This window comes from Vicia villosa, linkage group LG5, assembly GCF_029867415.1.
Source record: "Vicia villosa cultivar HV-30 ecotype Madison, WI linkage group LG5, Vvil1.0, whole genome shotgun sequence".
Taxonomy (NCBI): Eukaryota; Viridiplantae; Streptophyta; class Magnoliopsida; order Fabales; family Fabaceae; genus Vicia; species Vicia villosa.
The window spans coordinates 54,363,860-54,435,289 of NC_081184.1; the positions used below are offsets into that span (position 1 = coordinate 54,363,860).

Consider the following 71,430-nt stretch of genomic DNA (forward strand, 5'->3'; position numbering starts at 1 on the left):
AAGTTTGGACCTCTATTTATAGGCCAAGGATTCTGAATGAAGAGCTCTTGCAAGTTGCTTCAAGAATGATGACTTGGCTTAAGAGATAAAATGGCATCTTTTGCATTTAATGCATATGGTTAAAAGTAACTAAACCATGGTTAATTTCCAAGCTTCCTATCCTCTTCCATTCTGATCTTCAAATCAGAAAATATCATTCAATCATTGCTTCTATGCATCATTGCTTGGATCATTGGCCATATAGTATAGAAACTTAGTGAAAATGGCTTGAAATTTCATGCTTAATGACCTCTAATGTCAAAATTCAAAACCATAGCTATGCTCCATATTTTTTCATGCTCTTGGACATTTTGGAAAGCTCATATGACACACTTCAAAACCCTAGTTGAAAGTTTCTTCAAGATCTTTAAGGAAATGGGTGAAAAAGATCCATGAACTTTGAAGAAAATGAAGTTTTAAGTGTAATTTTCAAAAAGTACCAACTTTGAAACACCATATCTCTTAAATGGTTGATCTTATGGAAAAATTTTATATGTGTCAAAGTTGTTTATTGGATCAAAATCTACAACTTTCATGTTGGAAGTTTTTTTCAGTTTGTAAGTGAAATTTTGAGTTATTCCCTTCCAAAGTTTGGAAAAAACCATGAAAAACACTTAGAAAAATTTTCTAAGTATGAAAGTCAAACTTTTGACTTTTTGATTCTTGATTGATTTTCTTGATTTTTCTTGATCAAATGACTTCTCATATCATATATTGATGATTCAAAACTTCAAAAGTCATGGTTGACCAAAATTCCCCAAAAGTCAATGGTGATCTTGTACAGTTGACTTTTTCAGACGAATCGCGTTTCTGGAGATTTCAAGTGAAACAAGCTATCCTCATCAAATGAATAGTATGAATGGATCACATTGAAGCATTAGAGGATATTGAGCCATGATTTGAGTTGTGGCACCATGTCCTGATTAAAAAGTCAGTTGCTCAGTGAATTAGGTCAAAAACCCTAATTGTCGACCAGATGAAATTGATGACTGTAGGTCTTGAATTGAGATGTAATTTCCATTGGATGTTGTCATAGGGATTATTTGAGGATGATTGAAACCTTTGATTGACTTCCTGGGGGTTTTTAGGGTTTCCCAAATGTGATCCCTGATTTCAGTCCCTGATAGTTCAAAACTCTGATCTGATGATTTGTCTGATCAATCTTTGTGTAGGAGATGTTCTGAGCCAATGGATTAGGTCAAAATGATGCACTTGGGGTCTTGAGGTCATGTCCCAAGTCATTAGGTCAAATCCTGAGCAAAAGTCAGGAGTATGCTATCTTCAGGCAAAACCCTAATTCAGTCGATTCAAAGTCTTTGAGCTTGTTGAAGTGAATCTCTGAGGACCAAATGTTGATTGTTGATGAAGATAGTTCTTTTGAAATGAAGGGAGAACAAAGCCCTAATTGATTGTTACTTGTACTGATGAGTGGTTTCTTGATTAAACCCTGCTGAGCACAAGTAGCAAACACAAGCTATGCAATTTGTTAGAGATGCAAATGATGCATATGCTATGATATGAGGTGGTATCTTAGGTCAAAAATTGGGGTATGACACCCACCTCAAGAACAACATTAGAGCGGCAATTATAAAATTCTTCAACGTCCTTCCATCCACTAATTAAAAGTGGATGAACTTCATCTTTGTTATAGATGAGGACGTGATGCACACCTTGGTTGTTTAGGATGGTCCATGTTTTTGTTTTGTTGTTGCTAAAACGACATATAAATCTGGGATCAATTTCCGGAAATTTCTGCCAAATCATATAGAAGTTATTTAAATAGGTGTGTTAGGAAGTTATAAAAGAATGGAAAAAAAACAATAAACAAAATTTGTAACCTGTTCAAATAACTTTGCTTTTGTGAAGGAGTATTCCAATTCACTATGACAAAGTTTTCCTATCAAAGCCATATGGAATTGGTGGTAGTTGTAGTTGGGGTAGAAAACTCAACTTAAATATTTGTGATTTATCTTCCTAACTTGAGGAATCATATTTTAAGGCAAATGCATAGGATACCATAGTTGAACAGTCCCCCCAAATGTTGTTAAATATTGTGCATAGGATTCCATTTTTAATAGGAGGGATACATATTGCATGGGACCCTAATAATGAAAAATATAGTACAACGCATTGCATGGGAAAACTGGTTGGACCGAATATGCGGTGATGGTAAGAGAAAAGAATATATTCCATTAGCATGTGGTATGTTGTGGGCCTATTTTGCATAGAAGTTGTTGTGAATATAATAAAAAACTTGCTAGCAGAATATATTCCAACAGGATGTGACCATGTGCTGCCAAAGTCCGAGTCCCACGTGAAAGTAAGATTGGAAAGAAACAAAGGATGCATTATTGAAACCTTATGATAAAGAAAAAAAACGGAATGTACACCCAAGCGGAAGAAAACAGTAGATGAAGTTTCAAGCCTTGCTCTGGCGAGAAGCATTGAAATTGAAAGTGTAGTCTCAGGTAAAACAGTTAGATTGTTTTGATTATAATGGCTTGGTTAGTGATGATAATTGGAAATTGATTGTAGTTATAGAGGTAAAAATAATACTTTATGTTGCGGTTGAAAGTTTTGGTAGGTGTTTGTAGGTTTATATTTTTCTATCTAATTGACATATTTACTGCAAATGAAGAGCAAAAGAAACATAGATTCAAAATATAAATTAAAGTTGGCAATCAAGTTGCTACATGTAGAGTATAACAGTTAAGATTTTTTGAACAAAAATGTAGGGATCCTCCGTCATTTGGATGATCTGCACAGGAAGGTAGGTTTGATTAGAATGCATAATATGGTAATTTATAGTATATATAAACGATAGTATGTATAGTATAGAAAATGTTATCAACAATTAGTGATAAATATAAACTGGAAAAAAGATATATACGTATCGTCTAAATGTTGTTAAAAACTTCCTTATATACAACATTACATGTTGAAAGCTTTGGGATGTTTTTATCATCATGTATCAATATCTTGATACCTTTTTTGGTTGTAACTCGTGAAACGGCAACATAAATATGTCCATGCGTGAAAACATCCCGAGGTATATAGAGTCCAACCCAATCCAACGATTGGCCTTGTGATTTGTTAATGGTCATGGCGTAGGCTACAATAACTGGAAATTGACGTCTTGATAACTTGAATGGCCAAGGAGATTGAGACGGGGACATATCCATTCGCGGGAAATATATAACCTTCCCATTATTGTTATCACCCATCAATTTGGCCTCAAGCACATGAACAGCCATATTAGTTACTATAAGCCTTGTCCCATTACATAGACCTTGGGATTGATCAATGATTCGTATAAGCATGATTGGTGTTCCAACCTTTAACTTTAAGTGATGGTTGGGTAGGCCAGAAGTTCTTAAAGAGCTGAGGAATTCTGGGCTAAGCACCTGAAAAATGTTGTTGTCATGGATTTCTGATCGATCAACTGAGTTAGAGTTGTAGTAATCTCTTATGTCCCCTAAAAAATTATCCATTAGAAAAGATATAACAATCTTAAGTGGATGCAAGAATAGGCCTATAATAAATGCAAAATTTTACCTGGCATCATCGCAAGGATATGGTCATTGATATTGTCAACAATGTCCAAAGTTGAAGCAAGAATGGCCCTATTTTTTAGATAATCACACGATTGGTAACAATTTAAGAAATAAGGATATGTACTCTCCATGATGGCTAGAATAGGGTCATCAAAGTCTGTAATTAACAGCTCTGGCGGTATGCCAATGTTAGCATAATCGTCGTTAGGTTCTGAAATTCTTCCCTCTCCTATCTTTAAAAGCCAATCTGAAAAATCCGCAATTTCCTTTTTATCTTCTTCAGTTTGTCCGGAGGATAGACGCATATTTTTTGTCAAATTCAAGACTTTAACATAATGCCAAATGTAAGAAGCGTTAATTGTTGAATGGACAATGTCAGAACGGCTTCCTCCGGGTACAACGGGTAATATTTGACGAAAATCCCCACCAAAAATCACAACCTTCCCTCCGAAAATAGTTTCGGAGTTACTGTAATTACTTATGACATCCTTCAAAGTCCTATCCAGCGTTTCAAAACAATATTTGTGTGCCATTGGTGCCTCGTCCCATATAATTAGCTTTGCCTCCCTTAGAAGACCAGCGCTAGGGTCATTAAAATTAATCTTGCAAGTTGAGTTTTCAAGACATGGAACTGGCAACTTGAACTTTGAATGAGTTGTACGACCCCCTAGCAACAAAAGAGATGCTATCCCACTTGTTGCAACAGTAAGACAAATCTCATGCTTAGATCTCAATGCACTTGCAAGTGTTCTCCACATATATGTCTTACCGGTTCCGCCATAACCGTGCAGGAAGAAGACACCACCTTGTTGTTTGTTAATGACATCCATGATTTGGTCGTAAATCTTCCTCTGTTCATCTTGTTAACACCATAATAACAAACAGTATAAAAAGACATACATGTGTAAATGATACTTGTTGACATTTGTTTATATAACCATGTAAATTAGGAATAAGAAATATGTTAATCTTAGATTTCATTACCAGTGAGAGATTTGAATAGGTTATCAAACTCCGCCTTCATGTCCTGGATATTGTACTGTCTTTCATCGTATATAAGTCGGTTTCCCAGTTGTTGAATAACATAGTCATTTGGATAAGGAATGAGCTTGAAGTCATGTAGGGTACGATGGTTCAGTTGCAACATTTTTTCGATCTCTATCAATGTCAGCTGCTGGATTGCGTCATCCGGTAATGTCAAATCTGTGGTCCGTATGAAAAAGGCGCTGTTGTAGTAAGATCACAAAAATATGTTACATTGTGCGTAAAATTATTATTGTATTACGTGGTAGTTAAGAATATAAATAGCATGGGATGTTAAAGTTAGTGTACCTGGATTGTTTGCAATTAGTTTTTGCTCGTGCAAGAGACCATCGAACAATATAATCCATGATTCTTTCCATACATGGGCAGGACGGTTTACAGCACCTGATAGGAGCATAACAACAAACAGCTTTCTAAGATAATGACCTGTCCCCCAAGCACTTGCCTCCTTTAACGCACATATGTATTCTCGGTCGTCATCTAAGAATCCCATTGCAAAGGATGCTTCTCGAAAGGTGTCATATTGTGTTTCACCGACCCTCCTTATATCTTCATAGCAAGTTGGTCCCTTAGCCACCGTCAACATCATCCGCAAATAGAAAAGTTCCCCGGTTGTCGGTGGAACCCACACCAAACGTCCGATAGTGAACCCTCTTTTTCGTGGCTTCCACAATCTATTTCTCTTAACATAAACAAACTTTGTAACAAATTCACCGTATGTTAATGACTGGGCTTCCTCATATCTTGCATTTGCTACCAGCCAAGACGTGAACATAGACTCTGTTACGCTTGCACTCTCTAAGACATGCTCCATTTGTTCACAATCTTTATAATAGACAGCCTTTTCACCAATGAGATGTAAAACATTCGCTCAACAGCAGGTTTCCTCCCATGAACCTTGTATGAAAATATTCGCCAACACGCCTCACTCGGAGAAACATACCTACAATCGAGATATTGTTTGATCTCATCTAAACATTCATGCTGTAGTCCGGTGTTTGACTTAGAAGCTACCACACTTGCACCGATTCTGTCATATCCTTTGTGAATGTATTTGAATAGATACTTAATAGAAGTGCATTGGTTACACCATTCCATATTAATATGTGCTTGATATTTCAACAATAACCGAGTGTTATAGGGGACCACATTTCTATTATCCAACTTGATATTATTTTTTGTAATTACATGGGTGTTGGATCTTCTTCTATATAATGGATAACCTTCAGCATTGACAACTGTATCTTCGATGAAATTTTTTGGATAATATTTAGAACATTGCTGATTTCTCATACATCGTGAATTAGGCTGCGAAAGACCGCACGATCCATGTATTATATGTGATTTTACCAGTGCGTATAAAGCAGGATGAAGCGTAGGATCGGGAATCTCGGCACAAATGCTATTATCAATGTCGGACGGCGTTGGATACTTGCTTTGGGGGTGCAAGAAGATCAAAATGTGGGCATGGGGTAAGCCTCGCTTTTGAAACTCAATTGTATACATAACTACATAAAAAAGTTTTAAAGAATTGGTAAATGTGAATATTAAAGAATAGTGAAGAAGTAGAATTGTAGTGGGGTTAAAAACTTACATGCCAAAACTTTCCCAAGAATATGTTTTTTTATTAAATCAACCATAAGCTCTTTAAACTTGATGTTGAAAACTTTGGCAACAATGTCAGGCCTATCATGAGGTTTTAAATTTTTCGGGGACAACAACCGTGTAATCTCAGGCCAATTTGGGTTGCATGTGAAGGTGATAAACAAATCTGGGAACCCCAATCTGCTTGAAATTGCCATACCGTCGAAGTAAAGTTGATCCATGTATCGTTTGCTACCCACAAAAGAAGATGGTAGAACAACACGTTTACCTTGTTTGTTACCTGGATTTTGGTCTCCTTGCTCACATCTTTATTGCAAATTATTGTATTTTCCGACCCTTAACTTGGATTGATTTTTTCGCAACCAATTGAGACATTCTGATTCCATCATAGTGTAACCATCAACCAAAAATTGTTGGAAAAGTTTCCTTAAGTACAATAGTGTTTTAGGTTCATCTGTGTGTTCTTGGAGACGAAAACACAGCCAATCCTTGATAGATTGCCTATTCTTCCTTGTAACAGTTGTCTCATCTTGATACTTGTGAAGGATATTATTTCGGTATCCATCTTCACCGTAGCAAAAAATCAATGGGTATTGATATGAAAGATAATTTGGATTGAACTCATCTATTCTTTGTAATTTACCACTCCGGTAATGAACCACAATGTCTCTCATTTCACCTGTGTCAACATCTCCAACAATAAGGGCAGCAACTTCCGCAACGGTTGGCATATTATACACACGACCATCGTCATGTCTGTCACTGATAAGTTTCAGCCGCAATTCGACGTATGGATTAGCCTTAAACATATCACGTGCCATTCGAAACGCTTTGGCAAGAACATTAACTTCATCTAACATACTCTTTAACTTTGCTACAATAGATGTATTGTCCCTGAAATACATAATAGCAAACACAATGTTATTTGTTTAAGTAATCGTATAAACACTTAGGTATTTTTAGGAGAGGAAACATCATTACTTGAAACAACGCATTCTGTTTGTAATTTCGTGGTCAGTGTCGTAAATGTACAATTGGGCATATTGTGGTAGTGCACCATTTGGTGGTATAAGACTGCCTATCCGGTGACATGTTTGACCGTGTAGGCGCATTGTCTGAGGACCTCCTCCCTTGGGAATCTCGGTGTCAAATTTCATTCTCGGAGATGTAAACGAAAACATTGCATTGTATGTTCGTATATTGGCTTGAAAGTTTTTGCTCTCAGGATCAGTTTTGTGATGAAGTAGCTTTTCTAACAGTAACGGTGGTTGTTTCATGTAGGGTAAAACAATTTTACCGCTCCTGCAACACAATTCGAATTTTGGAACAATAGTATGTTTTCTCATATTCTTGCGCTCTGCATACCAAATGCAAGCTTGGCAAATTATACATTCCCACACAGGGTCACCAATGTCAGAATAAGCTGCAGAAAAAAATATATGTATTGATTTCAAACGGGTAGCAATTTAGGTGGATATCTATATCAATAGAAGTTAAATAGCAACTTACACTGGTTGTGTTGGTCATGAATATCATCAGGTTCTACGGAGTCATCTGAATCAGAGTTGTGTCCAAATGAGTCGCAATTTTCAGAATCTCCATCGGTATCATCGGAGGAATAATCTGTTCTACTTACATTAGGATTAGGAGGAGATAAATATTGTGGGTTTGATATTTTAGGAGAAGTGTGGGAATTGTTAAGAGCAGCAGGGGTTGTAATTAGTAGTTGATTTTGGGTGAATCTTTGCCGCTTGCCGATGTTTGATGATTCACCTAAATGGAACGTTGGAGATGTCTCCACATTGTTAAAACGGCTGAACAGATTCACCCCATTGTCGGCAAGAATTCTTGATCTTATTTTGTTTTGTAAACAGGAAACATGGTGTTGAGATGGTAGTGTGTGGGAATCGTTAGAGATAGTAGGCTGGAGAGGAGATCTTGTTGCAGTGTCCTTGGAAGGGGCAGCGAATGTTTCAGCAGTATGTGTTGATGTTGGATGGTTTTCTTTGTTATGGCCATGGTTAGAGAGTTTATTTTTTGACAACAAAATCCTCCTCCTTTTTCTTGCAAGAGTTGTAGTGGAATCATTTGCATCAAAGGGGTTGCCATCCATTGAAAGTCACTTACTTGAAATGAAGAAGTTGATTGTATGAAGTGTAGTTCGAACCAACAAATGGATGGACGTTGATTATATTTGAAAACAGAACAAATGTTACATACCAACAATTTGAACAAAGCAGGGAACTAATTGTTCCTTGATCGAAAAAAAAAAGAGGGAAACAGGATGTCAATTTGAAAAAAGCTGGGAAAATTTGAAATTTGAAATAAGGGCACATATGAATAATAATATAAAACAATTCAGAATATCCTCTACATAAGAAAACAAAATAAGTAAAAAAAAATAAAAATAAGTAGGCCAAGATCATAGGCAGTAGGAGGCAGTACTTTTTCTTATTTTAGGGAATCATTGTGCAGGTTCCAAACAAAACTCGATGGAAGTGAGACATGAAAGGGGGGCTACCTTTACACAAAAGCCAAAAGCAAACCAATTGACTCAAGTAAGTGTCTAATCAATAATTATTTAAATAAGTATGTTGTACAACTTGATAAAAAACTAAAAGTCTTTGTAACAGAACATTAAAATATGTTTCCTCATTAAATATTCCTTATTAAGTTAGTATGTAGTTTTTATTGACGTAGTTTCCAGTTTGTTGTTAGGCATAAGAAAAGTATCAAAATGTGAGGTTGTTGTAGTAGTTTATCATATTACTCATATACTATATATAAACGTGGTAAAAAGTGTGGTGATGATATAAAGAGAAATGCTGCTGTCTCATGTAATAAAAAACCAAATAATGTCGTCGAGTAACGATGTTAAAAAGACGGGACAGTAGTATAATACCGAAAGCATACGTTATATTGATTTCACAGTAGTATGATACTGTAACATTCGTTAGATTGATCGAACAGTAGTCGAATAATTCTGTGATATTACAACAAAAAAAGGTAGTTTCCAAATAAAATCCCTACATAAAATGACCCCAAAATAATAGCAGTCATGACAATATTATCAACTATTTTTCAATCTTCACTAATTTCCTAGTGATCCTGGTTGGTTTCTTAAGTTTAGTCGAAGACAAATCTCCTTCGCTGTGTGTTGCATGACTTGTAGATTCAATGGATGGATCCGGGTTCTGTCTTTTTGCCGTAGGTGTGACCGGTTCACCGTGCAATTTGGAAGTAATTTCAGGATCCTGCATTTAAAAAGAAGTGAGAAAGAAGTAATTTGATGGCGGTAAATAAGTGGCATTTGTATAGATCTCAAAACCACACTATAACAATGTCAGAATCATCAACAGGAACAGCCTCATTAACACTCTCCTTGACCTATAAACAAAAATGAATAAAAGAAAATCATAAATAAAACTCGACATGTATTCAACTAAGTTAGAAGAAAATGTTAGACACAACGCAAGACAAATGTTACATGGTTGACAGGGGCGTTAAGCTATTGTGAACTAACTGCAGTTGCATCCACCTATTCAGCTTTTAGTTGATCCACTATAGGTTTATCTTTCGCCAACATGATGACAGAGCAATTAGACCAATCTGGTTGCCACTTGACTTTAAAGGCAAGTTCCTGATCCAGGAGCTTGTCAAGTGCCAGTGGGAAATCAAGGGGATCAAATATTCCAGCCTACATAAAAATGAATATATACACCATGAGTTATTATATCCAGTGTTGAACCAGTATGTTTTAAAAATCATTAGTGATACATTTGTTGGTACCTGAAACATTGTTTCGCGCATATGAGCAACCGACACCTCCAATAGTTCCTCACTTTCCTTGTCCCACAAAACAAACTTGCATTTTGTACCAGCATGAAGAACACCCACCTCTATTTTATACCTAAGTTTGTACCATTAAAAATGTAAGCTCACATTTCACAGATAAAGTTGGTGTTTTCTTTAGTTGATCAAATAAAGAACTGGCGTTTATACATGAATATGGCAGTTTCAGTGTCATGTCCCTTTACACACTTGTAGGGAGGTTTATCACCGGTGACTTTATTTGGGCATTCATGGCATGCCTGGTAGTACCAGCCATATTTTGAGGCAAAGATTTTTGTAATTGTAGCAACCGTAGCACAAAAAGTAGTCTGAGTTTACAAAAGGGTGGTTAACAGAAAATCAAATATAATAAGAGTTAGACTATATTTGCCTTAAAAAAAATGAAAGATTACTACGTCTTTGAGTTTAACTATTTTCTCAAGAGGAAAAAGAATAACATTAGATAATAATTTTTGGGTAGGTGATTGGCGAGAAGTGTATGAGTTTTGCGACCTGCCCTGAGACTGCTGAGTGCGAAGGCCCGAGACAACCATTATAGTATCCTGTGTAAGCCTGAAAATCAAAATAACATAGTTAGAGTTAATTATGAAGGATGATACCAAGTGCAGTATATTGTAATAAACCAAGTGAGTACATTTTGGCAAATTGTTTGATAGTCTCCATGTCTTCATTAATAGCCACTTTGGTAACATTGTAAGTATTGGTAACAGATAGTGGATATTTGCCTGAAATCACAAAATTAGTTAATAACAATATCTACTTGAAAACATAAAACACACTTTATAAAGATTAGGAACCAGTATGGGAGTAATATATACCAAAAGCTTCTTTGACTTTTGCATATTGAATCAGAATCACAACCGGAATGGCAGTATCGACCTGCCGTTCAACGTAGTTGATAAACTGCACCGCGCACGCCTCCCATAACGTAACCGTTATAGTGTTGTTGCTACAGAAATGCACATTTAAACTACGATATCAGACAAAATATAAGATATAAAGGGCTACCATTAAGATGTATGCAAGGTAACAAACAAACTTTCAACCTCAAGTCGCGAATGACAAAGTTAACCTGTTGCTTTTTACTTCCAACCTGGGCCTGTGTGTACCCAATTTCATCAACCACTCCGATAACATCTGTATAAGTCATTGGGAAAAGTGCATCAGGTTAAACGAAATATCAGATGCAGAGTGGTACACAAAAGATGATATTGTCCCAACACGTAAATAGAGTTTGACCTAAAAGTTGATCTTTATTCCATTTCCCAGTTAAAATATCACGAAAAGGAGTGAGTCTCCAAGCCTTTTCCTGAATCTGATGCACGTTTTTGTCCCCAACTTTGGTCCCACCAGTAAATTTAAGGAGGTACTTGTGAGCAGAAGGTTTGAATAGCAGATCATTCAGCTGAACTTGGAAGTTTGCAATAGTGTAAGTATCATTAACAACAAAGAGCGAATCAAAACTCTGCCTATACACGGGAGGTACGGTAACATGGATATCACTTCCCTATCAAAACCAAAACAAACAAAATCCATCAATATCAAATAAAACATAAAATATAGACTGCAGGCAACGATAAATAATAAAAAAATATACTCTTTAACACCTCCCTACAACCAAATATAAACCTATTTGAAGGAAGAAACACTGTTTGAAAAAAGAAAATATCAATACAAAATCTTCGTCATTAACACCTCCCAACAACCCAATCTTAACCTTCCAAAACAAAATATACTGTATGAAAATATAGAGAATCACAAACATATTCAACGAAAACAACCAAAAAAATGGCAAATCTTAAAAATGTTGAAACTAACCTTAGAATCATAAACAACCATCTCAAAATGTTCCTTGTTGTTAGAGATGACACTCCATTTGTGATGTATTTTAACAACAACTTTCCAAAGTTCCTTTTCATCGTTAACATCAACGATTTTTTCCAACGATCGTGCCATTTTCTTGCCTCAAGTTAGGGTTTAAACTATGGCTACAGCTTCAGCTTCGGTCGCGGAGGAAGTTATATCTTCAAATAAGTGTTGAATGATTTGCAAGGGCTTGAAAGGTAAAGGTTGAGAGAATGGTGAGTGACGGCAGAGGAAGAGGGAGAAAAACGAAAGATTGCATATGAGATTGTGTTTGGAAAGCAACATTGGGAGTAAGGAAAATCTGTAAATGGGGACAGATTCTACTTGGAAGAGGACATTGCCTCACCCGGTTCAGTTAGATCAGAAATAAAAGGACAAATAGTACATAACTTGACCAATAGAGAGAGCAAGAGAAGAAACTAATAGTTACATTCAAGCCAAAGTCAGAATTTAGTCACCAAAAGTATTATTTGGACACATTTTAACCCTAAAATTAATAGGTGGAATTTTCTAACCAAATGGCATATTAGTATTAACCAGGTACTTGTGTTTTCTTATTTTATAGATGATGCTCTAAAGGGGCATTTAATAAAAAAAAAAGACTTTAAGTGACGTAAACCAAAACTCGCTATAATGACAAGGGTTTAATATATTTAATTCTTAAACTAATTTATAGAAAAAAAGAAAAAGAGATATATCAAAAACGAGTTTTTCACGTAATTGTTCGATTCCGACACCGCAACAGAAGAGAAACCCTAGACGCAAAATTGTTAATCCTCCTCTACTCATCAATCGGAATTCCTTTTCAATTCACTATGGACGCTCAGAGAGCTCTCCTCGACGAACTCATGGGTTCAGGTACTAGCTATTTTCCTCACTTGAATTATTTATTCCTAAATTGAACAATTTATCTTGGAATTCAGCTCGAAACTTGACGGAGGAAGAGAGAAGGGGTTACAAGGAAGTGAGCTGGGACGACAGAGAAGTTTGTGGATTCTATATGGTCAGGTTTTGTCCTCACGATCTCTTCGTCAACACGCGTAGTGATCTTGGTCTGTTTTTCTTCAACTATTCTATACTCAACTTTTGCATCCTCTTCAATTTTAATACTCTGTTGTATACGTTTTAATGGGTTTCAACTCATGCAGGACCTTGCCCCAAAATACATGACCCCAAGTTGAAAGAAAGGTAAAAACCTATATTTATTCATGATATGCCCACAACTGTTTTTTTTTTAGATTTCACATAATTGTATACAAGAGTTTCAAATTTAATCACTTTTAATGTGCTGCTGACTTCAGTTTTGAAAATTCCCCAAGACATGATGCGTACGTACCCAAATTTGAAGCCGAACTTTCTCAATTTTGTGAGAAATTGGTAACTCACCTATCTCTTGCCATCCTCACCCTACATTCAAAGGTGTCGTATTGACCTTTTTTTTTGTATGTTGACGTTCTTCCTATTTTCTGGTAATAATCACAGGTGATGGACCTGGATAAAAGAGTAAAGCGTGGCCGCGAACGTCTTAATCAAGAGGTGGAGCTACCACCACCGCCACCACTGACAGCTGAAAAATCTCAACAGCTCTCTGTGCTCGAGGAGAAAATAAAGAACCTTCTGGAACAAGTTGAATCTCTTGGTGAAGCTGGGAAGGTTGATGAAGCTGAAGCTCTAATGCGAAAGGTGCTGAAGATGATGATACGACTTCTTCTCTTGTATATACTATTGATGATTTATTAGGTTTCTTGATGCTAATTATAGAAATGGCTTTGCGAGGAGAGGATTTACCTTTGAAAGATTCAAGATTGGGTTTCATCTTAAATTTATTTTTTGGGGTTGTTTCTTTCAGGTGGAGATACTTAATACTGAGAAGGCAGTCTTAACACAGCCTCAAAATGAAAAAGTGTTAATGCTTCAGGAGAAGAAAATGGCACTCTGTGAGGTTTGCGGTTCTTTTCTTGTAGCAAATGATGCTGCAGAAAGAACTCAGTCTCATGTCGCAGGAAAGCAGCATGTTGGCTATGGCATGGTTCGTGATTTCATAAATGAATACAAAGTGAGTTTTATCCTAAACAAATTTATACATTAATTTTATAAAATCTTTCTTGAAATTATAGTTGGTATATTGTATTTCAGACTGCTAAGGAAAAGGCTCATGAAGAAGAAAGATTGGCTCGGGAAAAAGAGGTAGAAGAGCGAAGAAAACAAAAGGAGAAGGATAATGAGAGAAAAAGACCAAGTGATTCAAGTGACAGGGAGAAATATCGTGATAAAGATCGAGACAGGGAGCGTGATCGGTACAGAGATAGAGACTCGGAACGTGAAAGATCTCGGGAATATGAAGTTAGAGGTAATCGAGATCGGGGAAGGGGGATGGATTCTAGGTCGAGGAATGGAAAAAATGGGGGTAGAGACAGGTATCACAATCGGAGCAGATCACGTTCGCCTATAAGGCATAATTACAGAAGGTCTTGAAGTCCAGATTGCTCCAAGTAATGGAATTTCTCGATAGATGTCAGAATTTGAATTTAAAAGAGGTAGACCTTAATATCCTGAGACTTTCATCAATATGTTCTTTTGGAGTCTTAATTTTTCTCATCATCAAGGGTGAATTTACCTTTTTCCCATCTCAGAGCTTTCCTGAGAATATACAATCTCCTTTTCATCAATATTATTAGTGGAGAAAAGGGTCGAGGTAGGCATTTCACTGTTGTAACTTTTCTCACAAATTTGATTTTAAGTAATTTATGATAATTCATCTCAAACATTGTGTGTAGTCTTTCTTTACCTGCATTTTCTGGAAATCATTTGATTGAGTAAAGATGTCAGACACAAAATTACATGAGTGCTTGTCATTGCTGCAAAAGTGGATGGTTTACTCTTGTTTTGAGGTAACATGTGAATCTTTTCACCTTGAGACAAATAAATTGGTATTTGTTCATAGAAATGTATTTGTTTGCCCTTTTCGTCTGTTTCATTACTTGTTTCTTAAGTTGATATAAACCAGCACAGGTTTATAAATGCTCTGCTTATTCTGACATGCATTTGACATTGAACTACTACACTCCGAAGGCACCGGTTTAGACTATATAGGTAAATTTACTGAATTTGTTAGATGTTTCCCCAATCTACCGAATTGGCATTTATAATATATTTGGGGGAAGAAAAAGCAAGTGCATTGTCCACTTAACAGTTTCCTTTGAATTTTATCCAATTGATAATGATTGTGATGAATTACATCAGCAATAAAAATATAACGATATATAAAATGCTGTTTGAATTGAACATTCATAGGATTGAAAATACAGGTATTTGGCTCTTTTCCAAGTTATTTGATATCATTTGCATGAAAAACCATCATTGAACTGGGGTCTTAGGTTGCTTCCTTTTGTTTTGAACAACAAGTGTCTGGGTGATGAGAGGTAATTGGCTCTCACATGTCTGTTAACGAGTGTTAAATTTAGTGTCAAGAAGCACCATTCTCGTTTTGATGTTTAGTTGTTAGGTAGCTTCTGGACGTGATTCAGCAGGAAAATAACTGCCTCTTGATCGGTGAAAGGGCAATAAAAGTGATCATGTTATATTATTCAATTGGCACTTGGCAGTCAAACTTTTTGGTATATAAACATGATAGTGGCCATGTGCATATTTTCAAAATTCAGTCTTAATGATGTAAAATTCTAGGAAAATAAAAAGAGCAATTTTGGAATGATTATTTGCCATGATATTGGGTGATTTTATTTTCATGTTGGAGCTGTTATAGTTTCAGATATCAAGTTTAAAAATTGTATTTTGATTTTAAAAAGTTAACGAAGTCTAGTTAGTAAATATATATTCACAAGCATAATTATTGAAATATTTTGAAAATATCGGATTGATATATCATTTGTAAAAAATGTTAATAAGGCTTAGATTAAAATCTACAACCCGCCCAAATGTGAAATGAGAATTTTCTTTCAGAAATGTCTTGAAAAAAATACCCAAGGACGATTGAAATGTATAATAGTTGATTGAAATGTATAATAGTTGATGTATCGTAGATTGATTAGTATCTAATCTGGTATGTATCTGCATAGCATAGACAACATGGCAATATCGATTATTGTTATTTTCTTAAAGCGTTCCCACAAAACGATCTATTCCACTATATAAAAAACAAAAGATCTATTCTTGGTCATAAAGCTAGGGCAATTTCTCATCCCACGCATGTAATATGACACTTTTAAATTTTGAAAATGCTTTTAGGTGAATTTGAAGATGCATTTTTGAATACATCTTTTATAAAACAAGCAGCACATTTTATTGAAATTGTTGTAGTTGTTGGAGAATCTTTGACGATTTTAATCAATATTAGAGTCATAAGAATTGTATCCTTATGTTCTGACCCTTGCTTTCCTGCGCTTTCTACTTGTACGTGACTTAAAGTAAAAAAGCTCAGTTTTCTAGAAAATCAACTATGACTCGAAATTTTACCGTGCCATTTCATAATAAAAAAAAAACAGGGATCAAAGTGACAAAATATGGAACACCACTCTAAAAACCTTAAATCCCTTAATTTTCTATTTTATTTAATTTATTTTCCGTTTTCATATTTTTGAAAAAATCCAGAAAAATTTGTAGACACTTAATTTGGTTTTTAGTTGCATTTTTTATATTTTTATAATTTTATTTTAATTGTTTTCTTCATTAAAAAAAATTGTTGGTATTTACATATTTGTTATATTGCTGATGCATGGTTATTAGGTGCGTATATCCGTATCCGTGAAATACAGCAATGGATCATTTGCTGTAGAAATGGTGCAGCGACTTCTCCTGTGCCAACCTAAGGATTGGAAATTCACAAGGAAGAAATAAAAAAAAAGTTTGTACGTGTGAGAAAAACTTTCAATGATTGGTTAAAATTTAAGCAGAAGCGACTTCTCCTGTGCCAACCTAAGGATTGGAAATTCACAAGGAAGAAATAAAAAAAAAGTTTGTACGTGTGAGAAAAACTTTCAATGATTGGTTAAAATTTAAGCAGAATACTTGGCAGTAGGTAAGAAGCCGGAGAGGATCCCAATCCATCAAATACTAAATTAAAAAAAAAAACAACAAATTTTTCTAATATGCATATTCAAACATACATATTCGAAGATATCCTTTTTCATAAAAAATAGGATTTATTTGAATATTAATATCCAAATTTAATTATTTTGTAAAAAAAGGACGTGTCTAAAGATGCATCTCCAAAAATAAAGAATATTTTAAAAATTTTATGCAGGGTCTAAGAGAATGTATGGGTGGGATGAGAGATTGTCTAAAGTTAGACATCACAAAAAGAGACAATTATGTTAGCTCCTAAAGCTGTCAATGACCCTTAAAATTTAAGAGCCTAAATTTTTTTATTTTAAAAAAATACATTACTTTATCCGTTCTTCGAGGTAGGTAAACACACTAAAAATTCGAATTTATCCTTTATATATTTGGGTTATGTATCTTTAAACACCTAAATACACACACTTCAATTTTAATGATATTACTAATAATTCTAATTTAATTGCGGCAACTTCACGTATGCTTTTTTTTCTAATGTGAAAAGTGATAAAGTTAGTATTGCATGCAATAATCAATCGTTAGTTGATCTAGTGGTGATTGACGTTGGACTTGGTAGAGAGAACCACAGTTCGATCCCTCGCAATTGCAATTGAGAAGGGATTTGACCCACTTGATGCCAGAGATGACTCTCGAACCAGTCTATACCGGTGGTGATAAGAAAAAAAAAGTATTGCATGCCCAACTAATTAATTGGCTTCTTGCATGAAGCCTTAGAAATGAAATTAAAATTAGGCTCCTTAAACTAAAAGCCTCTAAAATTTAAGTGGAGTTTCAAGACTCTAATTTTTTTACAATTTTTTGAAAAAGTTAAATTTTTAAATTTTTAGAAAATAAAAAAAAACTTTTTTTGATTTTTAAAAAAAAGTATTTTTAAAACTAACCTTTAAAAAATTATTTTTATTTATTTTTAAAATATATAACTTAAAAAAAATTAAATATTTTGTTCCGAACAATATAGATTTGAAAATTTCTCACCCCACCCCATAACATTTAGGCGCATCACCAAAATGACAATTTTGTCCTCGTGCTTCCGTAGATGGATCTCCGGAAGCACCCCTTTTTTTGTTTACGTTTACTTTGTTTCGTAGATGCATCTACGGAAGCATTCTGTGGATCCATCTATGGAAGCTGACAAGAACAGAAGCATTTTGAACCATAAAAGACCCATGCATTGATTCATTGATTAATCGATATTACAACGAAATTTCAAATAGAAAATTAAGAAAGCTAATAGATCTAAGAAATTACAACAGTTAAAATGTCATCTAATCCATGCATCATTTGAATGCAATCCATGTCGAATTTCCCTTCAACCCACCAACGTTCCGTTTACCGGTCGCAAACGAGGTACTTGTTCTAAGCCTCTAGATCCTTTTGAGTTCTTCTCCGGATTTGTACTTCCCTCTAAAAAAGACATGATAATCCTCTTGAGTTTTGTCGAAGGAATGGATATTCCAAAACTTCACCGGCACGGGGGGTTTGACGGGAGAGAAAATGACATGCCCATCCCTTATGTGGTATTTCGGTTCAGGATCGGGACGCTTCATTGAAGTTCGGTGACATCCATCCGGCCTAATGCGAGACATTTTTGTCTTTGTGTTTGTGTGTAATGCAAACCTAGAAATCCCTAATTTATAGAAGCCTTTGGAGACTATGGACCACACAAACTCTGTCACAGAAAGTTCCGTAGATATATCCACGGAAGGGTTTTAAAATTCCCCTTTCCGTAACGGAAAACACCCATAATTTTTCAAATTAACACCTTCCGTAGATGCATCTACGGAAGTTTCCCGGCTTGTTTTTGCAGCAGAAGCAGTGCAGTAGCTAGCAGTAGATTGCAAATGGAAAAATGTATAAACACATAAAGATATAAAGTAAGACTTGACGAAAAAGGATTATATTGCAATGTTATAGAGTGTATATGTTACACTTTGAAACTACATAAATACATTAAAAGAGCTATCGCCGGCTAAATCTATTGGAGGTTCTAATCTTGACTTTTTGGCATTTGATTCCTTCTCGGTGTTGTTCAACTTTTCAAAATCGTGCATCCTATCCACAAAATAGTCCGACCACGTATCGGCAACGTCGATGTGATAAAGTGCCCATTCCGGTGAAGTAGGTGGTATGGGGCATCCCGGTTTCAAGTAAACTTGTACAAAATGACGCGATTTGGCGAGCCATCAAACACATATAATACGATCAATTAGAAGCCATCAGACACCAATACTAAAGACAGAAATATTTAGAAGTCAAATTCATAAGATCCACCAGTAAAAGGAAAGGCTTCGCAGGGTTCAGCAAACAATACTTCATCTCTGTTTGGAAGTTCTGTGTGCAGACTCGAACAGAACAGACAGGATTCTACCATAAGGTTTGTAGAAGTTTTGACCGAGTTTGAAAGCATCTAGAGATTCTCGCATGTGTCCAAAAGTAATGGCTGCAAGATTTATTGGCCGATTAGTTTCCAGACGATGAATCAGGAACCTATCTTTAGAGTGCAAGATCTTATGGAATTTTCCTCGAGGTAGTAGGTTTGAGAGAATGAGACGACACAAGACTTGTTTTGTTGGAGAAAGATGGTATGGATTGTTGAACACACGACGGGCCAGTTTACTCACGTCATTTGGAATGACAAACACATTTGCATGATCGAAGGATGTTAGACAAGCAACATGATGTTTCAAGGGACACCCAATCGTTTCAGCAATGGATGCTTTAGAGATGGTGAACGGAATTCCATGGATGGAAGAAGTGATGCTCAGATTGTCATCACTGATAGAAGCATTTTTCCATAATTCTGTTACTAGATTGATGAAAATAGGACCACGGAGAATAACAATGTACAATATCCAACCTTGTTGATAGAAACAGTTGATGTAATGTGAAGGATAGAAAAACACTTAGAAAGGGGGGGTTTGAATAAGTGTAGTCTAAAAACTTGAACGATAAAAACAATTTGCACAGTTATTTTTATCCTGGTTCGTTGTTAACTAAACTACTCCAGTCCACCCCCACGAAGTGATTTACCTCACCTGAGGATTTAATCCACTAATCTCAACAGATTACAATGGTTTTCCACTTAGCCCACGACTAAGTCTTCTAGAGTATCCTGATCACAACCTGATCACTCTAGGAACAAATGCTTAGACACAAGCTAAGACTTTCTTAGAGTATCCTGACCACCACGTGATCACTCTAATTACAACTGCTTAGACACAAGCTAAGACTTCCTAGAGTATTCTGATCAACACTTGATCACTCTAGTTACTTACAAATTAATGTAATCAAATAAGAGTTTTACAATGCTTCTGAAAAGCTATAATCACAACAGTGATATTTCTCTTAAAGTTTAAGCTTAATCTCACTAATATATTACAACAGCAATGTAGTGAGCATTGATGAAGATGAAGTTTTTGAGCTTTGAGTTGAACAGCGTTTTAGCAAGTTTTTCAGAATAAGTTCGTTAAGAATTGGTAACCTTGCTTCTTATCAGAACTTCATACTTATAGGCACTTGAGAAGATGACCGTTGGGAGCATTTAATGCTTTGCGTATTCCGTACAGCATTGCATTTAATGTTTCACGCTTTTGTCAACTACCTCGAGCCTTGTTCACGCTGTGTCTACTGACGTTGCCTTTAATAGCTTCTAACGTTCCTTTTGTCAGTCAGCGTAGCCTGCCATCTTGTACTTGCTTCTGATCTGATGTTTGTGTTTACAATGTTTGAAAATCATCAGAGTCAAACAGCTTGGTGCAGAGCATCTTCTTGTCTTCTGACCTTGAAGTGCTTCTGAGCGTGATACCATGAGGACTTCAGTGCTTCTGCTTCTGTACTCAAGTTCTTCTGATGCTTTCATAGACCCATGTTCTGATTCTGCCTTGACCATCTTCTGATGTCTTGCCAGACCATGTTCTGATGTTGCATGCTGAACCTCCTGAGTCAAAGTTTCTGAGCGCTGATTTGTGCATACTCTTTATATATTTCCTGAAAGGGAAATTGCAATGTATTAGAGTACCACATTATCTCACACAAAATTCATATCTTTGTTATCATCAAAAGTAAGAATATTGATCAGAACAAATCTTGTTCTAACATAATGGTCAGTGCTTTTGGCTAACCACATAAATTGTTCTTTGAAAACAATGAGGGTTGGTTGGGAAGCCATGAAGAAAATGATAAAGGTTCGGTTTAGGGTAGAGATTTGACACAGATTAAGTTTAAGACTTGATTGAATTTTTGACAAAAGAGCGGTTTTATATAAGTATGAGGAGAAGAAAGTGAAAACGTATAGCCAGAAGCAATCAATGCAGAGATTCACATGCATTATGGAATGAAGAGAACTTTTTTTGATAACCAAGGGATAGTAGAGTCATGATTAATGAAATTAGGGATAACGTAGAGAAATTAATACAACAGTTACCAATGACTCATGCCTCATAAGCTTTGCACGCGCGACCTCTCAGAGGATGAACACATGTTCAAATTCTCGGGTTGACGTGAACTAGTAGTTTCATTTACTGAACTTTTGACTCATCTTAGAAAATAAACTCCTGAACCGAGTAGGTCGGATATTTTTAGATGATTTTTGTTTTTAACTTCTGAGAAGTTATAAATCAAGTAGTTTAATTTTAGGCAACCGAATATTCTGAAATCACATTAGATATTGAACATAACTTCATTCTGGACACAATTTCATACTAATGTTCTTAAGAATGAATTTGAATCTATCTTCAAAAGGAGGTTTTGTAAAAATATCAGCCCACTGATGGTCTGTATCAATGAAATTTAAGCTTAATATCCCTTTCTGAATATAGTCCCTAATGAAGTGATACTTAATTTCTATGTGTTTTGCTTTTGAATGTAGAATAGGATTTTTAGAAAGACATATAGCATAATTGTTATCACAGAAAATTGGAATCTTACGCTCATAGATGTGATAATCTTCTAACTGACTTTTCATCCAAAGCATCTGAGTGCTACAGCCCGCAGCAACTACATACTCTGCTTCTTTAGTTGATAATGCAATTGTGGCTTGCTTTTTGCTATACCAAGAGATCAGATTGTTTCCTAGAAACTGACAGCTTCCAGATGTACTTTTATGTTCTATTCTGTCTCCAGCAAAATCAGCATCACAATAACCTACTAAATTGAACTCTTTGGATTTCTGTAACACAGTCCAACATTCGTAGTACCTTTCAGATACCTCAGAATTCGCTTGACAGGAGTCAAGTGAGACTCTCTAGGATCTGATTGGAATCTTGCACATAAGCATACACTAAACAAAATATCTGGTCTAGATGCATTCAGATAAAGTAATGAACCAATCATACCTCTGTAGATTTTCTGATCTACTTTCTTACTTACCTCATCTTTACCGGAAATGCAAGTAGGATGCATTGGGGTTTTTGCTTCTTTACTTTCTGATAACTGGAATTTCTTCAGAAGTTCCTTGACATACTTTGTTTGGTGTATGTAAGTTCCTTCAGAAGTTTGATTTATTTGAATTCCCCGAAAGAATTAAGTTCTCCCATCATACTCATTTCAAATTCTGCTTGCATAGACTCAGCAAATTCTCTTCCAAGAGAGATATTAGAAGTTCCAAAAATAATATTATCCACATATATTTGACAAATTAAAACATCATTTTTAAATGTCTTACGAAATAGAGTTGTGTCAACCTTCCCTCTGGTAAAATCTTTATCTAAAAGGAATGAACCTAATCATTCATATCAAGCTCGGGGAGCTTTTTTTAGTCAAAATAAAGATTTTTTAAGTTTAAAAAAATGTTCTGGATATTTTGAATCTTCAAAGCCAGGGGGTTGATGAACATACACTTCTTCTTCAATGTAACCATTTAAAAATGCACTTTTAACATCCATTTGATATAAAGTGATGTTATATTGAGCAGCATAAGCAGTTAATAGTCTGATAGATTCAAACCTGGCGACTGGGCCAAGGTTTCATTATAGTTAATACCTCACTGTTGACTATATCCTTGTGCAACTAGTCGTGCTTTGTTTCTGACGACTTCTCCTTGCTCATTCATTTTGTTTCTTAACACCCACTTTGTTCCAATTGTATTAAATCCTTGTCTTGGAACTATATCCCATACATCATTTCTAGTAAATTGATTTAATTCCTCTTGCATAGCAATAATCCAATCTATATCTTGAAGAGCTTCATCAAACTGAAGTTGCCTCAATCATAGAAACTAATCCAAATAGTAAATTTTCAATATTTCTGATAAATGATCTAGTTCTAATGGGGTCATCTTTTTTTCCAAGTATGACATCTTCTGGATGATGTGTAGTGAGTCTAGAAAATCTTCTGAGAAAGGGTTCTTCAGAAATTCTCAAGTTCTCCATAGTTGTGATTGGAGGAACTTCTGATGCATTTTCAGCTTCTGAATCTTCAGAGTTTGTGATCTGTACTTCCATATCTGCAAAATTTTCAAATTGATTTGGCTTTTGATGTCCAAGCTTATCATCAAATCTGATATTGATTGATTCTTCAACAATCAAGGTTTCTGTATTATATACTCTATAGCCTTTTGAGCATTCAGAGTATTGTTGCACCCCAAAATTTGCCCTCTTCTTCGTGCTATAAGTTATGAAGGACGTTTATTTCGTCGTTCGAAAATAAAAGAAAAATTAAAGAGTTGCTATTGTTCTGAGATTGGCAAGTCAAGTGGATTGTGGGATGAATTGCAAGAGAATGAGTCATGTTACAAGATGTCGAGCTTAAGATAGCCATGGTGCTCAAGGTCTTGTTATCCATCAATTACTTGGTCCACATATGCTAATTTTTTCATAGTTGTCAAAAGGAATAAGGTCTTAAGGTTGCTAAGGTGGGAGAAGGATTATTTGGTTTACTTAACCACAAGCTACCGACTTAAGGTATTCATCGTGATGCAAAGTCGTGGTCCATAGTTTCTCTTTTGGTATCAAAAACCTCAAGCGCATGTTACGATGTTGGTTCAATGCTATTATAGAAATTGGAAAATGTTCGAGGATCGGATTTAAGTTCAGTCATCAAGCTTTGCAAGGTTGGAAAGAAAATACTTGGAATTTCTATGAAATACAAGATTTATTACAAAATATAATCAAACATTCCTTCATTATTCAAATATGCATTTCCATAAATTCATCACTATCCAAAATCTATTTTGTTCTAATATCCAATGTCAAAAATTCACGCCGTGACTTCGTCAACACTTGACCACCGAGAAGAAGCTATGTAATTTATGCCTATATCATGCTACGCTTCAAAAGATTTCCAAACTTGCAGCACAGCCAATAAACCATTCACCCTTCAAGAGAAAATAAGCCGTATCTCAACTATGCCATCAAGAAAAACCGACATCCATCAACCCTGCACAAACAAATTCAAACCGAACCGAAAAAAGTCAATTAGTAAGAGCAAACCGGTTCAGAAGAAAACTAACAGAATCACAATAGAAAGAGAATTTCCAGAACAGAACAAAAGGGGGATTTTCAGAAGCTTCACATCAGAAGAGAAAAAAAGCTATAACAGAAAAGGAGAAGTAACAACCTGTAACAAACTTCTGACTCTTCAACCTTCTCCAATAACATCCATCTTCATCTTCAATTTCTCTCTCACGGTCGATAACAGAAAAACCAGAGAAATTCACAAAAATCTTCAATCTTCTTCACCTCATCTCTTTCAATCCAAGCTTCATTCAACCTCCTTCATTTCACACGAATCCATTCTTCAATCTCTCTACTGATTCCATGATTCTTGAACCTTCATTCAATTCCGAGAAAACTCAACAAATTCGTTAATCTTCAAGACGCAACAGAAATTTTCAGAAGAAAAATAACAGAAAAATCACCTTCAATCTGCTTCGCCTCAACGCTTCAATTTCATCATCTCCTTCAATCACCGACGCTGCACAATTCATCAACATCGCCACACAGTGTTCATCTTCATCACTCTTCAAACTTCTCCCTTCACTCTCCAATCACGATCTCAAATCATCAACAGGATCACTTTGCTCTGCAATCTTCAACGCATCAATAATCATCTTCACTTCACGTTGAACCACCGCACCACGCCGTTTGCCGTCGCCATTTCGTGAGAAGAAGCTCGGAGAGCCGCCGCCTGAGTTCCGCGAAGGAGGGAGAGGTGAGAAATTTGATTGCAGTTCAATAGTCATGTTAAACTTCAACCCTAATTTTCCTCTTTCTTTGTTTTATTAATTTTAATTAGAGGTTAATGGAACTATAGAAATCATTAATTGAGATAAATCTGGATAACAAAATAATTGGATCAAACAATTTTTACACATGGATCGATCGATTGGGCTCAGCAATTTGCAATGTAGACATTCCTTGGGCCTCTCTCACGAAATCACTGCCATACACCCCATTTGAGCCCAACACCACTTTTTTGCCATAAAATTCTGGAAAAAAAAAGAAGATAACCTTGGGCCTTCATACGAGATTTGCTGCGCCACACTTCCTTTTGGCCCACGCACCGTCTCTTCCAAAAATATGAGAAAAAAACATGTCATTGGGCCTTATTGCGAGTTGCTAGCGCCATACCCCTCCTGAGCCCAACACCACTTTTTTGCCATAAAATTCTGAACAAAAAAAGAAGATAACCTTGGGCCTTCATACGAGATTTGCTGCGCCACACTTCCTCTTGGCCCACGCACCGTCTCTTCCAAAAATATGAGAAAAAAACATGTCATTGGGCCTTATTGCGAGTTGCTAGCGCCATACCCCTCCTGAGCCCATGACCATAGTTTTTTTGGCTGAATAATTGAACAATGAATTGTCTGGGCCAACTCCATTGGGCGCTGCACCTTTTGTTGAGTTTACACATCATTTTCAATATTACACCTCCCTGACTCAATCTAATTCATGTTATATTTAGTTTCTTTTACTAGTTTTGTTTCCTATTATTTTTAGCATGCTAAATCATTGTTGCTTTGTTTATTTTTTTGTTTTTGTTTTGCATGATAAAAAGACAATAAAAACATGTAATATATTTTGCTTGTTAGAATTTAAATGTTTTGTTATATTGTTTAGTTTTAATTCTTTGATAAAATACCATGAAAAATATTATGTTTGATTAGATTTCTCGCATTAATGAAAAGAGATAATAAAAAAATATGTAATCTTTCCCTTGTTAGGATTTGATGTTTAGTCACATAGTTTTGTTCTATTATTGTTAGATAAAAAAGTCACAAAAAAACAATTTACTCTTGTTAGATTTTGTTTTAGGATTTAATTAGGACTTAATTGCTAGTATTTTCTATAGCGTGCTTCCTTGTTACTACTGATTTGTTTGCTGAGATGTGCGAGGTACTATAGCCTTCGATTGCGATTTGACTTGCTTCGTGTTCCACTTTATTTGTGGGATACGAATTCGCTTCCGATGCGATTGGTTCGCGTCGTGTTCCATTTTATTTGTGGGACACGAACTTATTCCCGATGGGATTCACCTGATCTCTCATTCGTTGAGATGTATATTCCTGTATTGTCTGGATTGTGTTTCTCTTGCAAGTTGCTTATGTGGTTGTGTTTGATACGCACCACACGTCGCTCGTGATTTATTTTCACGACGATGCTTTCTGACTTTGCTTGATGCTAGCTTACGCGAAGTATCCCGGACTTCTTTGCTTACGCTTGCTAGCTCATTGCGGATTTGCTATCTGTTCGGTATTGTCCCCTTGTCCCTTTTACTCTTTCGGGAACCATATGATTCCATGAGAAGTAGGGTAGGCATGAAGCATCATATTTGCCATGAGAAGTAGGACCTAGGCATTCATCTGGCCAAGCCCTCAAAAGAGGCTCTGTTTTTGTTGGTGTGTTTATATTTGTGCTTTGCGGCAAGGAGTCACGGTGTAATAAGTCCTATATGGCACTCTGTTAAGTTCTCATGGAAGGCACGCGGAAAGGGTTAACAATCAACCCCCGCCCAGTCTCATCGAGTCCGTTCAGTATGCGCACGCTACGCGTGGTTCGCTTCTGAACTAGCACAAGATCTTGTTATCGAGTATGTCAGGAAAAGGGTTCATGCAATCGGACCCCTGCATTTCCTATAACTCGCGTCGCTCAACGTTGATGCTCGGTGTACACGCGCACCATTTTCCTTTCAGATCCGTGACGGCTTGGTTGCTGAGAGGGACTCGCTCCTGTTGTCTATGGCCCGATCATTTTCGCGAGGTCTAATGCTTGGTTGACTCGGGTGATTTGCTCCCCTTGGCCATGGCGGGACCGCTTTTCTACTACTTGGCCAGTGCCAGTAGTTTGTTTGCTTTACGAGCGGAGCTCATTTGCGTGCCATTGTTATGCATTTGTTTGATTACTACTTCGGTAGTTTGCTTGATTATCGAGCGGAGCTCGATCGTAGGCCATATCTTTGTGATGCTTGTTCACTTGTGATGCTTGTTCACTATCTTTGTATCTTATATGCCTGTTGGTATGATATCTTTGTGATGCTTGTTCAATATCTTTGTATCTGCTATGCCTGTTAGTATGATATCTTTGTCATGCTTGTTTACACACTTGCACATGTATGCCTGTTACATGTTGTTTGCGATGCCTGTTCGCGTTATCACTTGTGATTCCTGTTCACACACTCACATTCGTGTATACCTGTTACATGTCTGTTTTCTGTTTGCGATGCCTGTTCGCCTGTTCTTATCTGTGATGCCTGTTCAAATGCCATGTTTGCTAGGATCTTTGTGACGCTCCTTGTTTGCATGCTCCCTTAGGGTGCTCGGTTCCGTTTCTCTAGGAGACGCGAATCGAGATAGAAACAGAAACTTTTGGGCCGAACTACGGCGCTCTGATTTCTCCATTGCACGTTGGAGGTACGTAGGCACAGGTTACGAACACCCTAGCGAGAAAACTTTTCTTTTTGTTGTTTTGTTCGACTTTTTCCTTTATCTTGTTTGCCTACTATTTGCATATTTCTTGTTATCTTGTATATCCTTCCATTGCATGTTTCCTGTAGCACATTGCATGACACACACACACACACACCTTTAGATTAGAAAGTAGCAAAAGTGGATACTGTGGAGTACCACAGGCGTGAGGGGTTCTAATACCTTTCCCTCGCGCAACCGACTTCCTTACCCATTCTCTGAGACCTGTGTTTGTTTGTTTGTTTTTCTTCGATATTTTACATTCCTTAGCATAGGATAAATAGATGTTCGATGGCGACTTCATTGTTTTGTTTCGATGAGTTTTCCAGTTGCTTCAAGTATCCCAGCAGAAAACACTTTTGTGCTATAGTATCAAACTTGTTCAGATGTTCTTTAGTATTTAGAATATAGAAAGTACATTCAAATGGATGAAAATATGAAATGTTGGGTTTTTTATTCTTTCACAGTTCATAGGGAGTCTTTTCAAGAATAGGTCTTATGGAGATTCTATTTTGAATATAACATGTTGTGTTTATCGCTTCTGCCCATAAATGTTTAGCCATATTAGTTTCATTAATCATAGTCCTAGCAATTTCTTGTAGTGTTATGTTCTTATGTTCTATAGCTCCATTTTGTTGAGGAGTTCTAGGACAGGAGAAATTATGAGAGATTCCATTATCTTTAAAGAACTTCTCAAAGAGATGGTTCTCAAATTCTCCTTCATGATCACTTCTAACCTTTATGATTTTAAGCTCTTTTTCATTTTGAACTTGGTTACAAAAGTCAGAGAACATAGTATGTGACTCATCTTTGTGTTTTTAGAATTTTACCCATGTCCATTTGTTGTAGTCATCAACAATAACCAATCCGTTCTTCTTACCTCTGATTGGTGCAGTTTTAACTGGACCAAATAAATCAATATGCAGAAGTTCTAATGGTCTAGAGGAGGAAACAACTTTTTTAGATTTAAAAGAAGTTTTTGAAAACTTTCCCTTCTGACATGCTTCACAGAGAGCATCTGAGTTGAACTTCAGATTTGGGAGACCTCTTACCAAATTGAGTTTGTTGAGCTGAGATAATCTTCTCAAGCTAACATGTCCCAATATTTTGTGCCAAACCCATTGCTCATTATTAACAGACAAAAGACAAGTTACTTTCTGAGTTTTAAGTTCAGAAAGATCAATTTTATAAATGTTGTTCTTTCTCTTACCAGTAAAAAGGATTGATCCGTCTTTCTGACTAATAGCCTTACAAGACTCTTGATTAAATATTATGTCATAGCCGTTGTCACTTAATTGACTTATAGACAACAAGTTATGAGCTAATCCTTCTACTAGTAAAACATTAGTTATAGAGGGAGAGTTACCGTTACCAATAGTTCCTGAACCAATAATCTTTCCCTTTTGGTTCCCTCCAAATCTGACGTCTCCGCCAGATTTAAGTTCCAAGCTTTGGAACATAGACTTTCTTTCCGTCATATGACGTGAGCATCCAGAGTCCAGGTACCATGACTGGTGTTTTAACTTCACTGCTAAGGACATTTGCAACATAAATTATTTTTTCCTTAGGTACCCATATCTTTTTGGGTCCTTTGGTGTTAGTGTTCCTAAACTTCTGTTTGAACTTAGGTTTAGCATAGGAGTTATCAGAATATGATGTATATTTTATGTCATGAGTGTGACCAAAATTAAATTGTGTGTGCAATGGTTTGTATGTAATGTTCATTTCATCAACCGGTTTAGATTGATATGGTTCTTTTCCCATGGGTGTCTCATAACCAATTCCTGTTCTATTATTTCTACTTACACCATATATCATAGAAGCCATCTTGCTTTTGTTTATACTTATAGCAAGAAATCTTTGAAAACCAGAGTCATATTCTTTCAGAATATCTTTAGAACTTGAAGTAATATCTGACTTAGAAATATTTTGAGTTTTCAATTCCTCTATGAGTTTCAGATTATTTTCTTTAAGATCAGAATTCTCTGCTTTAAGTTTCCGTGTTTCAACTACAAGATTGTTTTTAAGTTTCTTGTATTTTATTCTTAATTTACTATGATTTTCCAGAAGTTCTGACAAACTTCTACAAGCTCATCTCTAGTGAGTTCAGAAAATACCTCGTTCGTTTCTAAATCTGAGCCTGAGTCATCTTCTGTAGTAGCCATGAATGCTAGGTTTGCATGGTCATCTTCAGAGTTAGATTCATCTTCAGAAGATTTTGAATCATCCCACGTGGCCATCAGACTTTTCTTCTTTTCAAATATTTTCTTTGGCATTTCTCTTTGCAGTTTGGGACATTCATTCTTGAAATGTCCTGGTTCCTTACATTCATAGCATACAACACCTTTTCTGCTAGTTTTCTTGTATCCAGACGATTCTCCTTTATAATCTGGTTTTCTGAAGTTTCTTAACTTCCTTTGCTTATGCTTCCAGAGTTGGTTAACTCTTTGGAGAGAAGAGATAGCTCATCTTCTTCTTTCGATCCGGATTCACTCAAGCATTCTTCTTCAGCCTGAAAAGCGTTAGTTTTAAATTTTCTAGTAGATTTAAGAGCGACAGTCTTACCTTTCTTTTGAGGTTCATTTCCATCCACTTCGATCTCATGACTTCTTAACGCACTGATGAGTTCTTTAAGGGATACATCATCAAGATTCTTTGCGACTTTGAATGCTGTAACCATTGCCCCCCCTTCTTGGTAGACTTCTGATTATTTTCTTGACATGATATGCTTTTGTGCATCCTTTGTTCATAACTCTCAAGCTAGTAGTCAGAGTCTGAAATCTTGAGAACAAGGCTTCAATGGACTCGTCATCTTCCATTTTGAAGGCTTCATACTTCTAGATAAGGGCCATAGCTATTTTCTCTTTGACTTGAGGATTACCTTCATGAGTCATTTTGAGTGGACTCAAACATATCATGCGTTGTGTCTCTGTTTGTGATTTTCTCGTATTCTGCATGTGAGATAGCACTTAGCAGTATAGTTTTGGCCTTGTGATGACGTTTGAACTCTTTATTTTGTTTACCAGTCATGTTTTTCCTATCTATCTTTTTACCTGCATCTTCAGGATGATTGTAGCCATCTACCACAATATCCCATAGGTCAGGATCTTGTCCAAGAAAGAAGCTTTCTAGTCTATCTTTCCAATACTCAAAATTTTCTCCATCAAACACAAGAGGTCTTGTATAACCATTGTTGTTTAATTCATTTGCCATAGTGTTTTCCTTCTAGATCTTTTTCTAACACAGTTAAGTGTTTGCACCCAGAACCAAGTGCTCTGATGCCAATTGAAGGGTATGAAAACACTTAGAAAGGGGGGGGGGGGGGTTGAATAAGTGGTTTATTTTTGCAATATAAAAATGACTCAATATTTTTATCCTGATTCGTTATAACTCAACTACTCCAGTCCACCCGCCAAGGTGATTTCGCCTCTCTTAGTCGAGGACTTAATCCACTAATCGAAAACTGATTACAACAATCCACGAAGGCAACAACCAACGTCTTTGAGAATCTTAACCACAACTTGGTTACTCAAGGAATACAAACTTTGACTTCTTGAGAATCCTAACCACAACTTGGTTACTGAAGAAACAATTACAGAAAGAATTTCTAACAAGTGATCTTAAGTGCTTCTTAATCTAAGCTGTATCATAACTGTGATTTTTCACTAAGTTTAGTACAATAAAGATGAACTTAAATTGATACTTTGAACAATAATCTTTTCTTTCAGTATAAGTGTTCAAGTATGAGATATTTTCTTTGAGCGTGCTAACTTGTATCCCGCTTGTGTTGTTTATATCATGTATGAGCTCTCTTGTGCTGTGTATTTTTATTTTTCAAATGATCTTCTATTTATAGCATTTTGAAGATTTTGTCCGATGCTGGATAATAGGCTAGCTTAGCCTTTCATGTTTGCGTGTTATCTTGGATAAACTTGCTTTCCACGCTTCTTGAGACTTGTTACTAAATCTGCTTTTAGCCGTTAATAATCATTATGTCTCCAAGGATAATCTTTCTTCTGTCAGAGTATTTTATCTTGGTATTTCTTCAAGAAATCTTCTTTCTGAATTTGTAGAAATAACGTCTATCAGAATTATGCTTCAGCGGTTGGTGCTTTAAGAAGTTTCTTCATTAGAACTTCTTTAGAGTTCAGCGTGACTGTCTTTCAGCATTTGTATGTAGTCCAAGTTCTGATGGTACTTGTTTTGCTTGAACTTCAGCATATGTTTAGAACTTCTTCTGAAATAAGAGAATATAATTAGAGTATCATATTTACTTATAAAAAATTTATTTAATTGTTATCATCAAAACACTAAGATAAGATTAGAACTAAACTATGTTCTAACATTATGATGTTTTGTCTTTTAGGGTTTGTGGCCCCATAGTTGTGCATTTTTTATGTCTTGTTTGTGGTCTCATTCTACCTATAATGTATCATCTATTCCAGGCCATCCATGTGTCAAAAAATTAGGTTTAGAATTTATCATGAAGGTAGACTGGTTGACACCCCTGTGAGATTGTATATTAGTGGGTTTGTTTTAGAAATGAGTTGGAAATGGGAGGTTGACTACATGTACTATATGAAATTGTTGGAATTGATTAAGAAAGAGAGGTATAAAGACATTAAATGTATATGGTATTTGAACCCTACGATGAGCTTTACTCGTGGCCTTAGAACACTTAACTGTGACAATGATGTGTTGCAACTGATAAAAGATGCTGATGGTTGTGACATTGTAGATTTGTATGTTGAGCATAACATTAGTGAACCTGACATTGTAGATTTGTATGTTGAGCATAACATTAGTGAACCTGACATTATAGATGAGGCCGAAATAAGGCATGGCACAATTTTTGATGATAATGATGTTGTAGTGGTTGATAATGTTGAAATGGACAAGGATGTTGAATTGAATGGTGAAGATGGTTAAATATGCTGGTAATGTGTACCCTAGCTAGTGCTTAATAAGAATAAGAGATTTGCTGAAAGTTGGACTCCAACTTGGCATGGTGATGATGTCATGGCTATATTTGGGGTAACAAATGGTATAGAAACATAATGTGTCAACCTTAAAGAAGGAACTTGTGCTTATAGAAAATGGAACTTGTCTGGTATCCCTTTTAGCCATGCAATATCATGCATATGGCACAACAAAAAACAACCCGAGGAATATATTTCTGAGTATTACAGGTATGCATGAAATATGTTGCATATTATGTTATGCTATAGTGTGAATCAAATTTCTAAATATTGTGTTGTAATTGTGAAAGAAATCAACTTTTCAAAACCTACTCACACGTCATCTACCCAACTAATAGACCCCAATTATGGCCTGTAGATGATGCATTAATAGTCAATCCACCTGTGATGAGAAAGGAAATTGGATGCCCCGAGAAAACAAGAAACAAAACTAACAATGAACCGAAAAATCCACATGTTTTGCCATGGAAGCTTCCAACTCTAACATGTCACAAATGTGGATCTATGGGCTATAACATGAGAACTTGCAAAGAAAAGAGGGCAACTGTAATGTCCCTATTTTATTTACTTAATTTTTGTAAATAAATTGTGTGATTGTTTGTGTTTGTTGTTGATTTGTTGTGTTGGAAGAGTCCTTTAGTGTAGCACAATATCCTTAGAAATATCCGTTTTAAGGTGTAAGGGGTGTTGGAGTAAAAACGTAGAGTTTGGGGTGGTAGAAGTGGAACTAGTATTAATAATTAATTAGAATTATTTTAATTATTTAAATAGTATTAGGGGGAATATTAATTAAATAAATGTTTAGTTGGGATAATATTTATTTTAATTAGTTAGGATAATAAATAATAATAATATTATAATCAGAAAAAGAAGGGAATAGAGAGACAGAACTGATAGAACATGAAAAAGAGAAGAGAAGAAGAAGAGAGCCAGAGCATAGGAAGTAGATTCTCCATTAGAGAAGTTTCAAGCTCATCATCTAAGGTTAGGATGAGACTTCCTCTTATATAAGGGATTTCATGATACCATGCGGGTGGGTGCGCTTATCTCTCTAGGGTTATTCTTTTTTCTATGTTTTAGTGTAATTGATGTGTAATGATGTGATTTTGCTGTATGTTTGGATGAATTGTGTGTTTGTTGAATGATGTGAAGGTTTTATGTTGTTGGCAATCAAAGTGTGAAATTGGGGTACATGATTATCTATCAAAATTTGGACTTGGGGAATGTTTTGAAAATGATTTTCGTAAAATAAAATATGCAGAAAACTGCCACAGTTTTATCGGTAAGCGGTTACGGGTTTTGGCATAACCGGTTACGCCTGAAACATTTTTCAGGAAACTCAAAATTTTGTATGTGTAACCGGTTATGGGTTTTGGTGTATCGGTTACACAGTCTAAAAATGAGAAAACCGGGCTTTCGGGGGGTGTAACCGGTTACGGGTTTTGACGTAACCGGTTACCACTGTGAAAATTTGTACTCTCGATTTTTGTAATTGGCGTAACCGGTTATGTGTTTTGGCGTAACCGATTACCACTGCTCTGACAGAATTTTATAAATTCATAACTCGAATTCAGGGTGTTCGATTGAGGTACCATTCTAAGCGTTGGAAAACTAACGCATTTTACTTTAATTTAAAAATAAGTTTGAGAACCCAAAAATGATTAATGTTGTTGTTTGATGATAAATGGTGTATGATTTGCATGTTGTAGTGTAATGAATATGTGAATGGTGTATTATTATACGATATGTTGCTACAATACCAATGTTGAATGCTTGTAATACATGTATATATGATTGGTGGCTGTTTTGATGTGGTACATTGGTTAAGGTGAATACCTACGTGTTGATGTTGTTGCATGTCATTTATGAAGTTATGCATAATGGTGTTTGGAAGGTGGTCCATTTTGGTGAGCCTCAATCATATGGTGGGGATTGGGTGCGAGTAGTTGATTCCAGATGGAAATCGGTGAAGCATTACCTATGACGATGGTAATGATTTTAGGTGTTCTCTGATTCTATGGTGGGGTTCGGGAGAGAATGAACCTGAGAGTTCATATTTGTTACCACATGCATTGAGTCATAGAGTTAGTCTCATTGCATTGCATATATCATTTTTTAATGTTTGGATAGTATGGAGTGTGACTGTATAATGTATTACTATGTTGGATTGTGAGGGTGTGGATTGTTGAATGGGTGTTGGTTAAGATAATTATATGCTTACATATTATTATGAATTTCATTATATAATTTTAAATCTCACCCCTTCTATTTGAGTGTTGCCTCCACGTGGGTAACATGCACATACTCAAGAGTAAAGGTCTGGAAGTTAGTGTCTGCTCTGATATGTAACACTGGGGGGGTCAATGCTTGTTTTGTTTATGTTGGGAGGAAACTACATGTATACCTCTGTTGTTGGATAATATTTACATTTGACAATTATTTATGATTATTGTTGTTATAATTCATGTTTGAGAAGTAAAGCTATTTGTGGTTGGTGTTTTTCTGCTGCTAATAAAATATTGGAATTCAGACTTGAATATGCTTTGAATTATGTTTTAATTTTTACATATGTGTTACACATCCTATTGTATGAGCTACTTGAAGTTGAATGTAGCATCCTAATTGGTTAGATGTTTTAATTTACTTTGATTTTTTATTTATAAATTACTCTGGGGAATTATGGTGTTACATAGTTGTATCAGAGCAGGTCCGTCCGTCGGACCAGGTTGTCAAATGTTGTTTGTTCCTTAGTACGCGACATGTGTGTTGTGACATCCTGATTTTATTAATTATATTAGTAATTATACTATTTGGTATTTTTAATAATTATTTATTTATTTAGTTATTATGTGGTATAATAACTATTTGAAATATTTAATTGTATGTGTGTTTGTGTTATTTGGGTTAATTAAGTTGTATGAGAGATATAGTTAATTGGGCCTTAGTAGTAGAAATGTAATAGATGGATTATGGGTTTAGCCCATTAAGAGAAAAGAGATAGTAAGAGGAGGAAATTAGGGTTTTAGAGTTGGAGTCTCATAACTTATTTTTGGGGAGAAAGGAAAAATAGAAGAGAGAAGAGAAACAAGGGAGGAGCACTTGAGAGAAGAAGAAAGTTATGGAGGAAGCCTTAATTTTCGCAGAAAGTTTCAGCATAGGGTCACCTTGGCAAATCGGACATATCTCTCAATCCAACCGTTGGATCGTTATGGTACTTGAACACAACGTTCCTGACTCATAGAGGTAAGTTCTGACTGAAGCGATTTAGATTTTGAGGGTTTTAAGTTTGTCTGATAAGCTGATTCCCGAACTGGTGTTTAGGTGTGTTTCCAATTGATGTTAGAAAGAATTTCTTTTGGAGAAAAACTTAGAGCTATGGTGAAATAGTCTATATTTACCAAGGTAAGGGTGGGGTTCGAATTATATAACCGGGAATATGATGATTGTATGTGAGATTAGGTGTATTTAGTTATCCGAAATTAATTGAAAATTATAGAGGTAGTTCGTATATGCTAGTAGGTGATTGTAATTGGCTTGTTTTGTGAATTATGATGAGTATGTTGTGTTGTTATTTCTTTGGGATTTCTGAGCGATGTGTATATTGTTGTTGTTTTATACGAAGTTGAAGGATATTTCAGTGACGATGTACACCTCTATTTATTGGTATAGCGACGATATATGCTTATGCCTTTTGTGACGATGATGTTGTTGTTGTTGTATGTGTTTGTTGCATTCATATACATATGCATTTTGGCGATGGCCTGGATTGACAAATTAGTGACGAAGGCTTATGCCTTGATGCCTCGGTTTAACTGGCAATTAGCGATGGAGGCTGAAGCCCTGGGTACCACATGCATGGTCATAGTTGTGTCGCATTTTGAGTCGTTGTGAAGTTAATGTTGATATGAGTTGATGTTGATATAAGTTGTGTTGGTTTGAGTTGCGAAATAATTATTGTAATTATTGTGATAATAGTTGTTGTTGATGGTTGTTATAATTGTTGTTATAAATTGTTGCTAGATATTATTATAATTGTTGTTTGAAGGTGGTGATAATCGTATGATCTGATCTAATATATTAATTATCATACTTTTGTTTATATCTTTCGATATCTCATCCCTTCTGAATGATGTTTCCCTTACCGTGGAAAACGGACAGGTACTCAAGATAGCGGTGAAAGTTTTGAAGTGATTTTATGAAGTCTTTACTTGCTGTTAGTCGAGTTGGTGTCTTGCTCTGATACGTAGCACTCGGGGGGATAAAACGATTGTTTTAATTATTAATTCTTTTGCTGAATTTTTATATGGTTTTGGTTTAAATTGTAACTTAAAGTTACCGTGCAATGATGCTACGACTTGATTTGAATAGTTATGAAGTTTGTTGATTCCGCTGCGAGTTAATTATTGAATTTAAACAAAGTGATTTTTAGTAATGATTTGATTATCGTTTTAAATTTCTGTTCTATGTATCTATGTGAAGGCAAATAAGCCGTAATTGTTTTTGAAATGATGAATATGTGATACCTCAAGTGAACTTGTTTGGATTTTATACTCTGATTTTCCGTATAATTTATCGGGTAGATTTGGGGTGTTACATGTGTGATACACTGCTGGTGCTTTCTTGTTTTTCTTACCACTTATTTGCAGAAGTGAGATTGAAGCAAGTGGGGGAGAAACATTTGCTTCTCTTGGATGTTTTAGTTCTGAAGTGTTGGTTCGGGGTGCTGCTGATTAGAAACGTGCAAGTGTTGTTGGAGTTGTGTTGTTTTACGAACCTGATGGGGACGTGGAATCAAGGTTTTTTCCTGTCGTATAAGTTGGGATGTCTGTGAGGGAGAACGATCACGTATTGTTAATGTTTGCTTATCGGAGAGTTGAAAGCAATGTGATGACTAGTGATATGTCAGTGGTGTGTATTTCCTGATGTTTTTCCTAAAGCTATAGATGAAGGTGGAGAGCTATATATTTCTGCTAAGTAGATGAGTCTGTGAAGGATGGAGAGATGATGTTTATGGTGTTAGATCCGTTGGATGCTAAGAGAAAAGGAGTAAATAGTGAATTACCTGTTGTTTGTAAATTCCCATAACTATTTTTGAGGTGGAAAGACATGACATCTGGTTGTTGATTGCAAAGATAATGTGGTGACTTGCTACAACTATGGAGAACCAGGACATATCAGTACACATTGTCAGAAGCCGAAGCAAGCTAAATCTGGAGAGAAAGTGTTTTCTTTATCAGGAACTCATAATTCCAAATGCCGACATGTTGATTAAAGATATATGTTTCATTAATAGTATTCCTTTAATTACTATTGTTGATACTGGTGCTACACACTTTTTTATTGTTACTGATTGTGTGAAAAGGTTGGGCCTTGTAGTGTCCTCCATGAATAGAGAAATGGCTATCGATACTTCGGCTAAGGGATCAGTGACTACTTCTTTGGTTTGTTAGAATTGTTCTCTGTCAAATTTTTATAGATTTTTTGGTGTTAATCTTATTTGTTTGCCGCTGAGGGATCTTGATGTTATCTTGGGAATAAACTGGTTGGAGTTTAATCATGTTCATATAATTTGTTATAACAAATATGTACGGTTCGTTTTTCCTATTGAGGAAGAGGAAATGGGTTTGTTATCTGCTAGGAAGATGGAAGAGGTCTTGCAGGACGAGGCTCAGGTGTTTGCGTTGTTTGCATATTTATCTGCTGAAAGTCAAGCTGTAATTGATGAATTTTCGATAGTGCATGATTTTCTAGATGTGTTTCTAGATGATGTTTCAGATGTGCCGCCAAAGCGAGAGGTGGAGTTCTTTATTGATCTTGTCCCTGGTACCAGACATGTTTCTATGGTACCATACATGATGTCGACGTCAGAATTCGAAGAGTTGAGAAAGAAATTAGAGGATTTGTTGGAAAATAAATTTGTGAGACCAAGTGTGTCACCTTGTGGAGCTCCGATGTTGTTGGTAAAGAAAGATGGTAGTATGAGGTTGTGTGTGGATTATTGATAACTGAATAAAGTAACTGATAAGTGGTTTTCACACGTATTTTTAGCGTTGTTTTTAGTTATCTTTAAGTTATTTTATTTAGTGTTTTATTTCGTTATTCGTCATTTTATGCTTTGGTTGTGTGTTATAGTGTTTGTAGGCTCAGGTAAATGAACTAGGAGAAAGCGAGGCGGAAAAGTGAATAAACTGGCAAAACGTGTTCCCATACGCGTGTGGAAGAAAAAAATGCAATCAGCTTCCAAAACGCGTCCCCACACGCGTTTGGAAGTGAAAAGTGCCATCTGCTGCCCAGACGCGTCCCGGGACGCGTCCCGTTTGCCCAAACGCACTCCCACACGCGTCCCAGGAGAAAGAAATACAAAGGAAAAATGCCTGTCTGCCCAAACGCGTCCCGTCTGCCCAAACGCGTCCCCACACGCGTTTACACGTACTGTCATGGGCCGTTTGGTCTGAAAAGCCCAGAAACGTTGGAATAAAAGGAAAAAACGCGTTGGGACAAGGGTGGGACAATTTTGGGTGCGAAAATACACTGTGAAAGGCTGGAGAACTCAGATCTGATGCAAGGATTGAAGAATTCTATGAGCTTTTGCAATTGAAGATTGGATTTCCTTCATTTATCTGTAATGTCTACAATTAACACTATATTTTCTGTTTTTATTATGAGTAGCTAAACCCCCCAATGCTAGGGGGGTGACCCTGATTTTGATCTGTAATGAATAAATTTATATTTTTGCAATGATAATTTGATTTGTTCTATATTTATTTGTTCTCTTGCTGTTATAATGCTTTTCTGTCGGACAAATGGAAATTGATTATGTGTGATACAATTAAACCGGACCAGCTGTTGTTCATGATCTGTCTGAGAACATATTTTAGTAGATATTACCTAGGACTAGGAATACCCTTTAATAATCAGATTATTCTTGATATAGGAAAGCTTAATGTCAGCCGTGATTTCGATGGACATAGTGATTAGGTTGAGGATTAAAGAATTATTACCTGAGGACTTGGGAATAATAAACCTTAAGAACTGATAATCAATTAGGCAAACCATTGTTGCAAGATATAGTTATATTTGTTGCATGATCAAATCATTCACCATCCCTAGCATTCTACTCATCTCTGTTCATCGTTCTATAATTATGTATATTTACTTTATTTGCAAAACCAACCAAAACCCCTTTTGAACTTTTGTTTAATTGAAATACTGATAAAACTCTGTATCGTCAAGCAGTCCTTGAGATTCGACATTCTGGGAATTTCCCCTTTATTACTACAGAGGAAAAATAGTACACTTGCTATTTTACCGATCAAGTTTTTGGCGCCGTTGCCGGGGACTGCCAAAGAGTATAGAGTTTTATATTTATTTCAATTAGAATTTTGTTGCTCTGCGACTAAAATTTCTTTTTCTACATTTTTTTATTTATTTTATTTATTTGTTCCAAACGCTAACGTTTATCTAATTTGTGTATGCGAGGTAAGGCCTCAGCTGAATTTATTTTTGACGCAGAAATTGAAAGAACTTTGCATACAAGGCGTCAGCAAGCTCGGTTGGCTAAACTGGGATCCGAGGAAGAAGAGTTACAGTTCATTGTGGTTCAGACACCGAAAGTGAAGAAGAAGTTATGGGCGAGAATCCACCTCCACCTGAGAGACTTCTCGGAGATTATGGTGTTGCGAACACACCGGGTGGTAGACTCATAATTGTCAACCAACCGGTAAATGCAGCAAATTTTCAATTGCATCCGAGCACAATAAATCAGCTGGAAAGAAAACCTTTCACCGGAAAGGTTAATGAAGATGCAAACAAGCACCTACAGAGATTTCTGACCATGAGCACAACTCTAAAAATTGAAGGGCATACAGAAGAAGCGAAGAAGCTGAGAATGTTCCCGTTCACATTAGCCGAAGAAGCAGAAGAGTGGTTCTATTTTCTTCCAGCAGGCAGTATCACATCATGGGAAGAGATGGAGAAGGCTTTCTTGAATGAGTACTTCCCATCCTCGGTCTTTATAAGAAAGAGGTATGATATTTTGAACTTCAAGCAGAAGGAGGGTGAGCCCTTAGGAGATGCTTACAAAAGATTCAAAAGAATTCTAGTAGCATGTCCCACTCATAATATGGACAAGACTGAACAGATGCAAGTATTTTTCAATGGGCTCAGAATGAAAACAAAGCAATTGATTGATACAGCAGCTGGAGGCTCAACAAATTTCACAACAGCCTCCGGCATCACAAAAATCATTGAAGCAATAGCTGCAAATGAGCATTTGGAGCTGTATGATAGGTGTACGAGCAAACCTGAAGGAGTAATTGATCTGAAGTTAGAAACCAACAAAATTCGGGTCGAAGATGCAATAGCGGCTGAAGTTGAAAAAAGATTGAAGGCTATGAATATAGGTACACAACAGGTGGCTCAAGTGCAACAAGCTCAACCTGTAATCTGTGAAATTTGCAATGGTCCTCATCAAACTGTTTGTTGTGTTTCTACTCCCAAGCAAATTGAATAAATCAAATTCTTGAGGCAAAATAATCCATATTCTAACACCTATAATCCTGGGTGGAAGAATCATCCAAACTTCGCTTGGAAAGATCAACAACAACAACAACAAGACCCTCAGAAGGCGGAGTGGGAAGTAGCTATCGAGAGATTGGCTGGACAATGCTCTCAGTTTCAAGAAGAGACAAGAAACAACCGTAGGAACACCACAGCTTCAATCAAAAATCTAGAAGTTCAGGTGGGTCAAATAGCACAACACCTCACTCTACAGGCACAAGGTAACTTTCCGAGTTCAACTGTGAAAAATCCGAAAGACCAAGAGAAGATTAATGTAGTTACAACAAGGAGCAAAAGAGTGGCTGAATCTGAAAAAGAAAAAGAGGAAATAGATGACCCTATGGTAATAGAGGTGAATTTGGAAATAAGAGAGAATCCGAAAGAACCAGAAGTTGTGACACCACCGGTTAAACCAGTTGAAGAAAAACATAAGAAAGATGCTGAACCGGTGATCAAACTACCTTTCCCTTCCAGAGTGACAAAGAAGAATTCAAAAGAGAAAGACTTTAAGAAGTTTACTGCATTGTTCAAAAGGCTAGAGGTGAATTTACCCTTCTTCGAAGCACTTGAGCACATGCCATTGTATAAGAAATTTCTGAAGGAGGTAATGACAAAGAAGAGATCAGTGGAAGGAGAATCAAAAATTGCAACTGAGAAGTGTGGAATAGTCTCGTCAGCAAGAAAGATCCCAATAAAGAGGAAAGACCCTGGAGCGGTGGTGATACCATGCACTATAAATAATACAACATTTAAAAAGGTACTCCTCGATTCTGGTTCTAGTGTGAGTTTAATGCCTTTGTCCATTTTCAAAAAGCTTGAATTGGAAAAGATTAGTGACAGTAAGACACAGTTAAGGTTCCTGATCACACCATTAAGAAATCATACGGGGTAGCTGAAGATGTACTAGTGGAAGTTGATAAGTTTGTATTCCCTGTTGACTTCCACATCATGGACATTCCGGAAGACAAAGAAACTCCTATCCTTCTTGGGAGGCCATTTTGTCGACAGGCCGCTGCAACCTCAATATTGAAAAAGGGACACTAACGCTGAGATCTTTTGATGAAGAAGTAAACTTGAAGATGTTAGGAGTTAAGAAACATAGGGCGGTTGTAAATGATCAAACTTCTGGTGGTATGACAGAAAGTGAGAAAAAAGACAAAAGGCCTGAGCAGCACCAAGAAAAAGTTTCAAGCATAGCTTCTCGGGTGGAAACAACTCAAGGAGCTATCAAAAGTCCTAAAAAGAATAAAAAAGTCGAGAAGAATGTGGAAAGTGAATTGAAGAGAAAAGTTGTCCATGGCTTTCATCTTCATGAGTTTTTGGTTGCGGAGGTGAAAAGCAACCAGGTGTGGAATAGAAAATACCCTCCATAATAAAGGGTGATGGAACGTCGAGCCATGCGACGTTAAACGAAGCGCTTCGTGGGAGGCAACCCACACTTTTAATAATTACTTTGTCTTTTTGTTTATTTTATTTCAGGAAATAAAAGGGGCATTTCAAGTGGAAGCTTTGGAGTGCATTACCCTCTTTGAGTCACCTCTCTCGGGCTTGTTCTAAAACATTGAGGCCAATGTTTCGTTCAAGTTTGGGGGAGGTTTTACTCCTTGATTTTTAATTTATATTGCTGCTATAATATGTGTAAGACCTACAGAATCATATTTGTCCCAAATTTTGACCGTAATTTTTATTTTTGAAGAAGTTTTTATCTTAAAGAGCGATCGGGAATAGTATATAGAGATGAAGGGAGGATTGTTTGAGGACAGGAAGTTCGGAATAATGTGACAAGAAGAGGTTTGTTTAAACACCCTTGGTTCCCTAAAAGAAATACGAGTCCAACATGTAGATTTGCACCATAGTACTTGTATCCTGAGAAGTACTCCTCGCGTAGTTTATTGATACAGTCTGGCATAATTCAGATTCACATGCATGATGATTGGTTGAGAAAAAAAAGGGATATAAAGTTGGCACCAAATGATGAAAAGGCGGTAAAAGGAAACCGACTCGCTAAGTTGGGTAACCCTCACCCAGTTATTCAGCCCGAAGGAGGTTGATCCCTAAACGTCGTCCTAAAGGACAATATATAACTGCGAAGTTTGAAAATTTCATCGGTGTTTGAAAAGTAGCAAATGCTGCTCGTTTGGTGCCAGAAAAAGAAAATATAAAGCCTTGATCCGTCTCATGCATGTGATGATTATTATAAGAATAGTAGTGCCTTAATGTGATTGTCCGAATGAAAGAGGAGAAAAATCAGAAAGAGACTTAAGTGCAAAGCATAGTTGGAGAGGTATCTGAAAGGGGAGCTTAAGGTTTAAAGTGGTAGCAGAAACTCGTCGCTTCATGTGAATGTCGGACCAACTGTTTCTTGATCAATACAACCAGATATCTCACGTATGAATACCAGTGTGCCTTGAAGGTTATTAACTCTTGTAATTGTCGCTTGAGGTCAAGCAACAGTTTAAGTTTGGGGGAGTTTGATCAGTGGTTTTCACACGTATTTTTACCGTTGTTTTTAGTTATCTTTAAGTTATTTTATTAAGTGTTTTATTTCGTTATTCGTCATTTTATGCTTTGGTTGTGTGTTATAGTGTTTGTAGGCTCAGGTAAATGAAATAGGAGAAAGCGAGGCGGAAAAGTGAAAAATTGAAGAAAAGTGAATAAACTGGCAAAACGCGTTCCCAGACGCGTGTGGAAGAAGAAAAATGCAATCAGCTTCCAAAACGCGTCCCCACACGCGTTTGGAAGTGAAAAGTGCCATCTGCTGCCCAGACGCGTCCCGGGACGCGTCCCGTTTTCCCAAACGCACTCCCACACGCGTCCCAGGAGAAAGAAATACAAAGGAAAAATGTCTGTCTGCCCAAACGCGTGCCCACACGCGTTTGCACGTACTGTCATGGGCCGTTTGGTCTGAAAAGCCCAGAAACGCTAGAATAAAAGGAGAAAAACGCGTTGGGACAAGGGTGGGACAGTTTTGGGTGCGAAAATACACTGTGAAAGGCTGGAGAACTCTGATCTGATGTAAGGATTGAAGAATTCTATGAGCTTTTGCCATTGAAGATTGGATTTCCTTCATTTATCTGTAATGTCTACAATTAACACTATATTTTCTGTTTTTATTATGAGTAGCTAAACCCCCCAATGCTAGGGGGGTGACCCTGATTTTGATCTGTAATGAATAAATTTATATTTTTGCAATGATAATTTGGTTTGTTCTATATTGATTTGTTCTCTTGCTGTTATAATGCTTTTCTGTCGGACAAACGGAAATTGATTTTGTGTGATACAATTAAGCCTGACCAGCTGTTGTTCATGATCTGTCTGAGAACATATTTTAGTAGATATTACCTAGGACTAGGAATACCCTTTAATAATCAGAATATTCTTGATATTGGAAAGCCTAATGTCAGCCGTGATTTCTATGGACATAGTGATTAGGTTGAGGATTAAAGAATTATTACCCGAGGACTTGGGAATAATAAACCTTAAGAACTGATAATCAATTAGGCAAACCATTGTTGCAAGATATAGTTATATTTTTTGCATGATCAAATCATTCACCATCCCTAGCATTCTACTCATCTCTGTTCATCGTTCTATTATTCAGTATATTTACTTTATTTGCAAAACCAACCAAAACCCCTTTTGAACTTTTGTTTAATTGAAATACTGATAAAACTCTGTATCGTTAAGCAGTCCTTGAGATTTGACATTCGGGGAATTTCCCCTTTATTACTATAGAGGCAAAATAGTACACTTGCTATTTTACCGATCAATAACCATCAAGAATAAGTATCCACTTATGAGAATAGATTATTTGATAAACCAATTTGTAGGTGCAAGTGTTTTTAGCAAGATTGACTTAAGGTCGGGATATATTTAGATTAAGGTGAGGGATGAGGATATTTAGAAGACGACTTTTAGAACTCGGTATGGACACTACAAATATTTGATGATGACGTTCGAGGTTTCTAACGCACCTGGAGGGTTTATGGAATATATGAATCATATATTTCATACTTACCTGGATCAGTTTGTGGTAGTTTTCATTGATGATATTTTGATCTATTCCAAGTATGAGGAAGAGCATGTCGAGCATTTATGAATTGTGCTGCAAATGTTAAAAGAGAAGAAGTTATATGCAAAGTTGTCAAAGTTTGAGTTCTGATCGCAAGAAGGTAGTTTTCTTGGACATGTTGTAGAGGTAAAAAATACTTGACGTGTTCACACACTTGAAATACAACAGAGTCGCCACCGAACTTTATTTATTCCAAGAAGGAAAGGGAAAATATCGATAAAACCCACAAATAAAAAGGAAATGGATAAGATGGTCATCGCAACCAAATTAGGGTTCGGGAGTCGGTTAAGCATGGGGAAGGTGTTAGCACCCATCACCTCTATCGTACTCAATGGGACCCATTTAGTTAGTTTCGTGTTTGAGTGTTAGCGTGATGTTTGCGTTCTTTAGCTTATTAATCGAGAAAAGATAAAAGAAAGAATTTTTAGGTTTTTTATTATTATGAAGGAAAAGAAAAGATTTTTTATTATTATGCTCTCTAAGACATTTGTATCTTGTGCCTACATATTCCCTCGTGCAATGGGAAAGTCAGAGCAATCGTAGTTTGGGCGAATAACCACGAAAGTTTGTTAGTTGATTTTAGCGAGAGGTACTCGATCGCTTTCAAATGGAAAACAATACTACGCGCACATGGATATGAGATCACTACAAGAATGAATAACTAAATCAAGAGTAAGACGAGATTTTGGCCATCATCGCATTCGAGTGGAAGATATTCGATCTTCACATGTGGAAGTATGTTCGCATATGAAGTTGACAGTTGACTAAGTGTCTCGTTTATGAAAAGAGGTTTTGATATGAAAAGGGCCATTGAGATTGTTTTTTAAAGGGATGTTTAGTGAACATTTTGAGCATAGGAGTGCACCTAGCATGTTATTCACCCAAGATATTCAAAAGGATGCGAGCCCAATTGTCACTTGTTATCCACATTGGTGAAAGAGGATGTGCGGACGTTTAGTAAAGGATTAACATAGGAGTTCTCCTATCGCGTCTTTACCCAAGGTATTCAAAAGGATGCGAGTCCAATTGTCACTTGTTGTCCTTATTTAATGAAAATGATATTTGCGGACTTTTAGTAAAGGTTTGATCATAGGTGTGCACCTAGCGCCTCTTTCCCAAGGTATTCAAAAGGAAGCGAGTCCAATTTGTGCTTGCTTAATTAATGTGTTTTAATTCAAAAGATCAAAGATATTCAAGAGGTGTACTCCTCTTGTCACTTGATCTCTTGATTCAATTAAGAAAGGTTTTAAAAAATATTTTGTTTAATGTGTTTTGATCCAAAAGAATCGAGTTATTCAAGAGGTGTTCACCAATTGTCACTCGATCTTTTGATTTAAGAAAAAAGGTTTTTGAAAAGAAGAAACTCGACGTTGGATCGAGAAATTATTGAATGAAAATTATTTTTAAGGTCTATTTATTTATTTTTAATAGGATACTAATTAACTATTATAATTGAAAATTGATTCTGTTGATTAAAGAATTAATTAACTAAATTGTTAAATTAAACAAATAAACTTTAGAAAGAAATTGAATTAAGGAGAAATTGGGCCAAGGGGTGTATAACCCGCTGGAGGGTGAGGCCCACTAATGAGTTGAAAAGAACAAATTGGCCAGAAACCATGGTGAACCCTGGCCAAATCGGGTTGGTCCATGACCCAACGCAATCATCTAAAAAAAATTGGTTTATGGAACCCTAAAAAAATTTCCACGCCTTTTCTCAATTTTTTATGTGATAGATAACAAACAACAATTCTCACTCACCTCTCACTCTCTCGCAAAACATCATCCGTACATAACAAACAACGCTAGGAAAAACAAAAAAAAATTCAAAGCTCAATCTCGCTCAATCTCTCCATGGTCGCTCACGATTTTCTCTCACGACCTCTCTCGCGAATTGAAGAACAAAACATCAACAATGAAATAGAACTACAGCAATAATCAAAGCAACTGAAAACCTTATCCCAAACGAAACCCTAAATCCCCCATGATTCAAGCTATGCATCGTTTATAAGTTACATCAAACATAAGGAAAGTGTAAAAATCAACACAAGAAAGAAAGCGGAGAACGAAATCGCGAAGTTTACCAATTCTGAAATTTCCAGGTACTTGTTTTCTCGGCTCTGCTATCGGCTGTTATATTCTGTGTGATTTGCAAGTGCTGACGAAGATGTTGAAGGGAATCACGCGGGAGCTTCGTTTGTGTTGAGTTTGGTGTTTTGATCCAGTCCTCGTCGGTGTTGCGGAGTTGTTCGTCACTGAGTTGTGTTGCGGAGAATGCGTATGCGATGATATGAAGATGATGTTGAAAGATTGAATCAATGGTTGTTGATTGCAAGAAATGTAAGAGGGTTTTGATTATGAGTTTGATGTTGTGAGGTTGAGTGAAGGTTTTGGTTATGGATTTTGAGTTAAGGTTGAGTATGGTGATAATTATTGGAGGTTGTGTATGAGGTTTAAAGTTTTCTAGGCTGCGTTTTTAGAAGGTATTTAGGGGTGGCAAAACGGGCCGTCCGCCGCCCGCCCCGCCTTATGCCCGCCAAGTAAAAGGGGCATCAAAATCATGCCTGCCCCGCCAAGATGGCGGGTTGACGGGCGGCGGGTGTAGCAACCTGCCCTAAAAATTAAATCTTTTAGAGTCGCCACCTATTCTGAAGGGCGAATAGGAAACCCTACGTAGTATAGAGATCAGGGTAAGATATAGGGATGGCAATTTGGCCCATCTCCAGTGGGTACCCACGAAAAACCCCATATCGAGTAGGGTAAATACCCATTAAAATGGGTATGAGCACGGGCACGGGTAATTACCCATTAAAATATGCGGGTATGGGTGCGGGCACGGGTACCTTACTACCCAACCCGCCCCATACCCGCACTACATATTTCTATAATGTCATTTATATTATTATATAAAAATGCATGATTCTATTTTTTTAAAAAATATATCGTTATTAAATCATTACACATTTTAATAAAAGTGTTTATTTGTTTCTTAACTCAACAATAATATATATAATTTTTTTAATATTGTTAAAAAAACTTAAATTATATGATATTTTGTAATTAAACGATTTAATTTTACTATAAATGCGGGTAAACGGTACGCGTATGGGCATTGAGGTACCCACAGGGTACGGGTACGGGCATGAATATTAATACCCACACGGGTTTGGGCTCGGGTACGGGAATTTTTTTAAACTGCGGGTATGGGGACGGGTACTATAGTACCCTGCCCAAACCCTGCCCATTGCCATCCCTAGTAAGATACTATATTCAGGTCGAGGGAAGGTGTTAGGCACCCTCAACCCTTTCCTACTGGCTTTGAATCTAAGGTAAAGGTTTATGGCTAAAATATTGAGGTTTAATAGCTAAAGAATTGAATAGGGGAAATTTGAAATTTTAGGGAGGGGGACTCGCCTTGGTTATCCAAGTGCCTACGTATCTCCTTATGGAGAATCAGAGTCAACGTAGTTCGGGCACAGGGTTGTACGCCTTGAATTTGATTATGGAGGTGTTTGAAGTTGTTTTGAGGCTTTTTGAATGGCCTGTCGTAGTTTTGAATAAGGATGAAAATCCGTTGTTTGATTTGAAGTGCTTTGAATGTTTAGATTTGGGAAGTGTTTTAGGATTGGGCGTACAACCCTGATTTTAATTTGTACTATTAATCGCGATGATCAATAGGTTTGATCACCATAATTAATAGATTAATAAAAGCATTGCTAATTATTCTAATCGATTGTTTCGATTATCACTGTTAGCAAATTGATGTGTTTTAATTATTTAATTCTATCGTTATCCCTCATAATCAATAGCTTTGATTAAAAATAATAACGAATTTTAAAGGGGAAATGCTAATCATCGTAACCAATAGCTTTGGTTAAAACCGTTTAGCAGAATAACTATTATTTTAATTTATAGGATTTGATTAAATAAATTAACCGATTATTTTGGTACTTTGGCCAAATGGGATGGGGTAAACCCTAATACCTTATATCACCGTCCTAGGGTTTTTTGTGATTTTATAATTAAGATGGAATAAGATAAATTAATTGGATAATCGGGATCATCGACTAAAAAAAATAAATCTAATGCTAGTTATATTATTAATATAATTTTTAAAAATTAAATTTTGCATGTAATAAAAATAAGTAAAACAAATTACAAATATATAAACAATATAACAAATAAATAGAAAAATAGATAAAGAACCGTTGATGAGGCTCCATGGTGTGCTGCAGACAGTGTGGACATTGGATCTGCATCATTGGAGATCAGATGGTGCATGGCTGAGAGTACATGATGATCGTACGGAGATTGTATGCATCAGATCATCAAGGAAACATTTGGAAAAATTAATATGCTGGACCCAGGGATCGATCCCAGGTTCTTTGGGTAACACGCTCCTGATGCTTGCCATTGGGTTATGAATCGATTGCTGATATAAATATGTTTTAGAAAAACTAAATATAAAAACATCAACTAAATGAAAAAAGGAATCAAACTTAGTCAATTGTGGGACCCCTTCGTTCTGCGTGTAGCCAATGGAATACAGAGAGAGAGTCGGACTAAGTTGACCGGCCAATGAGATATTAGCGCGCGCAGTCCATGTTCCTTTGAATTTCAAACGAGCCAATCACACACCAGAGCTTGGAAACGTCGACGGTCAAGCTTTCTGGTGAAAACCCTTGATTCACCGGCGCCACCGTGGACGGCGGCTGCAGCCGTCTTCTCCGATCACCCCTGCAAAAAAAACGTCGCGAACACAAAAACGAAAACACCTACTCCACGTAAAAAACACCCAGGAATTCAAATCCGGACTCAAAATCTCGAATAAACTCCTGGTTTGTGCGCTTCGCAAGCCTCACGTGATTGGTGGATAACAATGGTTTTGAGCAATACATGCGTCAAACCTCCCATGCGAGGGCTTCTGGCAGTTCCAAGTTGCTAGCAGGACTCAAACAAACGATCATAAAGCGCAGAAAACAAACATATTAGGAGATTCGAACATGAGAAGGTGTACCTCGCCGGAGAATCCGAGAACGTGTATTCCTGGGGTTCAAAATCTTGGAGGAAGGCCTGGACTTATCCTTCTGATTCCCAGGAGGCTGAGTGTGACCTTAATTCCCTTTGAAGGTAGCCGAATCAAGAGGTTTTAGCTTGCCCTAGTTTAGAGATCTTTTTCTCTTATGAAACCCTAAGCCTTTGTCCAGTTTTTTTCGTCCCCCTTTTGTGTGCTGAGTATTTTAGAATATATATGAGTGTCTTTAGGGTTTAATATGGGCTTGGTCCTCTTCTTTCAAATCCCTTGGAATTTTGCATAAGTATTCATGACATTTTTCTTCTAATTTTGGCTAAAACACCTCCCCCCATGCATGAACGAAATTTGGCCTTTCTTAAGGTATTGTTTGGGCCCTTAGGTGATTAAAACAAGATCCACATAAATTAATCCATTCATTTTGATATTTTTTATAAGTTTATTTGATATTTAAATGAACAAAAATTCAAATAAATAGTAAATAAAATTATAAAAGGATGGATATGGATTTAGAGGTCTCCTATAAAGTCATGACCATGTTTGAGGTGGAAATCTTAGGCCCATTACTCAAGAAATTCAAAATTCTTCACTTAGGGTTTTATGCACATCTTAAAAATCGCCCAACTTCTAAACCATGTATCTCTTTTGTTATTTTCCCTATGACCATGTCCAAAGACTTTTTGGAAAGCTCAAAGAGTCCTCTAAATGATGCCTTTGGTTTCATCTCAGTTGAAGCTTCTATGCTCAAGTTACGAGCTTTGACCCAAAAAGGTGTTTTTGTTGACTTTTTGGAGGACCTATAATCTCTTTGACCATATCTCTTGAATGATGCATTTCCAGCCTTGGCTTGTGAGAGACAAAGTTGTAGAGAATCCAATTTCCTTCGGAATAGGCTTTGAGTGAGGAATTTCCGATAAAGTATGAGGGAGTTATGCCCAGTCAAAGTTGAGTTGACTTTCTCCTAGAGGAACCCTAATTTGAACCTTTTTGTATTTGTTCATCTCTGAGCTCCTACTGATAAATCATGATCAATCTTTGATCAAATGATTGATATACCCTCACATACTTGATATTGACCAAAAGTCTTGAAGTTTGACTGTACTTTGACTATAGTTGACTTTTAGGTCAACATAGTCGATTATTGATCATCTGAACCTTTGAATGGGAAAGTCTTGGGATTGAAGTTTGATATATGAGTGAGTGACCTGAGTAAGCCATTGAAACCTGAACCATTGAGGATGCATAGAGGAACCTTTGATTGAATATAAGAGGGCAAATTTTGGGGTATGACAGCTGCCCCTGTTCAATCTTCTTAAACCTGAAGAGTCAGATAGGCACGTCTGCCTGTTGTGATCTAAAGGTAGAAGATGATTGAACACTGAGAATACCCTAAAATTTGCATTTGCCGGGAAGGATTTTCTGCGGGAGATGAGCTTAGAGATGTTATCCAGGGTAAATACCTCTCTTTTTCTTGGATGTGAAGCAGATGCTTTTGAAAGGGACCCCTGTGTTTTGGTTGTAACACGGCCTAAAAAGGCAACCTGAATTTTGTGCAATGTTATGATGCATGCGATGCATGATGCAGTGAGTTCCTTAAAATAAATGAGAGCGATGTATGCATATGCATTATGTATGAATGAGGTGTGTTAATCGAATGATGCATGATTGTTAGTTATGTTAGTTGAAGTTAGTAACCTTGGAAAAGAAAAATAGAACTTTGTTTGTTATTGTTGAAATCTTGAAGAAGATCACTGCCGAGGGACTAACGTGATATGACATAACTTATTGCGCTCAGGGACTAACGCAATAAGTCATGGTTGGGATTGAAATTAAAATTGGAATAGAAATGAGCTTTGGTACTGACGTACCAAAGAACTCGGTGCCATATCATCGCTAAAAACTAACGTGATAAGACGTAACGCGAAGGTTACGATTTGGGTTGGAATTGAAATGGAAATTGAAATTGGAATGAGTTTTGGCTATTGCCAAAGAGCTCGGTGCCATACCACTCCCGTGATAAGACGTAACGCGAAGGTTACGATTTGGATTGAAATAGAAAGTGCCATTATCACTGCCGTGATAAGACGTAACGCGAAGGTTACGATTTGGTTTGAAATTGAAGGTGCCATTATCACTGCCGTGATAAGACGTAACGCGGGGGTCACGATTTTGGTTTGATATAGAAGGTGCCATTATCACTGCCGTGATAAGACATAACGCGAGGGTCACGATTTTGGTTTGAAATAGAAGGTGCCATTATCACTGCCGTGATAAGACGTAACGCGAAGGTTACGATTTTGTTTGAAATTGAAATTGCCATTATCACTGCCGTGATAAGACGTAACGCGAGGGTCACGATTTTGGTTTGAAATAGAAGGTGCCATTATCACTGCCGTGATAAGACGTAACGCGAAGGTTACGATTTTGTTTGAAATTGCCATTATCACTGCCGTGATAAGACGTAACGCGAGGGTTATGATTTAGTTTGAAATTGCCATTATCACTACCGTGATAAGACGTAACGCGAGAGTTACGATTTAGTTTGAAATTGCCATTATCACTGCCGTGATAAGACGTAACGCGAGGGTTACGATTTAGTTTGAAATTGCCATTATCACTGCCGTGATAAGACGTAACGCGAGGGTTACGATTTAGTTTGAAATTGCCATTATCACTGTCGTGATAAGACGTAACGCGAGGGTTACGATTTAGTTTGAAATTGCCATTATCACTGCCGTGATAAGACGTAACGCGAGGGTTACGATTTAGATTGAAGTTGCCATTATCACTGCCGTGATAAGACGTAACGCGAAGGTTACGATTTGGATTGAAATTGAAATTGCCATTATCACTGCCGTGATAAGACGTAACACGAAGGTTACGATTTGGATTGAAATTGGAATTGAAATGGAAATGGGATCTAAAAGGGTTTGGAATAGGATTGAGATAGGATTGGACTAGGATTTGAAATAGGATTTGGAAAATAGGAGTTGGGAAATTAGTTTGGAATTGGAATGGGATTTGAAATAGGATTTGGATTTTGAGGTAACGGGCAGTCGGGAACTGGCTACCAGGTGGGAACTGGGTTATGATGTAACATCCAGACGGGAACTGACTACCAATTGGATTCGATGGTTTTCCAAGACGAGAACTGGACTTTGCAAGGATTTTCTAGGACGACAACTGGACTTTGTAAGGACTTTCCAGGACGAGAACTGGACTTTGTAAGGATTTAGATTTGCAAATGAAAATTGGGCTTTTATAGTATATGAATGTACCAGATGATATGCATGGTTGGATGTTGGAGTGAAGCGACATGACTAATGATTTATGATGACTTGGATGTTTTGATATATGGGATAATGCTTATGCTCATGCTTATGTTGATTGATGTAATGAGTGGAACGAAATAATGTCTTCTATAAGACTTCCTGAAAAAGGTTTCCGGAATGGATACGAACATTTGTCTTGAAGGTCTACCTAAAGAGGTTCTTGGAAAGGATAATGGATGTCTTAGGAAAGACTACTTAGGAAGGTTCGTAGAATGTCTTAGAGAAGACTACCTGAAGAGATTCCTGAAAAGGATGCCAAATTGTTTTGAAAAAGACTACCTGGAAAGGTACTTAGAACAAGAATGTCTCGAAGAAGACTACCTGAAAAGGTGCTTAGAAGAAGATTGTCTTGAAGAAGACTACCTGAGAAGGTGCTTAGAAGAAGATTGGCTTAAAGAAGACTACCTCAAAAGGTACTTAGAAAAGGAATGTCTTGAAGAAAACTACTTAAAAAGGTACTTATAAAAAGAATGTCTTGGAGAAGACTACCCTAAAAAAGGTTCTTGGAAGTGATGATGATTGTCTTAACGAAGACTACCTAAAAAGTTTCCTAGAAAGGGTGATGAACGCCTTAGAAAAGACTACTTGAAAAGGTTCCTAGAAAGGATCGTAGGATTTGTCTTAAAGAAGACTGCCTAGAGAGGTGTGGTGTGATGTATCAGCCAATGTATGTAATGCATGATTTAGATGTGTTTGCATGATGCCTCAATGATAGGTTGTTTGATAACCAAGAGCGTATATAGCTCGCTACAGTTGTAAGGTTGTTGGATGCTAGCGCGATTTCCCACTACCTGCTTTTGAACTTTGAAGATCGTAGTTAGGAGAAAGATTGATTCGAAGTTGTAAAGTGTGAAGACGCCTTTTCCTTTTATTGTGCGTCTTATGGATTTGATATCCATTGCCCCAGTATTTTTGTGGAAAATAGGATGCTTATGAGGGAAGTGCCCCAGGAAATAGCCTTGTCATATGCTTCGACGTTTAGATTGAAGGGTGTGCCTCTGACTTGCCAGATATGGAGGGTTATCCATGGTTTTCTATCCGTTTTGAATTTATCCCATGCTTGACATGCCCCTGATTGAGATTGCTTCGAGATGTGACCCAAGTCAATTGAACCTTAGGAAGAATGCCCCTAGTTAATAGGATGTTTGATTGTATGCCCCTGTTTAGGAAAACCCTCTGGACGTGGTTTCCCCATTCAAGAGTCTTTATCAGAAATGATCGCCTTTGTGCTAAGTGTATATTCGTGGATGGCGTTGTACCCTTTGAGAAGTAACTCTAATGTGATGCGAATGCAAGTTTTGAAATTGAAGGAGTGGATGATTATAAATGAATGCTTGAAGAAGCGCAATGGTTAAAAGTAGTTTTAACAAACCTTAGGAGTCAGTATAACAAATCCTACTTAATATGCTTTCGTAGTTGACCTTGCCTCAATTAGGACTTTTGAATGTTGTAACTTGGCTTGGTTCATGGTTTAAGAAACAATGGATATAAGGCTCAGAATTTATATACCCACCCATTTCTCCTTGATGTTCTCCAAGTCCTAAAAATTCGCCTAATCCAATGGACGTGCTTTGTTTGTAAGAGAATCGTTTCAGTTTTAATGTTGAGCAGAAGCCTTAGTAGGGATCCAAGCACCGATGAAAAATGTTGTAAAGACCCAAGCATTGATGTGAAGCTTTGATGGTTTAGCAATCACAAGACTATCCTTTGTATTTCGCTTTTATCCCTTATTTTTGCATGAATCAATTCCTTTGAGTGTGATCCATCGGGATGCCCTAATTTTTGCCTAAGTCATTTTCCTAAGATTTTTCATTTTGACTTAGCGGGCGTTTTTCTTTTGAATGCTCTTTTGATATTTGATCCTTGTATGTTGAATATTGAATATTGTGACTGCCATGTTGGTTTTTGATTTGTAAGCTTCGAATTTGATACTTCCTTGATCTTGAATGATGTATTGAGGAAAAATATGTTGTGAATGTCATCTCCATTGCTCCCTCAATCTTGGATGAACGCTAGGAAGAAAATATGCTTGAACCTTTGCTTGAATTGATTGATTCTCTTGACAACCAATATACACCATTGAATTAATCGAAATCTACCCTGCCCCTGGTTAAAATCAAGGTTTAATTGAAAAAGTAGAAACAAACTTCAACTCCTGGCTCGAGGGGGTAACGAGGGATTAACATCCTTATGTCTCCACTGTTTGGGAATTGAAACAATGCCTGTACATCCTCGGTTCGGTCTTACTTCGAAAGCATATGTTTAGCGAGACTTAGTTATTTGTATTCGTCATTCTCCCTCAAGTTTGTTAATAATTGAAAGTTGAAATTGAAATGGAATAGAGGGGTGCGAGTAGAAAATTGTAGTAGTGAGCGAATGAAGCGAATGAATTGATTTCAAACATGCATGATTATTTTATTGAATTACTGTTTGAAAGATACAACGTTTTATAGCATTTTGTGATCGTAGGAGTTACAACTTCAAGGATAGACCTATTAATCCTGAGGGCAATCTCCTTTGTAAGTCTGTTGACCATATCATACTCCTTAGTTCGTGGAATTGTAGGAGTGAGGGGTAATCTCGAATTCTCCTTGGGCACGTCGAATCTGTCGGGAATGAATTTTAGCGGTGGGTTTTCGTCGTATCGGAACTTCACGAGTTTCCTTTGACTTAACCTCTTTTGCTTTTTCCTAAGGATAGTATCACACCATTTGCAATCTTCAGAGTTTGTAGATTGATATAGAAAACACATGACCTTTTTGCCCCTTGGTGGGGAGTTAACATATGTCGCTTTCCCTCCATCGTAGTTAAGCATCTTCGTTCAGGGTGTTGCCCTAGTTGGACTAACCCTTGCCCCCAGGTTATCGTAGAGCGTCCTTGTAACTTTGATATGTTCTAAGATGAACCCCTTTATGACTAGATACCTCTTAAGTGTATCTATGAGGGAACTCCTTTGTTGAACTAATCCTTGCTCGATGATAACCTTTGATGTATTTATGATCCTGTTACGACAAGGCATGGACATGCGGCTGGCACGGTGATAGCTTATCTTCCTTTCTCCATAGTTTATGATCCTTTTATTTTTCTCCATGAGTTTCAGGAAACCGGCTAGCACGGTGAGTATGGATGCGGGTGAAGATGGAAATGCAAATGTGTATGTAAATGTATGAATGCCTGAAAATGCGAATGCACGCGTATGCAAAGGACTCCTTTATTTTTTGTATATTATGAATCCTTATATGTAATGCAATGCAGACGTGCGACAAATATAATCCTAAGGATAACCTATGCGGATTTAGGGATGGCATTAGACTCTAATGAAACATTTGCGAGCTAGATATTATGACACGTTAATGGGAATAGATTAGGAAGTGCGTGGGAAGTAGCAGCTGATGACCGTTCAAGACGGTCACCAAGTCTCATGACCTTCGAGAGGTCGTTCGACGTGTACTTACAAAACTGTCCCTCGTGGGAAGGTTCTCTATGTGGAACACATCCTATCTAAGGACGATATCAGACAAAGTGAAATCCCTACGGGCTAGGGATTGAAGGCGCATAAATGGAAATCCGCACCCTACAAGTTAGAGGGTGCGCGGGAATAAACACGGGTTGACCGTTCTAGACAGTTACCATCACTCATGGCCATCGTGAAGCCAATCGACGTGCGTTAATGAGGATGTCCTTCAGGAGAAGGACACGTTATTGTAGAAACACATGAACATGAAAGAAAATCCCCACAGGCTAGGGAGTTCGTGGGAGCAAGCATAGAGTGATTGTTCGAGACAGTCACTATATCTCATGGCCATCGAGAGACCAATTGACGTATGCTAACGGAGATATCCTTTGTGGGAAGGACGCGTAGTTGTAAAAATATAAGGCTATAAAAATAAAATCTCTACAGGTTAGGGAATGCATAGAAGGTGATGTCCTTCGTGGGAAAGACGTGTTCTTAGAAATTAGAGCCCTTACAGGCTAGGGACTACGTAGGGATACCTGCAAAATTGAAACGCATAGATATTTGCAAACATATAATGAGCACAGAAGCACAAAAGTCCTAAGTTCATAGGTTCGACGTAGTGGCTCTAGGGAGCCTACCTTTTTATGGGTATGTTCTAGAAGGTCTCATGGGATCGTTCGTAGCCGCCGAGACTTTTTATCTCTTTGGATTTTAGAACAACTCATTTATCCATGAGGTTCGAGTTTTAGGGGTAGGTTCCCAGAGAGATCAGCCAAATACCAAGTCCAGCCCTCAACAAGGTCGAGCCTCGTATCAGACCTTTCCGAATATTCAACCCACTCTGAGTGGAATTATAATAAGACTCGTAGGCGATGTAATTCCCCTATGGTCATTATTATAATTCCCACGCTTAGGTTTAACGCAATTTATAATCCCCAAATTTACAGTAAAACAAGTAATCATTTAAATAAACATTTATTTAAATTACTATAAATATTTACTGTAAATAAAAACCGTAAATAAATAAATAAATCAAATTTAAATATTTATAAGAACCTGATCCCCAAATCCTGCCATTTGTAGCTCCAAAATTGCAGTACAGCAACAAGTATTAAAGTAAACGAATATTCATTTAAATTGCTATAATTACTGTAAATGGAAGTTGTAAATAAATAAATAAATAAATATAATTTAAATGTTTATATTAAAACCATAAACCCTAAAATGGCGAATTCGCCAAACCCTAAAAATTTCGCCAAACCCTAATTGATTCGCCAAAACCTAAACCCTGCCAAAACTTATAGGAGCATAATAATTCACCATTTTTAGTTATCCCCAGCAGAGTCGCCAACTGTAGCAACCTGCCCTAAAAATTAAATCTTTTAGAGTCGCCACCTATTCTGAAGGGCGAATAGGAAACCCTACGTAGTATAGAGATCAGGGTAAGATACTATATTCAGGTCGAGGAAAGGTGTTAGGCACCCTCAACCCTTTCCTATTGGCTTTGAATCTAAGGTAAAGGTTTATGGCTAAAATATTAAGGTTTAATAGCTACAGAATTGAATAGGGGAAATTTGAGATTTTAGGGAGGGGGACTCGCCTTGGTTATCCAAGTGCCTACGTATCTCCTTATGGAGAATCAGAGTCAACGTAGTTCGGGCACAGGGTTGTACGCCTTGAATTTGATTATGGAGGTGTTTGAAGTTGTTTTGAGGCTTTTTGAATGGCCTGTCGTAGTTTTGAATAAGGATGAAAATCCGTTGTTTGATTTGAAGTGCTTTGAATGTTTAGATTTGGGAAGTGTTTTAGGATTGGGCGTACAACCCTGATTTTAATTTGTACTATTAATCGCGATGATCAATAGGTTTGATCACCATAATTAACAGGTTAATAAAAGCATTGCTAATTATTCTAATCGATTGTTTCGATTATCACTGTTAGCAAATTGATGTGTTTTAATTATTTAATTCTATCGTTATCCCTCATAATCAATAGCTTTGATTAAAAATAATAACGAATTTTAAAGGGGAAATGCTAATCATCGTAACCAATAGCTTTGGTTAAAACCGTTTAGCATAATAACTATTATTTTAATTTATAGGATTTGATTAATTAAATTAACCGATTATTTTGGTACTTTGGCCAAATGGGATGGGGTAAACCCTAATACCTTATATCACCGTCCTGGGGTTTTTTGTGATTTTATAATTAAGATGGAATAAGATAAATTAATTGGATAATCGGGATCATCGACTAAAAAAAATAAATCTAATGCTAGTTATATTATTAATATAATTCTTAAAAATTAAATTTTGCATGTAATAAAAATAAGTAAAACTAATTACAAATATATAAACAATATAACAAATAAATAGAAAAATAGATAAAGAACCTGGGCTTCGCTCCTGTGCATTGCGTTGATGAGGCTCCATGGCGTGCTGCAGACAGTGTGGACATTGGATCTGCATCATTGGAGATCAGATGGTGCATGGCTGAGAGTACATGATGATCGTACGGAGATTGTATGCATCAGATCATCAAGGAAACATTTGGAAAAATTAATATGCTGGACCCAGGGATCGATCCCAGGTTCTTTGGGTAACACGCTCCTGATGCTTGCCATTGGGTTATGAATCGATTGCTGATATAAATATGTTTTAGAAAAACTAAATATAAAAACATCAACTAAATGAAAAAAGGAATCAAACTTAGTCAATTGTGGGACCCCTTTGTTCTGCGTGTAGCCAATGGAATACAGAGAGAGAGTCGGACTAAGTTGACCGGCCAATGAGATATTAGCGCGCGCAGTCCATGTTCCTTTGAATTTCAAACGAGCCAATCACACACCAGAGCTTGGAAACGTCGACGGTCAAGCTTTCTGGTGAAAACCCTTGATTCACCGGCGCCACCGTGGACGGCGGCTGCAGCCGTCTTCTCCGATCACCCCTGCAAAAAAAACGTCGCAAACACAAAAACGAAAACACCTACTCCACGTAAAAAACACTCAGGAATTCAAATCCGGACTCAAAATCTCGAATAAACTCCTGGTTTGTGCGCTTCGCAAGCCTCACGTGATTGGTGGATAACAATGGTGTTGAGCAATACATGCGTCAAACCTCCCATGCGAGGGCTTCTGGCAGTTCCAAGTTGCTAGCAGGACTCAAACAAACGATCATAAAGCGCAGAAAACAAACATATTAGGAGATTCGAACATGAGAAGGTGTACCTCGCCGGAGAATCCGAGAACGTGTATTCCTGGGGTTCAAAATCTTGGAGGAAGGCCTGGACTTATCCTTCTGATTCCCAGGAGGCTGAGTGTGACCTTAATTCCCTTTGAAGGTAGCCGAATCAAGAGGTTTTAGCTTGCCCTAGTTTAGAGATCTTTTTCTCTTATGAAACCCTAAGCCTTTGTCCAGTTTTTTTCGTCCCCCTTTTGTGTGCTGAGTATTTTAGAATATATATGAGTGTCTTTAGGGTTTAATATGGGCTTGGTCCTCTTCTTTCAAATCCCTTGGAATTGTGCATAAGTATTCATGATATTTTTCTTCTAATTTTGGCTAAAACACCTCCCCCCATGCATGAACGAAATTTGGCCTTTCTTAAGGTATTGTTTGGGCCCTTAGGTGATTAAAACAAGATCCACATAAATTAATCCATTCATTTTGATATTTTTTATAAGTTTATTTGATATTTAAATGAACAAAAATTCAAATAAATAGTAAATAAAATTATAAAAGGATGGATATGGATTTAGAGGTCTCCTATAAAGTCATGACCATGTTTGAGGTGGAAATCTTAGGCCCATTACTCAAGAAATTCAAAATTCTTCACTTAGGGTTTTATGCACATCTTAAAAATCGCCCAACTTCTAAACCATGTATCTCTTTTGTTATTTTCCCTATGACCATGTCCAAAGACTTTTTGGAAAGCTCAAAGAGTCCTCTAAATGATGCCTTTGGTTTCATCTCAGTTGAAGCTTCTATGCTCAAGTTACGAGCTTTGACCCAAAAAGGTGTTTTTGTTGACTTTTTGGAGGACCTATAATCTCTTTGACCATATCTCTTGAATGATGCATTTCCAGCCTTGGCTTGTGAGAGACAAAGTTGTAGAGAATCCAATTTCCTTCGGAATAGGCTTTGAGTGAGGAATTTCCGATAAAGTATGAGGGAGTTATGCCCAGTCAAAGTTGAGTTGACTTTCTCCTAGAGGAACCCTAATTTGAACCTTTTTGTATTTGTTCATCTCTGAGCTCCTACTGATAAATCATGATCAATCTTTGATCAAATGATTGATATACCCTCACATACTTGATATTGACCAAAAGTCTTGAAGTTTGACTGTACTTTGACTATAGTTGACTTTTAGGTCAACATAGTCGATTATTGATCATCTGAACCTTTGAATGGGAAAGTCTTGGGATTGAAGTTTGATATATGAGTGAGTGACCTGAGTAAGCCATTGAAACCTGAACCATTGAGGATGCATAGAGGAACCTTTGATTGAATATAAGAGGGCAAATTTTGGGGTATGACAGCTGCCCCTGTTCAATCTTCTTAAACCTGAAGAGTCAGATAGGCACGTCTGCCTGTTGTGATCTAAAGGTAGAAGATGATTGAACACTGAGAATACCCTAAAATTTGCATTTGCCGGGAAGGATTTTCTGCGGGAGATGAGCTTAGAGATGTTATCCAGGGTAAATACCTCTCTTTTTCTTGGATGTGAAGCAGATGCTTTTGAAAGGGACCCCTGTGTTTTGGTTGTAACACGGCCTAAAAAGGCAACCTGAATTTTGTGCAATGTTATGATGCATGCGATGCATGATGCAGTGAGTTCCTTAAAATAAATGAGAGCGATGTATGCATATGCATTATGTATGAATGAGGTGTGTTAATCGAATGATGCATGATTGTTAGTTATGTTAGTTGAAGTTAGTAACCTTGGAAAAGAAAAATAGAACTTTGTTTGTTATTGTTGAAATCTTGAAGAAGATCACTGCCGAGGGACTAACGTGATATGACATAACTTATTGCGCTCAGGGACTAACGCAATAAGTCATGGTTGGGATTGAAATTAAAATTGGAATAGAAATGAGATTTGGTACTGACGTACCAAAGAACTCGGTGCCATATCATCGCTAAAAACTAACGTGATAAGACGTAACGCGAAGGTTACGATTTGGGTTGGAATTGAAATGGAAATTGAAATTGGAATGAGTTTTGGCTATTGCCAAAGAGCTCGGTGCCATACCACTCCCGTGATAAGACGTAACGCGAAGGTTACGATTTGGATTGAAATAGAAAGTGCCATTATCACTGCCGTGATAAGACGTAACGCGAAGGTTACGATTTGGTTTGAAATTGAAGGTGCCATTATCACTGCCGTGATAAGACGTAACGCGGGGGTCACGATTTTGGTTTGATATAGAAGGTGCCATTATCACTGCCGTGATAAGACATAACGCGAGGGTCACGATTTTGGTTTGAAATAGAAGGTGCCATTATCACTGCCGTGATAAGACGTAACGCGAAGGTTACGATTTTGTTTGAAATTGAAATTGCCATTATCACTGCCGTGATAAGACGTAACGCGAGGGTCACGATTTTGGTTTGAAATAGAAGGTGCCATTATCACTGCCGTGATAAGACGTAACGCGAAGGTTACGATTTTGTTTGAAATTGCCATTATCACTGCCGTGATAAGACGTAACGCGAGGGTTATGATTTAGTTTGAAATTGCCATTATCACTACCGTGATAAGACGTAACGCGAGAGTTACGATTTAGTTTGAAATTGCCATTATCACTGCCGTGATAAGACGTAACGCGAGGGTTACGATTTAGTTTGAAATTGCCATTATCACTGCCGTGATAAGACGTAACGCGAGGGTTACGATTTAGTTTGAAATTGCCATTATCACTGTCGTGATAAGACGTAACGCGAGGGTTACGATTTAGTTTGAAATTGCCATTATCACTGCCGTGATAAGACGTAACGCGAGGGTTACGATTTAGATTGAAGTTGCCATTATCACTGCCGTGATAAGACGTAACGCGAAGGTTACGATTTGGATTGAAATTGAAATTGCCATTATCACTGCCGTGATAAGACGTAACACGAAGGTTACGATTTGGATTGAAATTGGAATTGAAATGGAAACGGGATCTAAAAGGGTTTGGAATAGGATTGAGATAGGATTGGACTAGGATTTGAAATAGGATTTGGAAAATAGGAGTTGGGAAATTAGTTTGGAATTGGAATGGGATTTGAAATAGGATTTGGATTTTGAGGTAACGGGCAGTCGGGAACTGGCTACCAGGTGGGAACTGGGTTATGATGTAACATCCAGACGGGAACTGACTACCAATTGGATTCGATGGTTTTCCAAGACGAGAACTGGACTTTGCAAGGATTTTCTAGGACGACAACTGGACTTTGTAAGGACTTTCCAGGACGAGAACTGGACTTTGTAAGGATTTAGATTTGCAAATGAAAATTGGGCTTTTATAGTATATGAATGTACCAGATGATATGCATGGTTGGATGTTGGAGTGAAGCGACATGACTAATGATTTATGATGACTTGGATGTTTTGATATATGGGATAATGCTTATGCTCATGCTTATGTTGATTGATGTAATGAGTGGAACGAAATAATGTCTTCTATAAGACTTCCTGAAAAAGGTTTCCGGAATGGATACGAACATTTGTCTTGAAGGTCTACCTAAAGAGGTTCTTGGAAAGGATAATGGATGTCTTAGGAAAGACTACTTAGGAAGGTTCGTAGAATGTCTTAGAGAAGACTACCTGAAGAGATTCCTGAAAAGGATGCCAAATTGTTTTGAAAAAGACTACCTGGAAAGGTACTTAGAACAAGAATGTCTCGAAGAAGACTACCTGAAAAGGTGCTTAGAAGAAGATTGTCTTGAAGAAGACTACCTGAGAAGGTGCTTAGAAGAAGATTGGCGTAAAGAAGACTACCTCAAAAGGTACTTAGAAAAGGAATGTCTTGAAGAAAACTACTTAAAAAGGTACTTATAAAAAGAATGTCTTGGAGAAGACTACCCTAAAAAAGGTTCTTGGAAGTGATGATGATTGTCTTAACGAAGACTACCTAAAAAGTTTCCTAGAAAGGGTGATGAACGCCTTAGAAAAGACTACTTGAAAAGGTTCCTAGAAAGGATCGTAGGATTTGTCTTAAAGAAGACTGCCTAGAGAGGTGTGGTGTGATGTATCAGCCAATGTATGTAATGCATGATTTAGATGTGTTTGCATGATGCCTCAATGATAGGTTGTTTGATAACCAAGAGCGTATATAGCTCGCTACAGTTGTAAGGTTGTTGGATGCTAGCGCGATTTCCCACTACCTGCTTTTGAACTTTGAAGATCGTAGTTAGGAGAAAGATTGATTCGAAGTTGTAAAGTGTGAAGACGCCTTTTCCTTTTATTGTGCGTCTTATGGATTTGATATCCATTGCCCCAGTATTTTTGTGGAAAATAGGATGCTTATGAGGGAAGTGCCCCAGGAAATAGCCTTGTCATATGCTTCGACGTTTAGATTGAAGGGTGTGCCTCTGACTTGCCAGATATGGAGGGTTATCCATGGTTTTCTATCCGTTTTGAATTTATCCCATGCTTGACATGCCCCTGATTGAGATTGCTTCGAGATGTGACCCAAGTCAATTGAACCTTAGGAAGAATGCCCCTAGTTAATAGGATGTTTGATTGTATGCCCCTGTTTAGGAAAACCCTCTGGACGTGGTTTCCCCATTCAAGAGTCTTTATCAGAAATGATCGCCTTTGTGCTAAGTGTATATTCGTGGATGGCGTTGTACCCTTTGAGAAGTAACTCTAATGTGATGCGAATGCAAGTTTTGAAATTGAAGGAGTGGATGATTATAAATGAATGCTTGAAGAAGCGCAATGGTTAAAAGTAGTTTTAACAAACCTTAGGAGTCAGTATAACAAATCCTACTTAATATGCTTTCGTAGTTGACCTTGCCTCAATTAGGACTTTTGAATGTTGTAACTTGGCTTGGTTCATGGTTTAAGAAACAATGGATATAAGGCTCAGAATTTATATACCCACCCATTTCTCCTTGATGTTCTCCAAGTCCTAAAAATTCGCCTAATCCAATGGACGTGCTTTGTTTGTAAGAGAATCGTTTCAGTTTTAATGTTGAGCAGAAGCCTTAGTAGGGATCCAAGCACCGATGAAAAATGTTGTAAAGACCCAAGCATTGATGTGAAGCTTTGATGGTTTAGCAATCACAAGACTATCCTTTGTATTTCGCTTTTATCCCTTATTTTTGCATGAATCAATTCCTTTGAGTGTGATCCATCGGGATGCCCTAATTTTTGCATAAGTCATTTTCCTAAGATTTTTCATTTTGACTTAGCGGGCGTTTTTCTTTTGAATGCTCTTTTGATATTTGATCCTTGTATGTTGAATATTGAATATTGTGACTGCCATGTTGGTTTTTGATTTGTAAGCTTCGAATTTGATACTTCCTTGATCTTGAATGATGTATTGAGGAAAAATATGTTGTGAATGTCATCTCCATTGCTCCCTCAATCTTGGATGAACGCGAGGAAGAAAATATGCTTGAACCTTTGCTTGAATTGATTGATTCTCTTGACAACCAATATACACCATTGAATTAATCGAAATCTACCCTGCCCCTGGTTAAAATCAAGGTTTAATTGAAAAAGTAGAAACAAACTTCAACTCCTGGCTCGAGGGGGTAACGAGGGATTAACATCCTTATGTCTCCACTGTTTGGGAATTGAAACAATGCCTGTACATCCTCGGTTCGGTCTTACTTCGAAAGCATATGTTTAGCGAGACTTAGTTATTTGTATTCGTCATTCTCCCTCAAGTTTGTTAATAATTGAAAGTTGAAATTGAAATGGAATAGAGGGGTGCGAGTAGAAAATTGTAGTAGTGAGCGAATGAAGCGAATGAATTGATTTCAAACATGCATGATTATTTTATTGAATTACTGTTTGAAAGATACAACGTTTTATAGCATTTTGTGATCGTAGGAGTTACAACTTCAAGGATAGACCTATTAATCCTGAGGGCAATCTCCTTTGTAAGTCTGTTGACCATATCATACTCCTTAGTTCGTGGAATTGTAGGAGTGAGGGGTAATCTCGAATTCTCCTTGGGCACGTCGAATCTGTCGGGAATGAATTTTAGCGGTGGGTTTTCGTCGTATCGGAACTTCACGAGTTTCCTTTGACTTAACCTCTTTTGCTTTTTCCTAAGGATAGTATCACACCATTTGCAATCTTCAGAGTTTGTAGATTGATATAGAAAACACATGACCTTTTTGCCCCTTGGTGGGGAGTTAACATATGTCGCTTTCCCTCCATCGTAGTTAAGCATCTTCGTTCAGGGTGTTGCCCTAGTTGGACTAACCCTTGCCCCCAGGTTATCGTAGAGCGTCCTTGTAACTTTGATATGTTCTAAGATGAACCCCTTTATGACTAGATACCTCTTAAGTGTATCTATGAGGGAACTCCTTTGTTGAACTAATCCTTGCTCGATGATAACCTTTGATGTATTTATGATCCTGTTACGACAAGGCATGGACATGCGGCTGGCACGGTGATAGCTTATCTTCCTTTCTCCATAGTTTATGATCCTTTTATTTTTCTCCATGAGTTTCAGGAAACCGGCTAGCACGGTGAGTATGGATGCGGGTGAAGATGGAAATGCAAATGTGTATGTAAATGTATGAATGCCTGAAAATGCGAATGCACGCGTATGCAAAGGACTCCTTTATTTTTTGTATATTATGAATCCTTATATGTAATGCAATGCAGACGTGCGACAAATATAATCCTAAGGATAACCTATGCGGATTTAGGGATGGCATTAGACTCTAATGAAACATTTGCGAGCTAGATATTATGACACGTTAATGGGAATAGATTAGGAAGTGCGTGGGAAGTAGCAGCTGATGACCGTTCAAGACGGTCACCAAGTCTCATGACCTTCGAGAGGTCGTTCGACGTGTACTTACAAAACTGTCCCTCGTGGGAAGGTTCTCTATGTGGAACACATCCTATCTAAGGACGATATCAGACAAAGTGAAATCCCTACGGGCTAGGTATTGAAGGCGCATAAATGGAAATCCGCACCCTACAAGTTAGAGGGTGCGCGGGAATAAACACGGGTTGACCGTTCTAGACAGTTACCATCACTCATGGCCATCGTGAAGCCAATCGACGTGCGTTAATGAGGATGTCCTTCAGGAGAAGGACACGTTATTGTAGAAACACATGAACATGAAAGAAAATCCCCACAGGCTAGGGAGTTCGTGGGAGCAAGCATAGAGTGATTGTTCGAGACAGTCACTATATCTCATGGCCATCGAGAGACCAATTGACGTATGCTAACGGAGATATCCTTTGTGGGAAGGACGCGTAGTTGTAAAAATATAAGGCTATAAAAATAAAATCTCTACAGGTTAGGGAATGCATAGAAGGTGATGTCCTTCGTGGGAAAGACGTGTTCTTAGAAATTAGAGCCCTTACAGGCTAGGGACTACGTAGGGATACCTGCAAAATTGAAACGCATAGATATTTGCAAACATATAATGAGCACAGAAGCACAAAAGTCCTAAGTTCATAGGTTCGACGTAGTGGCTCTAGGGAGCCTACCTTTTTATGGGTATGTTCTAGAAGGTCTCATGGGATCGTTCGTAGCCGCCGAGACTTTTTATCTCTTTGGATTTTAGAACAACTCATTTATCCATGAGGTTCGAGTTTTAGGGGTAGGTTCCCAGAGAGATCAGCCAAATACCAAGTCCAGCCCTCAACAAGGTCGAGCCTCGTATCAGACCTTTCCGAATATTCAACCCACTCTGAGTGGAATTATAATAAGACTCGTAGGCGATGTAATTCCCCTATGGTCATTATTATAATTCCCACGCTTAGGTTTAACGCAATTTATAATCCCCAAATTTACAGTAAAACAAGTAATCATTTAAATAAACATTTATTTAAATTACTATAAATATTTACTGTAAATAAAAACCGTAAATAAATAAATAAATCAAATTTAAATATTTATAAGAACCTGATCCCCAAATCCTGCCATTTGTAGCTCCAAAATTGCAGTACAGCAACAAGTATTAAAGTAAACGAATATTCATTTAAATTGCTATAATTACTGTAAATGGAAGTTGTAAATAAATAAATAAATAAATATAATTTAAATGTTTATATTAAAACCATAAACCCTAAAATGGCGAATTCGCCAAACCCTAAAAATTTCGCCAAACCCTAATTGATTCGCCAAAACCTAAACCCTGCCAAAACTTATAGGAGCATAATAATTCACCATTTTTAGTTATCCCCAGCAGAGTCGCCAACTGTAGCAACCTGCCCTAAAAATTAAATCTTTTAGAGTCGCCACCTATTCTGAAGGGCGAATAGGAAACCCTACGTAGTATAGAGATCAGGGTAAGATACTATATTCAGGTCGAGGGAAGGTGTTAGGCACCCTCAACCCTTTCCTATTGGCTTTGAATCTAAGGTAAAGGTTTATGGCTAAAATATTAAGGTTTAATAGCTACAGAATTGAATAGGGGAAATTTGAGATTTTAGGGAGGGGGACTCGCCTTGGTTATCCAAGTGCCTACGTATCTCCTTATGGAGAATCAGAGTCAACGTAGTTCGGGCACAGGGTTGTACGCCTTGAATTTGATTATGGAGGTGTTTGAAGTTGTTTTGAGGCTTTTTGAATGGCCTGTCGTAGTTTTGAATAAGGATGAAAATCCGTTGTTTGATTTGAAGTGCTTTGAATGTTTAGATTTGGGAAGTGTTTTAGGATTGGGCGTACAACCCTGATTTTAATTTGTACTATTAATCGCGATGATCAATAGGTTTGATCACCATAATTAACAGGTTAATAAAAGCATTGCTAATTATTCTAATCGATTGTTTCGATTATCACTGTTAGCAAATTGATGTGTTTTAATTATTTAATTCTATCGTTATCCCTCATAATCAATAATTTTGATTAAAAATAATAACGAATTTTAAAGGGGAAATGCTAATCATCGTAACCAATAGCTTTGGTTAAAACCGTTTAGCATAATAACTATTATTTTAATTTATAGGATTTGATTAATTAAATTAACCGATTATTTTGGTACTTTGGCCAAATGGGATGGGGTAAACCCTAATACCTTATATCACCGTCCTGGGGTTTTTTGTGATTTTATAATTAAGATGGAATAAGATAAATTAATTGGATAATCGGGATCATCGACTAAAAAAAATAAATCTAATGCTAGTTATATTATTAATATAATTCTTAAAAATTAAATTTTGCATGTAATAAAAATAAGTAAAACTAATTACAAATATATAAACAATATAACAAATAAATAGAAAAATAGATAAAGAACCTGGGCTTCGCTCCTGTGCATTGCGTTGATGAGGCTCCATGGTGTGCTGCAGACAGTGTGGACATTGGATCTGCATCATTGGAGATCAGATGGTGCATGGCTGAGAGTACATGATGATCGTACGGAGATTGTATGCATCAGATCATCAAGGAAACATTTGGAAAAATTAATATGCTGGACCCAGGGATCGATCCCAGGTTCTTTGGGTAACACGCTCCTGATGCTTGCCATTGGGTTATGAATCGATTGCTGATATAAATATGTTTTAGAAAAACTAAATATAAAAACATCAACTAAATGAAAAAAGGAATCAAACTTAGTCAATTGTGGGACCCCTTTGTTCTGCGTGTAGCCAATGGAATACAGAGAGAGAGTCGGACTAAGTTGACCGGCCAATGAGATATTAGTGCGCGCAGTCCATGTTCCTTTGAATTTCAAACGAGCCAATCACACACCAGAGCTTGGAAACGTCGACGGTCAAGCTTTCTGGTGAAAACCCTTGATTCACCGGCGCCACCGTGGACGGCGGCTGCAGCCGTCTTCTCCGATCACCCCTGCAAAAAAAACGTCGCAAACACAAAAACGAAAACACCTACTCCACGTAAAAACACTCAGGAATTCAAATCCGGACTTAAAATCTCGAATAAACTCCTGGTTTGTGCGCTTCGCAAGCCTCACGTGATTGGTGGATAACAATGGTGTTGAGCAATACATGCGTCAAACCTCCCATGCGAGGGCTTCTGGCAGTTCCAAGTTGCTAGCAGGACTCAAACAAACGATCATAAAGCGCAGAAAACAAACATATTAGGAGATTCGAACATGAGAAGGTGTACCTCGCCGGAGAATCCGAGAACGTGTATTCCTGGGGTTCAAAATCTTGGAGGAAGGCCTGGACTTATCCTTTTGATTCCCAGGAGGCTGAGTGTGACCTTAATTCCCTTTGAAGGTAGCCGAATCAAGAGGTTTTAGCTTGCCCTAGTTTAGAGATCTTTTTCTCTTATGAAACCCTAAGCCTTTGTCCAGTTTTTTTCGTCCCCCTTTTGTGTGCTGAGTATTTTAGAATATATATGAGTGTCTTTAGGGTTTAATATGGGCTTGGTCCTCTTCTTTCAAATCCCTTGGAATTGTGCATAAGTATTCATGATATTTTTCTTCTAATTTTGGCTAAAACACCTCCCCCCATGCATGAACGAAATTCGGCCTTTCTTAAGGTATTGTTTGGGCCCTTAGGTGATTAAAACAAGATCCACATAAATTAATCCATTCATTTTAATATTTTTTATAAGTTTATTTGATATTTAAATGAACAAAAATTCAAATAAATAGTAAATAAAATTATAAAAGGATGGATATGGATTTAGAGGTCTCCTATAAAGTCATGACCATGTTTGAAGTGGAAATCTTAGGCCCATTACTCAAGAAATTCAAAATTCTTCACTTAGGGTTTTATGCACATCTTAAAAATCGCCCAACTTCTAAACCATGTATCTCTTTTGTTATTTGCCCTATGACCATGTCCAAAGACTTTTTGGAAAGCTCAAAGAGTCCTCTAAATGATGCCTTTGGTTTCATCTCAGTTGAAGCTTCTATGCTCAAGTTACGAGCTTTGACCCAAAAAGGTGT

The 71,430-nt window shown here is 37.1% G+C and overlaps 5 protein-coding genes and 1 long non-coding RNA gene across 9 annotated transcripts; 2 read left to right on the forward strand and 4 right to left on the reverse strand.

Annotated features, from left to right (window-relative positions):
* Window positions 1-2,936: 2,936 nt before the first annotated feature.
* LOC131604676 (uncharacterized) lies at window positions 2,937-6,463 on the reverse strand. The gene is made up of 6 exons (XM_058877102.1): window positions 6,232-6,463; window positions 5,988-6,145; window positions 4,926-5,478; window positions 4,578-4,796; window positions 3,595-4,452; window positions 2,937-3,514 (listed from the first exon to the last, which is right to left on the reverse strand). Exons 1-6 carry the CDS (start codon window positions 6,461-6,463, stop codon window positions 2,937-2,939), a joined length of 2,598 nt encoding a protein of 865 aa, XP_058733085.1.
* Window positions 6,464-6,550: 87 nt separating this feature from the next.
* Window positions 6,551-8,355, reverse strand: LOC131604678 (uncharacterized). The gene is made up of 4 exons (XM_058877103.1): window positions 7,752-8,355; window positions 7,608-7,665; window positions 7,224-7,544; window positions 6,551-7,136 (listed from the first exon to the last, which is right to left on the reverse strand). The coding sequence occupies exons 1-4, from the start codon at window positions 8,353-8,355 to the stop codon at window positions 6,551-6,553; spliced, it is 1,569 nt and encodes a 522-aa protein (XP_058733086.1).
* A 1,208-nt stretch (window positions 8,356-9,563) lies between these two features.
* Window positions 9,564-12,050, reverse strand: LOC131604679 (uncharacterized). Its single transcript, XM_058877104.1, has 11 exons — window positions 11,913-12,050; window positions 11,770-11,829; window positions 11,334-11,601; window positions 11,141-11,231; window positions 10,913-11,043; window positions 10,729-10,819; window positions 10,490-10,646; window positions 10,245-10,402; window positions 10,032-10,152; window positions 9,805-9,939; window positions 9,564-9,629 (listed from the first exon to the last, which is right to left on the reverse strand). Exons 1-11 carry the CDS (start codon window positions 12,048-12,050, stop codon window positions 9,564-9,566), a joined length of 1,416 nt encoding a protein of 471 aa, XP_058733087.1.
* A 600-nt stretch (window positions 12,051-12,650) lies between these two features.
* Window positions 12,651-14,998, forward strand: LOC131601665 (uncharacterized). Of its 4 annotated transcripts, XR_009283781.1 has the most exons (9): window positions 12,651-12,818; window positions 12,884-13,012; window positions 13,109-13,148; window positions 13,262-13,337; window positions 13,443-13,643; window positions 13,810-14,016; window positions 14,097-14,497; window positions 14,594-14,655; window positions 14,738-14,998. XR_009283781.1 is itself a non-coding variant. In XM_058873530.1 (7 exons), the coding sequence occupies exons 1-7, from the start codon at window positions 12,776-12,778 to the stop codon at window positions 14,433-14,435; spliced, it is 1,035 nt and encodes a 344-aa protein (XP_058729513.1). In that variant the 5' UTR covers window positions 12,651-12,775; the 3' UTR covers window positions 14,436-14,907. The 4 variants fall into 4 exon arrangements, 1 of the variants encoding a protein (XP_058729513.1); XR_009283779.1 differs by having other exon boundaries at window positions 14,097-14,655; XR_009283780.1 differs by having other exon boundaries at window positions 14,594-14,907.
* Window positions 14,999-24,146: 9,148 nt separating this feature from the next.
* On the reverse strand, window positions 24,147-25,261 carry LOC131606639 (uncharacterized). The gene is made up of 3 exons (XR_009284931.1): window positions 24,910-25,261; window positions 24,609-24,821; window positions 24,147-24,428 (listed from the first exon to the last, which is right to left on the reverse strand). It is a non-coding gene; the product is annotated as an uncharacterized LOC131606639 (long non-coding RNA).
* A 12,828-nt stretch (window positions 25,262-38,089) lies between these two features.
* On the forward strand, window positions 38,090-38,935 carry LOC131604680 (uncharacterized). The gene is made up of 2 exons (XM_058877105.1): window positions 38,090-38,295; window positions 38,410-38,935. Exons 1-2 carry the CDS (start codon window positions 38,090-38,092, stop codon window positions 38,933-38,935), a joined length of 732 nt encoding a protein of 243 aa, XP_058733088.1.
* Window positions 38,936-71,430: the final 32,495 nt, after the last annotated feature.

Bases quoted from the DNA above. Each gene is read 5' to 3' on its own strand.
- LOC131604676 (XM_058877102.1), bottom strand. From the start codon at position 6,463: ATGGATCAACTTTACTTCGACGGTATGGCAATTTCAAGCAGATTGGGG. The intron at 6,146-6,231 runs GTAAGTTTTTAA...TTTTTTATGTAG, and splicing joins TCTTGGGAAAGTTTTGGCAT to TTATGTATACAATTGAGTTT. The intron at 5,479-5,987 runs GTAAAATCACAT...ATTGGTGAAAAG, and splicing joins ATCCTGCTTTATACGCACTG to GCTGTCTATTATAAAGATTG.
- LOC131604678 (XM_058877103.1), bottom strand. From the start codon at position 8,355: ATGGATGGCAACCCCTTTGATGCAAATGATTCCACTACAACTCTTGCA. The intron at 7,545-7,607 runs GTATGCAGAGCG...ATTGTGTTGCAG, and splicing joins ATTTGCCAAGCTTGCATTTG to GAGCGGTAAAATTGTTTTAC. The intron at 7,137-7,223 runs GTAATGATGTTT...TATGTATTTCAG, and splicing joins AACAGAATGCGTTGTTTCAA to GGACAATACATCTATTGTAG.
- LOC131604679 (XM_058877104.1), bottom strand. From the start codon at position 12,050: ATGGCACGATCGTTGGAAAAAATCGTTGATGTTAACGATGAAAAGGAA. The intron at 11,044-11,140 runs GTTGAAAGTTTG...GCATTTCTGTAG, and splicing joins TTTGTCATTCGCGACTTGAG to CAACAACACTATAACGGTTA. The intron at 10,153-10,244 runs GTATAAACGCCA...GTACAAACTTAG, and splicing joins ACTGAAACTGCCATATTCAT to GTATAAAATAGAGGTGGGTG.
- LOC131601665 (XM_058873530.1), top strand. From the start codon at position 12,776: ATGGACGCTCAGAGAGCTCTCCTCGACGAACTCATGGGTTCAG. The intron at 13,013-13,108 runs GTCTGTTTTTCT...CAACTCATGCAG, and splicing joins CAACACGCGTAGTGATCTTG to GACCTTGCCCCAAAATACAT. The intron at 13,338-13,442 runs GTAACTCACCTA...TAATAATCACAG, and splicing joins CTCAATTTTGTGAGAAATTG to GTGATGGACCTGGATAAAAG.
- LOC131604680 (XM_058877105.1), top strand. From the start codon at position 38,090: ATGGAGAACCAGGACATATCAGTACACATTGTCAGAAGCCGAAGCAAG. The intron at 38,296-38,409 runs GTTGGGCCTTGT...AAATTTTTATAG, and splicing joins GTTACTGATTGTGTGAAAAG to ATTTTTTGGTGTTAATCTTA.